The 72,089-nt window shown below is 43.6% G+C and overlaps 1 long non-coding RNA gene across 2 annotated transcripts; it reads right to left on the bottom strand.

Annotated features, from left to right (window-relative positions):
* Positions 1 to 33,737: 33,737 nt before the first annotated feature.
* LOC310848000 lies at positions 33,738 to 57,563 on the bottom strand. Of its 2 annotated transcripts, XR_014566117.1 has the most exons (4): positions 57,408 to 57,563; positions 54,464 to 54,488; positions 34,250 to 35,583; positions 33,738 to 33,796 (listed from the first exon to the last, which is right to left on the bottom strand). It is a non-coding gene; the product is annotated as an uncharacterized lncRNA (long non-coding RNA). The 2 variants fall into 2 exon arrangements; XR_014566118.1 differs by lacking the exon at positions 33,738 to 33,796 and having other exon boundaries at positions 33,939 to 35,583.
* Positions 57,564 to 72,089: the final 14,526 nt, after the last annotated feature.

Here is a 72,089-nt window from a genome sequence, read left to right as displayed (position 1 = left end):
TCAGCTTCTGTCCTCTGGCTTGTTTTTGTTTTCAGCTTTTCTATTGTGGTTTGAAGGAAGGGAGAAAAACTTGTTTAAAATTAGCTCCCCCAATAAATCACACTAACAATGAAGGGAGCGTTTCTGCAGGGTGACAGATTTGTGGCTTTTTATGCTTGTAATGATGATGATCTGCTTTCTTGCTGAAATTTCCTTTTGCTTTTATTCTCCAAAACTCCGAGTGTGGCGGCATTATAGAAAGTTCTACCAGGAAGAGACTTGGGAGGTTGTCCCAAAAACATGAAATTACGCCTTGCCTTAGCCCAGACTGGCAATTCCTGCATTATACTGACAGCAAACTCATTCGCTCAGTGCCAATCCATATAGCACCAAAGGCACTATCCATGCAGGAGATTAGCAGGCTGGGTCTGCAGAAGTATAAAAAGGAACTGCTTCAGGGGAGAAATTAACATGGTTAGCCTGCTGGTAAACTGACCAGGAGCTGTCCACACTACAATAGGGTGATGTTTGTTATTTGGCTGGTGGTTATTTAATCTGCATTTTTATTAGTGATTGTATTATATCTGTTTGAAACTTGCTTTCATGGCAACTTGTTCTGAAATTGCACTTGCAATGAAGAGTGGGTCAGAAATGTTTATTATTATTATTATTATTATTATTATTATTATTATTATTATTATTATTTTATAATTTATACCCCACTCATCCAACTAGATTTCCCCAGCCACTCTGAGTGGCTTACAGCATATCTGAAAACATAATGAAAACACCAAGCATTAAAAACCTCCCAATACAGGGCTGCCTTCAGATGTCTTCTAAAAGTTGTGTAATTCTTTATCTCCTTGACATCTGAATGGAGGGCGTTCAACAGGGAGGGGGCCACTACTGAGAAGGCCCAGTAAATAATGTTGTACACTGATGTTTTCTCAGCAATGCCCTGGCAATCTTGGTGTTGTGTGTGCTGCCATCTTGCAGTGTCCTGGTTTTCCCCAGCCATGGCCATTTAAAAAGTAATCCCCATGCTTGCTTGGTGCATTAGCGATGGACACTAATGTAGCAGATAAATAGCATTTTTCTTCCATCTTTTCCAACTCTCTAATGTTAGCAAAATGTTTCAGTGATTATTTATTTATTTATTGAAAGCCAGCACTTGGTCAATTCAATATTCAGGAGATGCCATTTTCTATGAATACCTGAATATTCTGCAATTGCTTTTATATTTACTTAGATGTGAATAGTTGTCTTCCAAGTTTGGTTGAAGATGAAGATCCTTTAAAGTGGCAGAGGGTATGTTTCAAACTGGAAGGCAGGAATATTTTGAAAGCGAGTAATCCTTTTGAGCAATATAAGCTGCAGTCCTCACCCCAAATACCTGGAACTAAGCTCCATTGAATTCAATAGGACTTAATCCCTATAAGAAGAACCCTGTGAGGTAGGTTAAGCTGAGAGGCAGTGGCAAGCCCAAGGTCACCCAGTGAGCTTCACAGCTGAGCAGGGATTTGAACCCTGGCCTCCCAGGTCCTCCTCTGACACCCTAACCACTGCACTACACTGGCTTTTATAGTAGTTATACCTAAATGTGTATATATGTTAGGTTCCCCACTTCCGTTCTAGAAGCAAAGCAAGTTCTTGCCCACCAGCAGCCATGGGCAGGAGTGCACTCTAGTGATGCTAATTAATGTTTACAGGGTGCTTTAAGAATAATAATAATAATAATAATAATAATAATAATAATAATAATAATAATTTATTTGTACCCCGCCCATTTGGCTGGGTTTTCCCAGCCACTCTGGCTGGCTTCCAACACAGATTAAAAATACATTAAAACATCTGTCCTTTAAAACTTCTCTAAACATGCATTTTTCATCATGGTATAGAATTGGAAGGTTTGGAAGGTTTTAGTGGAAAGAATTACGGGTTCAAATATTGCATTAAACAAATCACAATGCCCCCTGGCTCCCTATGTACTGTTGAACCTACTTTTTAAAACAAATAAACAAACAAGCAAAAATGTCTTAATTAACTTCAAGATTCAATCAACTCCCTGTTTCTACCACCACATAAATGACAGCAGGGTTGTGTCATTTCCCCCCAAAAAACTTGAATGTATTCTGGACCGGCTACCTCCAACATCCTCCCCTTATTCAATCAGCGGCTTCAGGTCCTTCTCTTTTTGGTTCTCGCTTGAAAACCTGGCAGTGTCTGTCAATAAGCCATAAGTGCCAAGCTAAGAAGAACTGCTGTCATCAGACAGAAAGGCCTCTAAGTCCACATCCCTAACAACCCATTTTAATAACAAGAGCAATAACGGGATTTATTATGCATGCGCTCTCCGCAATCATTTCTGAAGAGAAAATTAGTTTGAAGCCTTGGGCGACAGTTGAACTCTCCAAGGCGCTTAAAATAAAATAAGGAATGGGAGGGAAATATATACATAAAAGAGGGGGGCGGGCGGGAATAACAATAACTACCGAGCTAAAGTGCAATGCGAATATTTATTGGGGCAAGCAGGATGGTAAACTTTGTCTGTTACTTGCAATCCTCTCTCTCTCTCTCTCTCTCTCTCTCTCTCTCTCTCTCTCTCTCTCTCCTACCCCAGCGCCCCCCAAACTGGTGAGGGAGAAGGACAGTTTGTCACTCTGAACTCTGGTCAGTTTACTAGTGCTGAGCTGGTGCTTAATGCCCTTTGGCACAGAAGACACCAAGGCGAGGATCATTGCACCGCATAAATTGTGTGGCGGGCAAGACCTGGCGTTCCAGTGTGCTGACGTGCAGATTTACTGCACAGGCCAAACTGCAATAAATTCTAGGTGCCTCTACACCAGAGCGTAAATCTCCGTTGTGTTGATAGGGAGTTAAGAGCGAAGGCAGGTCTCCGTGCTGCAAGCCAGGAGCAATGGATTAACTCTTTGCCAAGGCTGGCCCCCAGTCGGAACCAATATGGGGCTTCGTAAGGCCCTGTCATGCATGACTTAGGGCAAAGAACCAGATGTTCAGAAAATCACTGGCAGTCATAATTTGAGGTGGCTTTTCAAAGAAAGGGGACTTTCTGCAGGTTGTTGAGCTCTACTGAGGCTGACTGTAAGGGATGGGTTTCTATAATGTCACTCTTAATCTGAGGTTTTAAAAATCAACAGAAGTGCTCTAGGCTCTCTTCTTAACATTGTTTGGCCATACGATCTTTCCCCGCCTTCAAGATCATCAAAGGACCAGGGCTTTAAAGACCTGCCTTTAAGATCTGTAAGACTGTCAAGGCCTCTTTGCTGGTGACCCCATAGCTGTGGAATTCCTGCCAAAGAAGCTACATGTGACCTTCTCAGTGCTGGATTTTAAACAGCCCTCAAAAACCTACTTGTTCCATGCTGCTTTGAATTAAGATGTTGAATACCTGCTCTTAAAAAACAGAGACATCACCTTGCCAACAAAGCTCCGTATAGTTAAAGTTATGGTTTTCCCAGTAGTGCTGTATGAAAGTGAGAACTGGACCATAAAGAAGGCTGATCACTACAGAATTGATGCTTTTGAATTATAGTGCTGGAGGAGACTTTTGAGAGTCCCGTGGACTGCAAGAAGATCAAACCTATCGATTCTTAAGGAAATCAGCCCTGAGTGCTCACTGGAAGGACAGATCCTGAAGCTGAAGCTCCAATACTTTGGCCACCTCATGAGAAGAGAAGACTCCCTGGGAAAGATTGAGGGCACAAAGAGAAGGAGACGACAGAGGACGAGATAGTTGGACAGTGTTCTCAAAGCTACAAACATGAGTTTGACAAAACTGCGGGAGGCAGTGGAAGACAGGAGTGCCTGGCGTGCTCTGGTCCATGGGGTCACAAAGAGTTGGACATGACTAAACGACTAAACAACAACAACAATACTGCTTGAGCCCCACATTGGGCATAAGATTCCTGCATTGCAGGGGGTTGGACTAGATGACCCTTGTGGTCCCTTCCAACCCTACAATTCTATGACTTTATGACTCTTGTTAGCTGTTGCTAAGGATGTGGGAGGCAGTGACTTTGATTCTAACTTGCCTTTGTCACAATTAGTGCTGTTTCTGTTTCTATGCAGTCCATTTCCCACCCGATACTACATTGTTCATCTCACTCTTTGCTGTTAACATAATGTACATAATTTTTTATGTAATTAACATAAGTTATGAAATTAAAATAATTAATGATGTAATTATTTCCTTACTATTTCAGGGCAAAGACAATTCATTTCATTGCAAAGCAAACATCTTTTAAATTGTGGAGGGAGGAGAGTAATAAATTACGTATCGTTTGCAGATTGAAAATAGCAACAACCATAAATAATGACTGGTAAAATGGGTTGTTGTTGTTGTTGTTGTTGTTGTTGTTGTTTTTACAATCAAGCAGTGTATAAATTGTATAAGCACAAATATATATAAAATATAATGTTACTTAAACAACAGAGTGTGCTATATATCAGAATATGGAACATGGGCTGAAAGTCCATTTTGACTAATTAGTTTTTCTTTAAATCCCATACATTCAATGTAGCATTCTTGGGAAGAGTGCTAACACCACACACCTGAGGAAATGAATCCAAGTCCTTCATATGTAATACTAGTCTGTTTGTAGATTGTTAGCTGTAAGCTAACAACTAGCTATTGTGTGTCTGTGTGTGTGAATGAGAGAGAGAGAGAGAGAGAGAGAGAGAGAGAGAGAGAGAGAGAGAGAGAAGCATACAAACACCTTATAACAGTATGCAATAAATACAATTGCCCAGGAATAAACACCACTTCCATGAATTGTAATTTATCTATGTTCTCAGGGTTTAATACAAAACCATTTTCACCTTTTGGGTCTTGTTGTTTGTGTGTGAAGACCCCCAAAACCACCCCCAAATGAAGAACACAGTAGGCACAGATTTTAGTTTAAGGTTTTTGGCATTAAATTTTGGGCACAACTTTATTGATTACAGCATGTGTGCCGATGCTTAGGCATTGGTTCCAGACTACCTGAACCTGCATGGTGGCAGGAACAGGACTGACACTGGGCACTACCATATGTCAGTAAGGGAAAGCATCCTGGGGGAGCCAGAACTCCTTGTATCTCACAGCTCACCCCAGATGCTCCCAGTGGCTCTGGCACAAATTTGTGATGATTTGCTACATGGTAGGCAAAAACCAAGTGGTACCAGCCAATCAGCCAAATGGCAAAATTCCTACTGGGCCCCTATACCAAAACAGACGACCCCTAGACTGGCATAGCAAGGCCATAAAAACAACCCTAAATATAGGGTGAGGAGGGCGGGTGATCCGCTGCACATTTGAAGAAAGTGAAACTCTCCAGCGATGTGCAGCAGCTTAAGTAGCCCCTCAGCAGCCAATAGCCAACTGAACTGACCAAATTTCTGCCCCAGCAACAGAGGGGCAACCAATGGGGTGTTGTGGACATCCAAATGGTCCCGCCCCACAGCAGGGAGGTAGTTTCTGGTGATGTCACTGCAACACGTGCCCTCCATGATGGAGGACCCAACTTATGTACTGTTATCTAGGAATCCTCATTGTTATTTATCCTTCATTCTTACTCCATACAAGGCAACTTCCCATGATGAAATTTCGGGAGACCTTCAGCCTGGAGTTAAATGGAGGGAGGGTGAAACAAGGAAAGAGCAACACATTTGTAATAGTTTTTTTCCATTTAATTTCATGTAGACATAGACTTGGATGGTATATTTTTCCAGGCAGCTTGTCCTGAACCACTGAAAACGCAGTAATAGTCCAACAATGAGACCATAAAAGCTGCTCTTGATTTAGTTTTGATGCTCTTTACTTTTCAGAGTATGGTCCGAAGAACTCGTTTGAAAGCTGGGGATCCCTTGTAAAACATGTTCAGAAGCCAAAGAAAACAATGTGTGGCTGTTGTTTAAAAAGGCACTTCAAACTTGAAATGCAGGGCTACATAAAGAGGCCATCGAGAAAGCTGGGTTCGTGCCTAACTTCTCCCAGACTGTTGCCTAACCTGTTAAATCCCATAATAAAAGTCATGACATATAATGAGCTGGAATTTTGTGGCTGTTTGGTGGTGCCCCTATCTTTAATGTCAAACAGCATGTTCTTTCTCAACAGTTAGCTTTAATAAGATGGTTGGTGTATACTATTTAAATACCAATTGATTATTTAAAGCTTTTTTTATTTATAACTGCCCATTATAAAGTCTTCAGACACACACACGCCAATCAGAGCAAGAGGCTGGTGGATGAACATTCCTTCGCAGACCCATCATTTTATATGGAAAAAATGAGGTTCTCTGCTGCCACAGGATCAAGCTAACTTTTTCTATGGGTCATTTCTTCCTTTGATTAGTACTTCTGACTTTCCTTTACATTAATGAGATATATGGATCCTACTGGGCAAAAGAAAAACCACTCGGTCTTGATGGGTTCCGCTGACACTGGAGAACCATGACCTACAAATAGCTTGCTTGGTGTAAACCCCACACACCCCAATTCTAATAAGGCAGAAGGCAACAGTTTCAGACTCACACATTTGATTTGAAATCAGAAATGGCTGAAAGCAATGGGCACAAATGGAATGGGTGGGTGGGAGCATGGTAGAAGGAATAAAAAGCCTTGCCATTGTCTTATATGGTAAGCTATCCCCATTTTCTGGAAGACAAATATCTGGCTACTGTGGGTAATGATAATACTCAAGCCTTTAGTTTAGACTCCTGTGATACACTGTGCATAAAGGTAAAGGTAAAGGGACTTCTGACCATTAGGTCTAGTCGTGACCGACTCTGGGGTTGCGGCACTCATCTCGCTTTATTGGCTGAGGGAGCAGGCGTACTGCTTCCGCCGTTTACCTTCCCGCCGGAGCGGTACCTATTTATCTACTTGCACTTTGACGTGCTTTCAAACTGCTAGGTTGGCAGGAGCAGGGACCGAGCAACGGGAGCTCACCCCATCACAGGGATTCGAACCGCCGACCTTCTGATCTGCAAGCCCTAGGCTCTGTGGTTTAACCCACAGCGCCACCTGTGTCCACATTGTGCATAGAGATGCCTTAAAAAGTGTTTGGAAACTGCAACCAGTGTACAATAAAGTTTTGAGTTATCAGTTGGAGGTTTTTCACAAAGACAACATGCTGGATCAGTGTGAATGAGAATGAGCAACTTTCCCCCAAATCTACAAGCAGTTTCTAGTTTTTCAGATGGGGGAAAAATGTGTTATTTAACTTTTTTAAAAGGGTGTGCAGAGGCAGATTTAGGGGAGTGTGTCCGGTGTGGTTGCACTGGGTGCTGGGTCTCGGGGCTGCCGCAGGGGGTGCCACAACTATGAAGTAGATTGGAAGACGAGGGACTGGGGGGAAGGGATTGTGGAGTCTCACAAGGCGCTGCTGAAATTTAAGACCCTAAGGTCTGCCACAGGGGTCTGTTAAGTATAAATAATGGTGTCAGAGTTGCCTCCAGGTCCCAGCTCCTGGGCGGTGTGTTCGAACCCGGGATCTTCCCCCAACTCGCCCATGACCCCCTCTTCCCCTGTCGCCTGGGGTGATGCTGCGTGCAATGGCCCTCTCGGCAGTTCTCTGCGCCACCCCACCTCAGGTTGATCCTCCCACCAATAGGAGCCCCCTGTGCCAAACCCCGAGAGCGATCCCTCTGGAGAGCTAGTCTCTAGCGTCGTGTCCTCAGCTGAAGAGAACCCCTGAAATGTGCTGGCTGAGAGTGTGGGTGTGAAAAGATATTCGTCGAAATAATCTGCCGGCATGGGCCTGTGTGGGAACAGTGCGTGGAACTCGTCTTTGAGGTAGTGCTCCTCCACGGCATAGTACGGTACCCAGCTGTTGGCGCTGGCCGGGGTACCTTCCCTGGCGAGGAGATATTCAACCCCCTCTTCCCCCCATCTCGAGTCCAAAATCTCCGTGACCTCGTTGAGCGGCTCCGCCCTCGGCGAGCCCCCCTTCGTGGGTGCGTCTCTGAGTGGGCTAGGAGCTGTCCCTGGCGCCTGGAACCTGTGAGGTGCTTTGTAGGGCGTGAGCACCGATCTATGAAAGACCGGGTGCATTCTGGATCCTTCCGGGAGTGTCAACCGGAAGGCCACTGGGTTGATCCGTGCCTCGACTTGGTAAGGGCCTAGCTGCTTGTGCCCGAGCTTCTTCTTAGCTAACGATCTGGCCGGCACTGCCTGGGCTGCTAAACAGACCCAGTCCCCCACCCGGATGTCCTCCCCAACTCTCCTGTGTCTGTCCGCTTGCATTTTGTACGTGTGTTTAGCTAGCTCTAACTGCCTTTGGAGTTGCTCGTGGACCTCCTGTAATTTTGCTGCCAAGGCCTCTGCTCCCTGCGGCTCCCCCTCCCTCACTTTCTCTAAACCCGGGAAGGTTCTGGGATGCCGCCCATTGTTGGCGAAAAACGGTGTCACCCCCGTGGACACGTGTTTCGTGTTGTTGTAGGCAAACTCGGCTAGCGGTAGGTAGTCCACCCAGGTCGAGGGCTGCTGGTTCGCGTAGCATCTCAGGTACTGCTGCATGATGGCGTTGACCCTCTCCGCTTGTCCGTTGGTCTGCGGGTGTCTTGCCGACGCTAGGCTGACCTTGACGTTCAGGATGCCCATCAGCTTCTGCCAGAAGCTGGAGATGAACTGGCGCCCCCGGTCGGACAGGATAGACCGTGGTAGGCCATGCACCTTGAACACGTGGTCTATGAACAGCTTGGCAGTCTGCTCCGCTGTGGCCACCTTCGCGCAAGGAATGAAGTGGGCCATCTTGGTGAACAAGTCCACTACCACGAGTACTGCTGTTTTGCCCCTCGAGCTGGGCAGATCAGTGACAAAGTCCAGGGCCACCCTCTCCCATGGTTCGAGCGGTGTCTGTAGCGGTTCCAACAGTCCCGCCGGCGGCCTGTGTACTGGCTTGGCCCTTTGGCAGGTGTTGCACCTATCGACGTAATCCGCGACTTCTCCCCGCATCTTGGGCCACCAAAAGTCTCTGGCTACTAATTCCACCGTCTTCTCTTTGCCGAAGTGCCCAGCGCTGGGCGCGTCGTGTAACTGTTGCAGTACTCTCGCGCGGAGGTCGTCTCCCGGCACGTAGAGGGCCCCTTTGCGGATGAGCAGTCCGTCGCGTATCTGGAACTCGTCGTCCTTCGCTGTGCCGCTGCGCACCTCCTCCATCTTGGCTCGTGCGAAGCAGTCCGTCTGCAGCGCGCGACGTACTGCGTCCAGGTCCACCGTAGCTGAGGCGCATGCCCACGCTTTCGGTGCGAAAATGTGCTTGGCCGCCGCCGGTGCCTCTTCCTTGAGATACTGCGGCTTCCTGGATAGCGCATCCGCCATGATGTTGTTGTCTCCCGGGATGTATTCTATCCTGAAGTCGAAATCTGCAAAGAACTCCGCCCAGCGGATGTGTCTCTGGTTTAGGAACCTCGCCGTGCGCCAGTACTCCAAGTTCTTATGGTCCGTGCGGACCTGCACTGTGTGTTTGGCTCCAATGAGGAAGTGCCGCCACGCCTTGAATGCTGCATGAATGGCCAGCAACTCTCTGTCCCAGATGGTGTAGTTCTGCTCCGACTTGCTGAGTTTCCTGGAGTAGAAAGCGCACGGCCTCCAGTCCCCTTGGTGGTCTCGCTGCAACAGGACCGCCCCCACGGCTCTGTCTGAGGCGTCCGTCTCAACCCTCATGGGTTTGCTGGGGTTCACATGTAGTAGTTGTTCTTTGGACGCGAAGAGACGCTTGAGCTTCTGAAAGGACTGCTCCGCCTGCTCCGTCCAGTTGGCCTGCTCTTCTTCTTGGAGCTGAGGGTGTCGGTGATGGCCGCCGTCTGCATAGCGAAACCCTTGATAAACTTGCGATAAAAGTTGGCAAAGCCGACAAACTTCTGGACCTCCTTCCGATTGCGCGGGCTTTTCCAGTCCAGCACCGAGCGGACCTTGGCGCTGTCCATGGTGAGTCCCTTGTCGGACAGCTTGTAGCCCAGGAAATCCACCTCCGTCACGTCGAACTGGCACTTCTCCAGCTTGGCATAAAGCCTGTGCTCTCTCAGCCTCTGCAGGACTTCCTTGACATCTCTCTCGTGGGCCTCCTGCGACGCCAAGAAGATCAGGATGTCGTCCAGGAAGCAGACGCACTTCTTGTAGAGGAGACCCGCTAAGACGTGGTGCATGAAGGCTTGAAAACAGTGGGAACCATTTTGTAATCCAAAAGGCATAACTCTATATTCATAGGTGCCTAGCAGCGTAAACATGGCCGTCTTCCACTCGTCGCCCTCCCGCACGCGTATGAGATTGTACGCTCCGCGTAGATCCAACTTGGTAAAGATGCGACCCTTCCTCACCGTCGCCAGCAGGTCATCAATCTTGGGCATGGGGAAGGCTGTGGGCTTGGTTTTCGAATTTAAAATTCTGAAATCAACTACCAGCCTCTTTTGGGGCGTGTCCCGCTTCTTCACAAAAAACACGGGACTGCCCCCCACTGCTTTGGATTCTCGGATGAATCCCCGCTTCAAGTTGTGATCTATGAACTCCCTGAGTTCCTGCATTTCATCCTCAGACATGGAATACAGTTTCCCCGTCGGCAGCGTCGCCCCCGGCAGGAGGTCAATCTTGCAGTCGTATGGCCTGTGGGGAGGCAACTTGTCCGCTTCCTTCTCACAGAAGACCTCCAAAAACTCTTTGTACTCGTTGGGTACCGCTTGTAACATGCCTAAGTGCAGCTGTGGTCCATCCTCGTGCCCCTCATCTTCTTGGTTAGCGAGGATGCAGTGTTCTGCGCAGTAGGAGGAGCCGAAGGTCAGTTGACGCTGGTACCATGCTAATGCCGGGCTGTGCCTGTCCAGCCAACTCATGCCCAACACTATGGGCGTGTCCGACAGGTGGGTGACGTTGAAGCTGATGACTTCGCGGTGATTTCCAATTCGCATCACCATTGGCGGTGTTTGCTGCAGCACTTGTCCTCCCAGTAGCTCTCTGCCGTCTACCGTGACAACGTTCAGGGGCATCATGGCCGGTAGGAGTGCTACGTTATGTTGCTTGAGAAAATCCACTCCTATAAAGTCTGCATTGCTGCCAGAGTCAATGGTAATAGGGACTTCCATGGTGAGTCCAGTGGGCAGCTGAAGCGATGCCGTGAGTTGTACCACTGGTTTGGGTGGGAGGGGGTCTGTGGGCTGTAAGATCCCTGGGGACTGCTTCACTGACTTGTCTGGCTGGGCCCCAGTGGCTCCACTTCCAGCCAGACTTCGTCGTTTCCCTGCTGTGGTGCACTCTGCTGAACTACTTCTGTAACTGTCGCTGAGGCTGCAGTGTGCTTGTGAATCCTCTGGGGACACTCTTTCGCCATGTGCTGAGCACTGTCGCAGATGTAACACTTCCTGTTCCCTCTAGGAGGCTTCAGTTTGACTGCTCCCGGCGTTAGGGCTCTGGCTGCTGACTGAGCCTTGGCACCACCTAACTCCATCGGCTCCTCTCCCCCTCCCAATGGGAGCGTGGATTGAGCGCGCGCTGTCTCCCTGGGAAAGAAAGGAGGTGCTCTTGCTGGCGTGCGTCCCCAACGCCCTTCGTCCTTGCTCCAGGAACATTCCTCCAGCCTCACCCCAATCGTCAGCGCTCTCTGGATCACGTCTTTAGTGGTTTGGGGTCGCTCCCCCCTCGCAATTTCGTCTTTCACAGCCCCGTTCAACCCCTCCCAGAACAGGTCCCTGACAGCAGCTGACTCTTTTTCCCATCCCAGCGTGTTGACCAAAGCAAAAAAGCGGGAGTGATATTGCCTTACAGTGGCTCTGCCTTGCTTCAATCCATGTATCTCTTTCCTGGCGATATCTACATCAATCTCTGATAAAAAGCATGCATCCATCGCCTTAAGGAAGGCTTTCGCATTTTTGAGGGCTGGGTCTTTATCCCGGTACAGATTCCGCAGCCACGCTTTAGCGTCTCCGTGGAGATGCGTTAGTATGAAGCCTACTTTCTCCTGCTCATCTCTAAAGTCCTTCTCCAGCAACTCTAGGGCGAAAACCACGTCTGCTCTGAAGTTAGGATACTGCTGCAGATTCCCATCGAAATAAGACACAAGGCTCCCTCCTCTCTTTCCCAGCCCAATCCCCTCTGGTCTGGGTCCCGGTAGCCCCTGTTTAGTCAACACTTCCAACCTGGTTCGCAGATCCTGGCAGACAGCAGCTGCTTCGTCTTCCCTCTTCCTGGCTGCTAGTATCTCCGCGTTAAGTTGTGTCACTGCGTTTCGCAGGGTTGCTATCTGTTCTTTGGTAGTCATCTTGTCCTGCCTTCATGAGCTCGCGAAGCACCAATCTTCGCCCCTCGCTGCGTCCACTCACGTTGCGAGGTTTTATTTTTTTTGAGAGATGGAGCTTACTGTCAGAGTTGCCTCCAGGTCCCAGCTCACAGAAGACCAACGCTAGTCAGTAATAACGTATAAAAGTCTTTATTGAAGATTAGTTTCCATTTCCAAACCGCAGCGTGCAACTCTACGTCTTAGAGCTTAGATTGGCGCAGCTCCATCTGAGTCTCCGCCTCTTAGACACCAGTTTAAGACTCTAGCCTTACTCCACCTCTTCCGTTGTTCTTTCCTCCTCTGGGTCCTTCTGCCCCCTGGGGTTTCCTCCTTTCTGGACTCTTCTGACGCTGACCCCCCTGAGTCTTGCCCCTCCTTCCGGCGGGCTTTAGGACCTGGCTCCCTATCCGGGCTACCTGCTGTGCCGCTCGCCTGTACATTTGAACTTGGCGCGCGCGCCCAGCCGGTAACTTTCCTCTTGACCGTTTCCCCGCTCTCCGATGGAGGCGTGGCCAATCCTAACTCATCTCCTCTCGCTGGTGGTGAAAACACTGGTCCCGATGCCTGGGACTCCTCCCCCCCACTGCGCTCTGGTGGGGAAGCTGGTCCTGATTTCCAACTGCTGCTCTGGGAGTCCCTGCTGGCCCCTTCCTTCTGAGGTTTCCCCCTTGGCACCCCCCTTGCCCTGGCCATCGGCGCTCCCTTCTGTGAATCTTCCGATTCGCTGGAGAGGCTCATGGAATCCCTCTGATCACTGTCACCGCCTACGCTCCCTTCGGATTCCTCCCCCTCGCTCTCCATTTCCTCCCTCTCCTGTGCCTCTGCTCCTGAGCCCCTGACAAATGGTATCCCTCCCCTGCCCCCCAGGAGTGAACTTGACTTGGCCACAACCCTGCTGCTGCGAACAGACTCTGGCCTGTTCTATAAAGCCCCTCCACAAATTGATCTACTTTATTATATACTGGGGTGGATAGATTTCTGTTTACATTTTCTGTATATTGCTGTTGCGTGTCAGTTTCACATGCATTTAGTCTTAGATCCATTCCACCTGATTTTTTTTTAAAAAAAACAAAAGCAAAAATTACATTTATATTGTTCATGTTTTATGCATTTTCCCCTAAAATATGCATGTTGTACATTTCCTTCCCAAAATATGCATTGTATGCACTTTTAAAAATATTGATTTTGCCCCCAAATATGGATTTATGTAACATTTCCTCCATAAAATACAAGCGAAACTGCATCATAAAATTTGGAGGAGTGTGCAGTTTGATTGTTAGATACATTCCAATCCACATGTAAGTCCTGGAACCATGAATTAGGTCCATTTGCTTTAAAATGCAGACTAAGTGAAATTCTCCTAAATTCCCCTTAAATATACTAGAGGTCTGCTATGCAAACAAGTATTATTCACTCTTATTAATTGAATGGTGAGCAACAACTACTTACCTACAGTACTGCCAGAGGATTATATGAGAAGTGGAAGGTGAAATCACTTCACCAAAAGGCAAACACTGAAGCTTTTCCTTTGTAGCATCGAACATTCCTGTAGGGCTTCATACATGTTCCTTTTCATAGAGCGTTTCCTTAGCTGGGTGGATTATTGTGTATCACCTCTCTAACCTCTGACATTAATTTCCATTGACTGTGGAAATAAATTGTCAAATAAGTGGGGAGAGGGGGGGAATTAAAAAGAAAGAAGAAAGAGGGTGGTGAAACCTTTGTAATCCATAAAAGCACAATTCTTAAAAGCACCTTGTGGTGTAAGTTGTTGTTCACAACACAGAATATGTCAGAAATATAGGGCTGCTGCTAATTGTCACGAGAAATTATAGCCTTTCGAACCTGGGAGCTACAAATCATGTCACTGGAGCACCAAGCTGCTCCTGAATGAAAAGAAGTCTTCCAAGATGTGGAGAAACTTTCAAGAATCTTGTCTCATAGGAAATGTGTGTGTGAGAGAGAGGGAGGGAGGGAGGGAGGGAGGGAGGGAGGGAGGGAGGTGAAGAGATGGCAGGAGAAGGGGGGCAGGGAGGTAGGTGTCAAAACTGTGTCTTGGCTGTACAGCGGTACCTCAAGTTAAGTACTTAATTCATTCTGAAGGTCTGTACTTAACCTGAAACTGTTCTTAACCTGAAGCACCACTTTAGCTAATGGGGCCTCCCGCTGCCGCCGCACCGCCGGAACACGATTTCTGTTGTCAACCTGAAGCAAATTTCTTAACCTGAAGCACTATTTCTGGGTTAACAGAGTCTGTAACCTGAAGCGTGTGTAACCCGAGGTACCACTGTACAAGCGAGAGTGCAGTTGAGGAGCCATATGATTGATTACTCCTCCATTAAAAACAAAAAACCCTGCTCCTAGAAAACTAGCCTGTTAGTGATTACATATCATCCTGTAATCTAATTTTCTATCTTGGGGGATATTTTGTATGGAGGAGAATTCAATTATGGGCTACCACCCACAGAATGAAGTAGCCTTTACATTTCGCTGGACCATCCTGAGCCCAGAAAGCTGGTTTAACTTACACCAGCCTATGCTAAACTGGCCAAAAGTCCACTGGTTGTGAGGCCCATTCAAGAGGCCCTGGGAGTGACAGATGCCAGCTGAGCCAACACAGAGAAACATCTCAGCCAGCATTGCTATGAGTGCAGCACACACCTGTAGATGCTCAGGATAGAAGTCCCAGGCACCCATACCAGGTGTGTGCAAACTGCAAGATCGCACAGAGATAGCTCATGGGAAGCATAACCGAAATGCCAGCGCAGGAATGCAGGCAATCAGGAATGCTGCAGGCACCTCACATGCGGTAGGTGCAGTCACCAAACTCCCTGCCAATTGCACAGCCACACGCACCAACAGCACAATGAAGCACAGCCAAGTAAATGTATGCTGGTGGAGATAATCCACACATACACACACACACCATTCCAGATCGCACAAATATCACGCAGCTCCCAAGCACCCCAGGCAGGCCCACGGGCCCACAAACTGATGCACAAATATGGAAGAATGAACAGGGAAAATGAGAAACTGAGTGTGGATCGCATCAGGTAAGTCCGCTTCAGAATCTGAGTGGGGTAGGAATCCTACATCCCCACTGTTGTTGTTGTTGTTGTTTAGTCGTTTAGTCGTGTCCGACTCTTCGTGACCCCATGGACCAGAGAACGCCAGGCACCTCTGTCCTCCACTGCCTCCCGCAGTTTGGTCAAACTCATGCTGGTAACCTCGAAAACACTATCCAACCATCTTGTCCTCTGTCGCCCCCTTCTCCTTGTGCCCTCCATCTTTCCCAACATCAGGGTCTTCTCCAGGGAGTCTTCTCTTCTCATGAGGTGGCCAAAGTACTGGAGCCTCAGCTTCATCCCCACTACTGCTGTGCAAATCAGTTTGTGCAGTTCCCACCTTTTAGTGTTATCTTATATGTGTGCCTGCTCCTCCACTTTATGAAAAGAGCAAGCATCCTGTTCACGTCCAAGTTAAGCCTTTTGCTGCTTTCGCATTGAATCAGTTCCAGTCCACCTATCATGGGACCAGTCTTGGCCCAGCTTCATGTCATATACATTTACTGTTGTCAACCGCAGAGCAATCGCTTGATAGGGTAGCAATCAGACTGTGGCTAAGATTTCTGCAGAGTGGTTGCCCACACCACTTTGCACGCTGATTGCCATATGTTTGTTGAGTACTCCCTAAATACACATGACATGCAAACTAGCCCCCAAAAGGTCATATGTAAAGCTGCCAGGCAAGTTGTTTTGTCCATATGAAACTGCTATTTTTTAACAGTGGCTCCGAAACAGGCGTATTGGTGATGCTCAGCGAAATATTTCAAGCTTCCTTCCAGGCCTTAGTAATTGCTCACCAGACACTGCAGGACAAGCTGCCTGATAAAATTCAGAGTCTGTAATGAGGCAGACAGGCGTGATAACACAGCAATAAATCACAGCCTTTACAGTATATTCCCTGGACGGATGGCAAAGAGGTTTCAGTCAGAAGTCAAGACCGAACCTGTAAGTAGCATGTTACACTCTCAGCCCCATCTGAACCCCTGTCTTTTCTCCCTCTCCCTCTCCAGTGATGGAATACGTGTCGTATGATACAGCCTCATCATCACAGCTCACTACAATCAAGGTAGATACTGACCAAGGGAACAAGTCCATTTTGAAGTCTCCTATAAAGTTTGCTTAGAAGATCTCTGTATGCGGTGGTTTACAACAACACAAAACTAAGTGGGAATATTAACCAGCAAGAGTGTTTGTGATCATCATTATTATTTATTTATGGATTTTTTAAATAATGGTTTGTTTATTTATAATAAAGCATATATATATATGTATATATGTATATGTATGTATGTATGAAAAAAGAAAGAACTTCACTTTGTAATGCTATTGAGAACAAAAACATAGTTCTACCCACTCCTGCTGACTCTAGGGTTTTACCCAACCCTCAAATGTGTCCTCCCCGCACCCCATATGAATCAAATTGACTCCTGTTACGTGACTGAGGGACTTCACTTGCATAGCCTTCCTTCTGGGTTCAATTTCTTGGTCCTGCTAAGGGATGCCACTAGAGCAGGGGTAGTCAATATGGTACCCTCTAGATGTTACTGGACTACAACTCCAGTCAACTATGACCATTGGCCATGTTGGGTGGGGCTGATGGGATTTGGAGTCCAGTAACTTCTGGGAGGTTCCACATTGGCTACTAGTGATAGAACGAACTGATGGGTACAGCATATATGTACAGTATATTCAAGGTGCAAAATGCTTTAGAATCTCTGTCTTATCTGCCCTCACAATCCTTTGAAGTAGCCTATTGCTATTCCCATTTTACAGTTAGGGACCTAAGTCTGTCACTGCAGAGTGCAATCAGTCTAAAACTGAGTAAGGATATGAACCTATCGTCTATATCCTAAATCATATATACTGCGCCACACTGTCTAGAAGAATGTTCATTTTATCATGGCTTTGACAGTAAAAGCACTTTTAGAATTAATCAGCCAATAGAGATGTTCAAAGTAAATTTTAGTTACTTGTCAGTAGTAGCCAATATCTAATTTTTAACTAGATCCATGCTCTTCTCTCATCACGGTTATTCATATACTGTATGAAGATAAAAGTAAGGGGACCCCTGACCATTAGGTCCAGTTGTGGATGACTCTGGGGTTGCGGCGCTCATCTCGCTTTATTGGCCGAGGGAGCCAGCATACAGCTCCCGGGTCATGTGGCCAGCATGACTAAGCTGCTTCTGGCGAACCAGAGCAGTGCACGGAAATGCCATTTACCTTCCCGCCAGAGCGGTACCTATTTATCTACTTGCACTTTGATGTGCTTTCAAACTGTTGGCAGAAACAGGGAGGAACAATGTGAGCTCACTCCGTTGTGGGGATTCGAACCACTGACCTTCAGGTCAGCAACTCCTAGGCTCTGTGGTTTAACCCACAGTGCCACCCGTGTCCCTATCATACTGTATAATAAACAGCAAATTCAAGTGTGGAGTTCTGACAGCTCATTTGGAGGACCAAGAAACAAGGAAATATCTGTGTGCAAGAAGTTGGTCAATTGCCTACTCTGTGTGGGTTTACACTCCCTCTGAAGCAGCGGGCTCATACTCTGTGGGTGTTTCTGCATCCACTTTTGTCACGGGAGACCCAGATAGCCTCAATGGCTAGAAGAGCCTTTGGTCCAGTGTGACTGGTGCAATAGCTTTCGTCCTTCCTGGACTGGGAGAGCTTGGCCACTGGTTGCTTCAAGATTGGATTACTGCAATGCACGCTATGTGAGCCTTCCCTTGCACTTCATCTAGAAGCTGCAGTTAGCCCAGAAAGCTGTTACACAATTTCTGGCAGGAGTGAGACTCTTACAGGATATATAACACTTCTGCTCAGATAACCAGCCCTGGTTATTACCTGCTTAGCTGACGATATTGCTATTAGTACATCAAGGCCATAATAGCTTGGGATCAATTTACTTGAAACGTCACCTTACTCCATATATCCCCACTCGAGCATTTTGGTTTGCAGAACTGGCACTTTTACAAGTGCCACCATCTCTGGTCTGAGAACACAATAAATTGATTCGTTCATTCAGGTGCCACCAACTACTTGTTCTGCACTTGGAAGAAATCAATCTTTTAATGTGGCAGTATCCACACTTTGGAAGGCCCTGCCTGTTGACATCAGGCGGGCCCCTTTGCTGTACTCTTTTTGGTGCCTGGGGCTGATGGGAGTTGTAGTCCAAAACATCTGGAGGGTGCCAAGTTGAGGATGCCTTGTTTGTAGTATTGATATATTGCTGAGCAGTGAAGGTTGGTCCATTCAGGTAAGTTGGGCACTGCCCTCAAACAACCCCACTACCTGCCTACTTTCCTTCCTTACAACCAGTCCAGGGGACAGCTCTGTTGGCCAGCCTCTTCCTCCTTAGTCTTTCTGTTGTAAGATTCAATATGGAGGGGGTGGAACCTGTTAGTGGCCCTGGTTCTGCCTGCTGTTGGCTCTGCCTCTATCTATGGTTAGTCTCATTGACTTCCACCCTACCAGTCTCAATGGACCTCCACTCTTGTTGAGTCATACCAAAACTGGGAACACTTCCTGAGCCACACAGGAGACTCTTCCAACTATCCAATCCATCCCCAAGTCTAACTTCCAGAGCAGGAAGTGCTTGATATTACTTTTGTCTCCAGCTCTATTTTAAATTCTTCAGGCATTTGTTTTATTGTTCGATGTCCGCTTTGGCCATCACTGCAATATGTATGATTTAGTAGAGTCAGCTCTCTCATCAAGTTAAAATGCATGGAGTGGAATTTCCTTTACAGCAGTATACATAATAAATCACTACTTTATTTCTGCCATTAGACATCATCTTGTTTGTACACACAAAGCCAGAGATATGCTAGAATCTACTACTCCTTATTCAGCTAAAGTTCCTGATTAGTTAAACTTAACTGCAACACCTTCAGTTGATGATTAAGGCTGCAATCCTGACCCCACTCGGCTGGGAAAACCCCCCTAAAATTCAATAGGAGTTACTTCCAAGTAGGCATGGTTGGAATTTTGCTATAAGTCATAAAAATATTGTTGGGAGTTTGCTTTGAGTCACAAAAAATCTACAGTGTTGAAGAAAAGGTTCACGAACAACAGCAATAATCTTCAGGCCGGGGCTTTTTATCAGCCGGAACTCATTGGAACTCAGTTCTGGCACCTCTCAGGTAGGCGCCATTGCCATTTTAAGAGAATGAGGGAGGTGTTCATGGCATAGCTGTCAACTTTCCCCTTTTCTTGCGAGGAATCCTGTTCGGAATAAGGGAATTTCCCTTAAAAAAAAAGAGAAACGTTGACAGCTATGGTTCATGGTAGGTTACGGTACCTCTTTCTCTAGAAAAATAGCACTGCTTCTGGTGTTTGTGTGAATTAATGAGGGTTAAAAGTTAGTGATTCAAGAGTCAGTCTCGGACTTGGGAGACCAGGGATCAGTTAGCCATGAAGCACAATGTGTGACCATAGGTAATCGGAATCCACCCATTGCTTTTCATTATAGAAAAGAATGTGAGTCCTTCTGATAGGTTTTTCCATTAGCAACAGAGAATCCAAGGCTACATTATCAATACCTATCCTCTTGATGGTACATAACTCTAACCCATCCTTGGTGGAATCAGATTCCTGGATGATGGATTCAAACAATTCATCAAGAGAACAAGGCAGCGCAGTGTCCAAAGATAGCACCATCAAGAGACAAGTGGTTCAAAGAGGAAATTCAGTAATATTAATCAAACTAGGAATATTCAGTGCCAGGAGGCTGCTCTGCAGCAGAAGTTTGGCAACCAGCAAAAACATCATTTATCTCCACACTGATGTGACTCTTTGCAGCATCAGGAGTGTTTTAAACATTTCCTTTAAACAGCATAAGGGAAGCTCCCACTTTCTAGCAGACGTGTGGAATGAATTTTAAAAAACCTTCTCTTAAAATAAAATAAAAAATCCAGGGGCACATTTCCTCGTAGATCCCGGTGCCAAGTGCTCCCAGTGCCAAGTGTTCCTTCTGTGACCCCAATCTTTCAACAGAATACGCAATTTGGGAATGACATATTTTACTCTAAAGGGATTTCAAAGTGCAGTATAGAATCAGGTTGCAAGTTTGCAGTTTGCATCGAATCTGCTAACTGATGCTGCAGTTCTATACCTACTTACCTGTGAATAAACCACACAGAAATCAGCTATGCTTACTTATAAATAGACCTGTACTGCATTGCACTGTAACTAGCCAGATCAAATAGCTAAGCATGCATGTAAGTTCAGCTAATATTTCAAGATACTTCTCCAGTTTGTTAGGTCTTTGGTAAATAAGGCCTACATTTCCCCCCTATAGATGTGTAACATCTGCAGAAACATGATCATTTAGTATGGCACCACCTACATTTTGGAACTCCTTGTCTGCACATTGTCTGTTGATATCAAGCAGGCACCTTTGCTGTATGATTCACTGCAAATTTTTGTTTAGACAAGCCTATCCCAAAGCTTAGAAAGTTGATGTAATTTTAATCTGTTTTAGCATCTTAAATTTTGTATGTTTTAAAGTACTGTAATTTTCTTGATTTTCTTGTTTTATCTTTTTGTAAACTGCTTTGAGTACTTTTTTTAAAACAATCAAGCAGTGTATAAATTTTACGAAATAAATAAATAACACCTATCAGTTTATTTATTAAAAATATTAGCCCACCTTCCCACCCAACATGTGGGGCAAAGGTATCTAAGGGTTAATACAAAAACAGAAACATACCATTTATAAACAGTAAAACAACAACCAATAAACTAACTTAGAATGCAGAACAACAAATGAAATAGCTTAACCACTGCAGAGAGAGAGAAAGAGAGAGAGAGAGAGAGAGAGAGAGAGAGAGAGAGAGAGAGAGAGAGATTGTTCCTCTGGATTAGAATGGTTATCACTAGAACAAAAACAGGAACTAAGCTAAATGTAATTTCTGGTGTAGACCTTTCCATACTCCAGGCACCACCACCAAGAAGGCCATATCTTGCAGACAGTGGTGTGGTACAAAGTTCTACTCTACTTTATCTGAAATAAAAAGTGCATCATAAAACTGAGATCTGGAGGTCTTAACCTGCATTGTCATTAGTAAAATAAAATAACAAACACAATGAAAGAATATATGAAATCTCTGAATGCTTGTCTATGCCCTCTGAAATGAGAGAGGGAGAGAGAGAGAACTTTTCCATGTATTATAAAATCATTTCAAGAAAAGCAGGATTGGCTTAAACTCTTAGCATCACTGCTAGGTCTCTTTATTGAGAAAGCCTTTTGCATGATGGAAAACGAAACTGCTATCATTGATTTTCCTCTGTCTAAATGACAATGGTTGCCAATCTTCCTATTACTGTAATTGCTGGCTAAATGAACTATAATTGTATTAAGAGGTAACTCTGAAATATGTATCTGCCCAGTTCAGAAACTAAGACTTTAAGAGAGGGAAACTTGCAGGATGTGGAAGGAATGGCTGTTTTTTGATGTCACAATCAAATCCAGTGGAAGACTTAGGTTATTCTGTCAGTACAGTTATTCTGCCTCTCCAAACTATTATTTCATGCCTCTGAAAAGCAGTATGCAGAAACTGGTATAAAAGCAAGACAATTTTTTTCTTATATTTATATTCTGCTTTTCAGCTAAAATTGGTTGCCAATTTACAACAAATAAAATTCATAAAACAGCTATCTGCCAATATTGGTTCTTTCCATTTCTCTCTGTCTTTTTCATCTTAAATTCAGGTTGCCAAATTTCTGCATTACTTTGATTTCCTAAAAGTCTCCATAAAATCCACAGCATTTTAGTATACATCCCACAAAGTACAGTGGTACCTCTACTTATGGATGTGATCCATTCCGGGGTACCATTCACACCCTGAAAAGTCCGTAAGTAGAGCACTGCTTCTATGCATGCGTGTGACGTGATCTGCGTGCTGCTGCGCATGAGCGAAGCGCACAGATCACTCCTGCGCATGCGCAAAAGCGAACCCAGAAGTAAACACTTCTGGGTTTGCCGCGTTCGTAATATGAAAAAATGCAACGTGAAGCAATCGTAACTCGAGATATGCACAATTTGAATGCAGTTTTGTCAAATGTACGCATTTTTGCAAGCAACTTCCCTGAACGGAATGCATTTTGGGGTGCTTTTTTCACCAACAGATGCATTTGTTGTGCACACTTTCTCCTAAAAATATGGACTGGAGATAAGCCTGAGATCATCTGACCCCAGGGCAATAGAAGCAAAAACTTTGGAATTGAGGCAAAGAACACCTGTTGGAAATCAGGACCTGAGAAAGGGCATGTGACATATTGCAGGATGGGAAAATATCAGGAGGGTTCCCTTTAAAGTCAAATTGTAGTGCTAATAGCAGATGCTATTAGATTAGTAAGAGGGAAGTCCTCTGTTGAACTGGACTTACTAACTCTGTATTTAAAAGCAGGAAGAAGCCAAGCCTTTTTGGGAAGAGGAATTAACCAACAAGGGAGAGCAATAGTGCAATAATGTGAAGGAGCATTGCTATGGTATGTTTTCAACATGTTCAGTGTATGTGATTGAAATCATCTTTATGAAAAACCTTGTAAAATAGACACCATTGTCATCATATGGAAACAGTCACCAAGTCAAAGACAGATAGATCTATTTCTTTATATTATTTCTTTAAAATATTTTACCCTGCTTTTCAGCCAAAAAGGCTCCCAGAGAGGTTTATAAATATCAATAATAAGAGACCCTTAGGCTTACAATGTATTTATGTGTGTATCATCTAAAAAAAACATGACACAAAAGGAAAAGGAGCTGGCAGGAGGAGAAAAACAAACTGACGTTGTTTCATTACAGAGTTCTTAAAATGACCGGCTGCAATGCAAAACAGCTCAAGGAGAAGACTAATCAAATGTTGGCAGCCAAAGTCTCTCTTGGTTGTTCTCTCTTACCTGCGAAATGTATGTTTTGGATGGGAATTACATATCCCTGCAAATGTGGGGGCCTAGTCATTTCTAGCAATGGTTTCTAATTTTGGTAGGTATTCCTGTAATAAAACATTGGATCCTCTCACTATGCACTGTCTGAATGAAATGCAACATTCTCTGCCACCCTTGAGGCATGTTGATCTGCCTGCCTCACTGGCATTGTTTGAAACACTGGCAGAAAACTCAAACAGGAGAAAATGCCTTGCAGAAGCATCTCTCTCCTTTTTTTCCACGTTTAACTGAGTCATCTGTAAGTGTTTTGGTAGGTCAAGAAGGCAATTAAAATGCCTGCCTATCGTTTTAAAAAAATCTTGAGTGGTAATACTTGATAAAGCCATCATTATCTTGGAGTAATTGACCACATCAGATAATTAAGATACCTGAGGCAAAGCTTCGCCCCCTCGAAGGAAGTTCAGCGATATTAGAGCAGAGCCAATTTAGTCAAGGTTGTGTTAATGTTTCCATTACAAGACTTCATTTTGCAAGGGCCTGTAAGCTCTACGTGAAAAGGCAGCTATGGGCAGAAATGCAACACGGGAAGCAGTGGAGGTTTTACATATCACCGCCTTTGATTTCTGACATTGAAAGAAGATCAAGTGTCCTGATTTAGAATCCTGGTTCAAGGATAGATGGGGAACTGTGAAAGATGCACCTGCATGTGGGAGGAATAGAATATGAACATATGGGCTGCTTAATATTGAATTAGTGAGTAGGGGCTGGTGAATCTGATTCAGTTTTCATGTAAAGGCAAATCTACCCAATTCACACTTGCTGAAACAATAAACAAACCAGAAATGCCACCACTATTTTAAAATTCACCCTTCTTTGAATTTTGCACTGCATTTCTCCAATCTAGTCATGCGCACAGAAATGCACAAACCAGGGCAAAGTGTGCATAAAAATGCATATATTAGTAGCAAAGAAATACAAAATGGATTTTATTAGGGAATTTTGCTTTGTAAAAAAAATGTGTATATTGGTAGAATATTCACTTTAACATTATTATTATTTTTTATTAAATTTGTACAGTATACTGCCCTATTCCCATAAGATCTCAGGGTGGTTTACAGCATAAAATTACAATATAAAAAAACTGCTGATGGATGGTGCATGGAAGTGGTTTTCTAAGATATCCCATAGAGAAGTCTTCACTAGTTCTTTTATCCCTGGACTGGAGATATCAGGGATTGATTCCTCTCCATAAACGCCATGCACTTTGCCAGTTGTGCTACAGTAAAACCAACTTATCCCCCTTTGCAGTTCTTGCCTAGGATGGAATACCTAGAGAGTCAAAAGACTTCACCATGGCTATTTCTTACTGCTTGCTTACATCTTATACCTCACTTATGCAGTAATAGCAGCAACATTCATGATTGCCTGGTTTTGTACTATACAAATGTGCCCAGCTATTTTATAGGTTGATGCACAGAATTTCCTTATTTCCTATAAAACTCTCACCGATTGCAGGGAACCACATGACCAGATCACCCAAGCTTTTTGTTTGGTGAATGCCATCTTGAGTCAATCATTTCTTGTAAATAATGTTGTTGCATCCCAATCTATACCTAAAGCTTGAATTCCCGTGCAAATTTCCACCACAGTTGGTGTTGTAATGGTGTAGGCCCACTGAAACCAGCTACAGTCAGGGAAGGGCCATACAATGCATGGTTGTCCATTATTTTCACCAATATGTGCATCTATTATCTCTTTTACCCACTTCCTTTGATTGGAAAAATACATTATAAAGTGTCAAAGAAGTCAAGAATTCTGAAAAAGAGATGTGTTTCTGTTTGCATATTGTTTTGCGAACTGCAAATTTGATAGGTTCTCATTAAAATGCAAGCCACATTAATATATCCCCTACCCCAGTCTCAATGCATCCCCAACAGGCTGTTCAACAGAGCTTGAACATACAGAAAGGAAGAATCTACTACCCATTTAGGTAATCCATTTCATTATTTATGTATCTATATTGACTGCAAATTTGATATTTTTGTGCGGATTGCTTTGCTCTTATGGCCAGTTGCTTTGAGCCTCTTCTCAGAAGGAAAGTTGACTCACATAAAAATATGAGATGAAAAATAAGAAATGATATATAAACTAGTCTTGCTAATGCTGCACATGAAGGAATTTAATTACATTAAGGGGGCAAGCTATCGGGTTCTGTATTCTAGTTCTATTCTATAAAAACAATTTTGCTTTCAAAATTTTCCAGGCACCAATTTAATCAGTGTTTCTCCCAATATCTCTCCTCCACTCACAGCAGACTCAGCTAAGGTTTTGGGTGACCAACTCTTTTATCCAAAGAGGAAGGAAGCACCAATCTCAATTATGCCTTATTTTTCCCTGCTTGTACTTTTCTGGTATCTAGATTTGCTTTCCAAAGGTTACAGCTTCCCTTTTCCCTTTAATTTTTACAATACATTGTTTCTGTAAAACATACAGGGGGAGAAAACGATTTCATGGCTACTGAGAAAAAGATCAGAGGCACCAACCTTGTTTAAAAATTCCATAATCAATATGGGAAAAAAACCTTAAAACCCCAGGAAACCCCTAGCTTCACAAAGAAGTCCTCAGTTCAAAGATAGTTGTTCAGGGATGAATCCCCAGGATCCATCTGTCAATAGGAACCAGGTTTGATTGGGTGAGGAAATAAGATTCTCTCTCCCCCGCCCTCACTGCCATTGAGAAGCAGACAACTTTATAAGTGCAGGACAAGGTGAAACTACAAACAGGTCTGCAGAGGATGGGAAGGGCGAAGAAAGAATGAAGCTGGCAAATGCTATGACTGACTGACCAAAATACCAACATCTACATTCTTAATGATTCAGAAGCAGTTGAGGAAAAGTTTTGTGAGTCACCTTACAGTCAAAGAAAATGGTTGTGGTTTCAGACTAAACACCTCTATTGTTTAGAGCGGTGGTGGCCAAACTCGGCCCTCCAGCTGTTTTGGGACTACATTTCCCATCATCCCTGACCACGGTCCTGTTAGCTAGAGATGATGGGAGTTGTAGTCACAAAACAGCTGGAGGGCCAAGTTTGGCCACCACTGGTTTAGAGCATGGGTAGGCAAACTAAGGCCGGATCCGGCCTAATCACCTTCTCAATCCGGCCCACATAATACAGTACATGTCACGCATTAGTAAGAACTCAGTTTTTTAGTGTGGCAGCACCTACACTTGGGAATTCCCTGCCCTGCAGGGACATTCACTGTATTCTTTTCAGAAACTACTAAAACCACTTTTTAAAAGATTAGAATAATACCCAGATATTTGGAAAGTTGGTGCATGTTTTAATCTTTTTTTTAGTATATTGTTGATTTTATTTTTTTGAATTTTTGAAATTATTGTTGTTCATTCCTTTCTCATTTTACCCCCCCCCCCAAACATTTCTTGGTAGCGGCACTGGCCCTATGGAATGCCCTCCTGTCAGATGTCAAAGAGTTTCTGAAGGCAGCTCTCTATTGGGTTGCTTTTAACACCTGATGTTTTATTGTCTTATTTTATATTGGAAGCTGCCCAGATATAAGTAAATTATTTATTTATTAGCATATTTCTAAACCACCAACACATTTAAAAATATGGTAGCGGGGAATAAAATGGTTAAAACTCAATAAAATCACAAAATAATAAAATTCACAACCAAATAACCAAAAAATGTGCTTTTTAAGCATACACCTAAAATAGTGTACATCGGACATTTGCATGCAAGAAACCTGCAATCATGTAGGTGTTTGCTCCCTAATGAACTGTGATTGGTTAGAGCTTCCCGTTGATTGTTACTCAATAGCCAATCTGGATTGGCTACTGTGTAATGAATGAAATGGTCCGGAGCAAAGAAAAGGGGAAGGGATTAATTGGGAGTGTAGATAGTTCAAACCTCTGAAAATGCTGTTAGAAGTCCTAGGACTAGGGATAACTAGCTGAATGAACAAATGCAAAGAGAGACATGGCTCCATCTTTATGCGAGAGGTCAGCAAGAACAGCTTCTTTCATCCATGCATGCCAAATTGTATGGTGAACTCCAATAAGGCTACAATCTGTGTTACAAAAAGACTCAAGCTCCTTTTACCTTTGACTTGGAGACCATGCAGCCACCCATGTTGTTGGACTCTAATTGGGATGGGAGAGAAGTTGATTCACTTTCCAAAACAGTATGACAACCAAAACACAGCCATCCTTCAAAATTTGCCTGCCTCTGAATTTTGCAATGTAGTTCTCCAGTTCTCCATTTTTGTAATATGCACGAAAATGCACATGCTAAGGCAAAATGTGGATTTAAATGCATACATTAGGCCCTGAAAAACAGCATATAACACCATTTTATAGTTGAGAAAATTGCTTTACAAAAATGTCTATATTAGGAAAAATTCATACCTTGAATTTATATTAGGATAAATTCACACAAAAATTCTGGTGAATTTCAGGAGAACCTTTTTTAAAAAATTGCAAACTGATGTAAAAATGTGAAGAAGTTAACATAAGATTGGGAAAATGAGAATCTGAGAAATCAAAATCAACATACAGTGGTACCTTGGGTTACATACGCTTCAGGTTACATACGCTTCAGGTTACAGACTCTGCTAACCCAGAAATAGTACCTTGGGTTAAGAACTTTGCTTCAGGATGAGAACAGAAATCGTGCTCTGGCAGTGTGGTGGCAGCAGGAGGCCCCATTAGCTAAAGTGGTGCTTCAGGTTAAGAACAGTTTCAGGTTAAGAATGGACCTCCGGAACGAATTAAGTACTTAACCCAAGGTACCACTGTATCCACTTATCCATAGACTCCAGCTCTCATCAGCCCTACAGTTAGGAAGGAGGGAAGTTATCGTCCAACAACATTTGGATAATCCCAGACTCCCTATTCCTGCTCCATTGATCTACACAATCTTGATCACAGTGTGCTACAATCAAAAAGGAAGTGCTCTATAAAAAGAGGCTTTAAATTAAATGTATTGATCCAAGAGTCACTACTTTACAGGACTGGCCAATTTCTCTCACACAGTATTGCAATTCCTCCAACGGTTTGCAAATGAGAGGGGAGAAAAGGATGCTTCCCTAGACTTATAAACTTTTCTGTTTCTCTTCAGCACTAAGGGCCACACTAGATGTTACATGAAATGCATATTTGCATTGAATTTGCAGGTTTTATGCAAATAGAATCAGCTGATTGGCAGGAATTAGGGGGATTTAACTCTTTCCTCCCTTGCTTCAGCTGTGAGAACAACTCCTCTAATAGCCATGCATCAAGCAACCGTTAAATTCATAGGTACTGTTGAAAATCTGGCAACCCTGTTGAACAGAAATCTGTCCTTCATCCATGAGAGTTTCTTCTTTTTTAACCATAAAGCTAGAAACGTTCATCCCCCATTAATTGTCTGCAATGTAGAGTGGACAGAAGGAGAAGTCTCCCACATATTTAGTAGTTGTGGAAAAGAGGGGATTTCAGTAGAACTATTAGAGGTGCAGGAGCATCTCTGACTATGCTATTGTAATGTGGGCATATCACAGCTAACTTTTTATGAATGGGATGTGCCTTCTCTTGATATGTCACCTAATCGATTTTGATGCTTGTATTTGTGGCCCAATATGCACATGAGCAATATTTCGGCCGCTTTTGTGTTTTTGTTTTCTTGCTTTGAGGCAAATTGCGTGTGACATTTATACAAGGAGCAATAAAACTGATGTAGCCAAAGTATATCCCTAAAGCAAGTTCAGCCATGTATTTTTCCAAACTCCGCTTGAGTTATCCAAATAACCGTCTTTCATGCTTGCCGCCAATTATGCCAAATAGTCTTGGAAAATTGCCTACAGAATTGGCTTTCCCTGGGGAAGATTTGCTTTCACAGAAAACAGAGACAATAGGAGTACTTGAGAGACAGGAGTAGGTTGAAATCTCACTGAGCACAGGTGGCCCTCATTTAACTTTCCTCAATGGGACCAGGCTTTCTTAGCCCCTATCTGGTTAACAACAGGTCAGCTTCAAATGCTAACAAGAACAGTTTTGCTCTAATCTAGCTTAGTCTATCAAATTCATTGATGTTGTGCTTATCACCAGCAATGATCAGCAGCAAGAGCCTCTCTTCGGAGCTTTTATCCCCATCTGCAAGAGGCAGTTTTTTTAAGGCTTTACCATAAGGTGCTAATTCATCTGTAGTAATGTCATCCTGATAAGGGTGCATGATTTTCAGCCTGTTGAGTGTGCTCCAGTTGATAAAATGTGTGCACGGACTTTGCCACAAGATGCTAAGCAATCAGAACAAGCAACTGACCTGAGCAGAGACAGATGGCTAGGCCTTCCATTAGTTCCACCTTTTTCCAGTCTGCAGACTACATTGCAAAGGTTACACGAGTTAATAGCCTACTGACAGGAGGTGCAGATATCAGCATAGTCATGTTCTTTTCTTGCTGTGAATTGCAGAACTGGGCTCTTAGCATTGATTAACAGGCTGATGTTTCCCAGTACCTACATGACATAGCTAGCAGCTATAACATTCTCCTGGACATACTATGGACCTCTGCCAGCCTAGAGTCTATTAAGTTTTAAATAAAAAGGAAGGGCTTTTTCTCTCTCTCTCTCTCCCTCCTTCACACACAAACATTCTTGTGCTTGTAGACTCAGGCTTTTCATGGTGCATGATGTTTTAGAAGATATAAGCAAACATTTTCTTGACTGGTGGAGTTCGCCAAAACTGAGATTAGAAATGGCCTTCCAGATAATTACCAGACTCTTGAGTTCTCTTAGTCCCAGCTAAGGATGCTGTAGAAATCTTTAGAAAATATCAGGATGATTTCCTTCATCTGCCCATTTGGCTCACATCTTGGCACAGACTCTTGTTGAAGATGGTTTTTCTCTTAGTTCTCTACCACAAAGGTGTTTTTTAATTATTTAATGTGTGGATTATACATAATAGCTGTATTTACATATTCAGCTGACACAAGCAGTTCATTGATGTATGCATTGTTCATTGATGATTTTTTATCATGGAAAGTGGTCATTTTTGTTACCTGTGGACTTCATCTGTACTCCCCAGTTAATGTCCAAGCCTCTTTGTCAAAGTGGGAGAACCACCTGGACAAAACTCTCTCTTTGTTTTTACCATCTAGCCATCCTCCAAATGTTTGTTTTAAAATTATTGTTGGCAGCCAGTGCAATTATTCAAAACAGCAGCATCATTGCAGTGGAATGGAAAATATCAGTTTAAACTGCAAATGATTGTTGGAACAAATTGAGGCACTTTCATACATCCCCAGCTGCAGCAAGTGCTCAGGAATGAAGGGACTCGGAGAACCCAAGGTTCCCTGCCCCTGATTTAAATTGTAGAGAGGAGATAACAAATGAAAGGGAAGGCAATGGATGCAGAGATAAACAGGAGAGGAAATGTGCACTTATTTCAGTGCTAAGACTAGGCTCACTCAACAGGAAGAAAGACACACACACTCTTGGCTCGGGTACAATAGTTGCATTTATTAAGGGGAGTGTTGAGAGTTTCCAGTTTACTGGTTATCTCATTCTGCAGCCTATTCCCTACAAGTCCTTGCTACTCAGAGCTCTGAATGCCAACATCCCTGTAGTCCTTGCACAACCATGCCCCAGATTTCCTCCACTCCCAGGTCATACTTTGCCTTAGCATGCTCCTGCTTGGGCTGCAGCTTGCAGCACTCCTCTTTCAATTCACAGTGGCTTTGGGCATTAGCTCAATTGGCAGCAGCCTCTTCCCTTCTCCTCCAGGAGTCTCACTCCTTGGCCCAAGGGCCTCCTCTTTAACCCATGCAGGGACACTATCAGTTTTCATTGAATGTGGTGAGAGAGTTGAGATTGCTACCAGAAGTTTTTGCAACGTGCTAGGTTCTGAACATCCTAAAGAACTCTTGCATGGAACATGAATCACTTGAGAAATTACTTGCTGCTGTTCAGACCATGGACACTTGTTCATTATATCCCAGTATTTTATTTATTATTGCATTTCTAGCCCACCTTTTTCTCTAGGGAACTCAAGGTGGCAGGGGTGCCGACTTGCTCCCCACATTGAGGGGCTCGGTCACATGATGTTTCACATGACACCACCTGGCATGCACAGGGCAGGACATGCGGAGGGCAATCTCTGGGGGATATAAGTGGGAGCAAGTCGGCATCCCTGCCACCTTGCATTCCTTAGAGAAAAAGGTGGGATAGAAATGCAATAATAAATAAAATACTGGGATATAATGAACAAGTGACCGTGGTTTGGTAGTCCTCCTGGTGTCTTAACTATTCAGTTGACTCTCATAGGATGCAAGCTCAACTTCTTCAAGATTTACTTGAAGAATGCTTTAACCTTTCAAGCCTCCATATCAATTCATACTGCCGCAAGTAATTCTACAGCTTCACAGAGGAAACCAGAACTACTTTTATTTTTAGTTGAGCAAACCTTTAACATTTAACAGTCAGGTGTTTATTTCACTCCCTGAGCTGTCTTCCAGTTCAAGTAACACTTAAAAATGATCCTCATCTCAGGAGGAGAGAGGGGAGAAACCACGGTGTTAACTTCCAGGCTCTCGGAATGGAGTACCCCAAGGAACACACACAAACTTGCATCCCGTGCCGCAGCCTCCTCCACCCCTTCTCATTAGGAAGCCATCAGGAAATAGCTTAGAAGCAGGGAATTTTCAGAGAAAATATTATTTCTTCATCTGCCCATTTCTCCTCCCTCGCAGGTCGTATGGCTAAATGGCACACAGGAATTTGCATCCTCCAAAGGCACTCAGCTGAATGTCTTTTCTCATGTTGCTTTCACATTTGAAGCGTGGCAGGGCCCCAGATCTCTTGCCTCTCAAACGTTCCAGGAGATATTTGACCTTTTACTGAAACAATGTCTTCTGCAATTCAGAGCCATTTCAACTCGAAATAGTGGCTACTGGAACTGCAGCAAGCCGGTCCTTTTCAGTAGTCTCCGTTCGAGTCTTCCTTGGAAATTCAAATAGGGTGCAGTCTGCAAAGTGCTCAAGGGCATCCAATTTGCAAAAGTGAAGAAGGGGTGGAGGAAGAAAAGGGGAAAAGGGAAGTGCCCAAAGCCAGCTGCTATTGCATAAAGTCTCGCTATTCAAACCAGATGCTTGCATGCCTTCCTGCCCACACTGCCTTAGCCCATGCTTACCCATTAACATCCTAACAGGATGTTTCAGTTTTATTGCCATGAACCATTTTAAACAAAGGACAATGAGCGCTGAGTGCTAGCTACAATCACCACCAGACAGCACCTGTAGCTTGTTCCAACTTCTACTCACTCCTCTGCTTGTTATCCTTTTAGAGAGGATGGAACAGGGGTCAGCAACCTTTTTCAGCAGGGGCTGGTCCACCATCCCTCAGACCATGTGGTGGGCTGGACTTTTTTTTGGGGGGGGGGAATGAACAAATTCCTATGCCCCACGAATAACCCAGAGATGCATTTTAAATAAAAACACACATTTTACTCATGTTAAAACACCAGGCAGGCCACACAAATAACCCAGAAATGCATTTTAAATAAAAGGACACATTCTACTCATTTAAAAACACGCTGATTCTCGGACCGTCCATGGGCCGGATTGAGAAGGCGATTGGGCCACATCCTGCCCCCAAGCCTTAGGTTGCATACCCCTGGGATGGAAGGAATTACTCCAGGATGCCATGCTTCTGAGGCTGGATCTAGACACACCAAAGAAGCATTTCAGTTAAATGCATTGTAAATTTAAATAGGGAAAACAGGTAGAGAAAAACGGGACTCCACAGCGCTGTCTGCTGGCACAATGTTATATTGCACATACAAAGCATATAATTCACATTTTCTTTATCAGTCTAGCTGAGTCCTAAATCATCATCATTGGATGGCCACAGCTGGTGACTGCAACTGTTGTGACTTTATGGGTTTATGTTCCTAACAGTTGTACAAAACCAATTAACAAATGCAACTGCACCTCTTTCTTTAAAGAGAAATTCCAGGGACACATGTTAACAAAAGCATTATGGGTTTGTTTCCAACTATGAAATATAATTATATGTTGACAGAGTTTGACGCCCCATGGATTTGTATAAGCTTTGCAGAGATAAGTGCTTTCTTAAAAGGTATGGAGAAAGTGCCCTTGAGACACATCGTAGGCTTGCGTTGCCAGATGTGTGATCAGCAGTGCTGAAATAGTCGTGCAAACATTTCAGTATGATTTTCACGAGGATCTTCCCTGTAATAGCCACTCTGAGTAATGCACCTTCCCTCTCTCTGGTGCTGTGCAATTTTTGGGTGGTTGGGGGTTAAGAGTGGTAGACTCGTAATCTGGTGAACTGGGTTCATGTCCCCGCTCTTCCACATGCAGCTGCTGGGTGACCTTGGGCTAGTCACACTTCTCTGAAGTCTCTCAGCCTCACTCACCTCACATAGTGTTTGTTGTAGGGGAGGAAGGGAAAGGAGATGGTTAGCCGCTTTGAGACTGCTTCGGGTAGTGATAAAGCGGGATATCAAATCCAAACTCCTTCTTCTTCTTCTACATGAAATGAAGAACACATCCACATACAGTAGAGATTCCTGCAGTCCTAAACACACACACACACACACACACACACACACACACAGAGAGAGAGAGAGAGAGAGAGAGAGAGAGAGAGAGAGAGAGAGAGAGTTTTCTTTAGGAGTGACATTAACTAGTATAGATCTAGTCAACTAGTATAGGGCTAGTCAATTTTATTACTCTCATTGCTTGTATGGAACTTTTATAGGATAGCTGGCTATAAGTTAGAAGTAGGAGAGCAGGAAAAAAACAAGTGCCACCCCATGTGCCAGTATTGCTCTCTTCTTCCATTACTTCTGCATAGTTATCAGACTTCTCATGCTGAATTTGGCCTCATAGCACTATAGGGCTAACAGCAAAGCTTTTAACATTACAGGCTAAATCTGTGCACAACCACAGAGAAGAGAAGAAACCTTTGGTTTATCGCAATGGTAGCACCTGAAATGTGATCCCAGCATCCTCCCTTTCACACACATACCTTTGCTGAAGCTCTACAGCTGTTCACACTGTATACCGGCTGCCAGAGTTGACTAACTCATTAATCTCCCTGTAGAGAGTTAGCCAATAAATTGAAAATAATTAGTTGGATAGGCTACACAGCAAGGAATCAGACAGTGAAAGCATGAAGTGAGCATGCTGAAACAAGATGTATTAAGACATGCAACAAAAGGAAGGCAGGGAGGGAATAAGGGTGGAGTGAGAAAGTACATTGTCTGGAATATTGATTGTGTGTGCTTGAATATTAGATGCATACATATGTAAATTGGTTGACAGGGTTTGTTTGAAGAGACACTCCTGACTGACAGTAACAGAAAACCCAATGGAACCCTCAGTCAGTTATGGATCTTTGTATAGCGTCTGACTCCAAATGAAGCTGAAAGAATCTATAAAGATGTGAGCCAGATATGCACAAAAAAAATGATGCTATGGAGGACTTAAGTTACAGGAGGGTAGATTTGGGTTGAACATTAGGAGGATTTAATTTTAACAAGCATAAATGCATACTGTCTGATTAGTGGTGCACCTGGTTTTCCTATTGTATTGCATTTATTTGCTGGGTTATTGCATTTATTGATTGTACATTTGTGTTTGCATTTGCTGTATTTTTATTGTATTTGGATTATGATGATATATTTATAAAAGTGAAAGCAAAGTATGGCTGGAAGCACATAGAAATGGACTTGGATGAGGACTTAAGTCCTTTAATGGCTTTTGGATTAATCTGTTGGCCTCGGTATGAACAGCAGGTGTAATACTGATATTTAAGAAGGGCAGGGCATATTTGAAATGACCTGGAGGCTTATGACAACCATCGCTTTGCAAAGGTTCCAGAAGGCAGTACCAGATATTCACGGAGGAAAATGATTGTCTGAGCACAGACCAATCTCGCCTTCAAATGCTGATGTTGCACCACCTGTTAGGTCCAAAACTGTAGGAAAGCAATAAGAAAATAACAGAGGACAAAATCTACTTTCATCTGTTCCAAGGACTCTCATAAAACTGATAATCTTCAGACATCAGGTCTGTGAATCGGCATCTTCTCACTATTGTTTCCTTATGCTCTCCCCAAATATGTTTGCTTATCATCTACAATGATCAAAATACCTTGAGGGCAAGGCATGGTGCTTTCTCATGATGCTGTACAGTGTACATTACAGACTCATAGATTCTGTTCTAATAAACCAATCAGTTATCAGGAGGTGTTTGATTCATGTTGCTAGCAGCTTGATCCAAAGATGACCTGCAGAAAGGCTAGGAAAGGCTGTGCTTTAACCAGGAGGTTCCATCCCAAATAACGTTTGCTCAACAAGTCTGCCAACAGAACAAAAGCAGTGTTTAATTTAGTTTATTTGATTTTATCATTAAATTCTCTCTTTTGCCACTAAGACATACAATAAAAATGAAATGAAATATAAAAGCAACAAAAATAGGGCAATAGAACAGGAAAGAGTTGGAAGGCACCATGAGGGTCATCTAGTCCAACCCCCTGCAGTGTAGGAACTTTTTGCCCAACGGGGGACTCAAACCCGCAACCCTGAGATTAAGAGTGTCATGCTCTACCAGCTGAGCTATCAATAACTCAAAAGGTTGCATTATTAACAAAGACTTCAACAACACAATAAAGCAATTTTTTTACTGACTGAAAGCTAGTCCATTCTTTAAGTGCTTTTAAAAGTAATGGGTAAATGAACCCCTGACCATTAGGTCCAGTCACTTACAACTCTGGGGTTGCAGCGCTCATCTGGCTTTACTGACCAAGGGAGCCGGCGTACAGCTACCAGGTCATTTGGCCAGCATGACTAAGCCGCTTCTGGTGAACCAGAGCAGTGCATTGAAGCGCCGTTTACCTTCCCGCTGGAGCGGTACCTATTTATCTACTTGCACTTTGTGCTTTCAAAGTGCTAGTCCTTTCTGTAGTCCTGATAATCAGTAGCACTTTTATCTTGCAACTAGGAAGTCTGCTAGGTTGGCAGGAGCAGGGACTGAGCAACGGGAGCTCACCCCATCGCAGGGATTCGAACCGCCAACCTTCTGATTGGCAAGCCCTAGGCTCTGTGGTTTAACCCACAGCACCACCCACTTTTACCATCCATCAAAAAATGGGAAGAGAGGGAGCCTGGGGTACCTGGGCTGTGAGTGAGCTGAGGCATGGTGCCACTGTTCAAAGGGCCCTCTCTTGTCCCTGAACACCTGATCTGATGCATGGATGTATGGAGGCAGGACCTCTGAAGCCAATCAGATGCATTTCTGTTACCAAGTACTTTAGTTCCCTCCTCTGCTTGCTGCTACCTACATAGCTTCCACACGCTACGGGTACTTACGTTTTATAAAAAGACAGCATGATTACTAATCACATAATTAATGTCACATATAGCTAGGTCCTTGGTATGTAGGATCAGTGAGTGTAGAATGTAAGTATTTATGATCACATATGCCTTGAAGCAGGCATAGGCAAACTTGGCCCTCCAGATATTTTGGGACTATACTTCCCATCATCCCTGACCACTGGTCCTGTGAGCTAGGGATGGTGGGAGTTGTAGTCCCAAAACATCTGGAGGTAGTCCCAAAACATCTGCCTTGAAACATAGGACAACAACTGCCCCTCCGCCTTCCTTAAATTGCAGTCTCCTTAAAGGATATATAACAAGGACGGGAATTAATATAAATCAACTGTCTCAGCAACCTTGACAGGGGAGTCCTGTCTGGGTGACAAAGCAAAGAATGACTCCGACACCCTCCTTGGATTCCCTACAAGTCTAAACAGCTCCAGCAACTTCGGCTCCCTTTTTCTCAAGTGAGCCACTGCACTGTTCTTTAGCTGAAGAACCTACCCTCTGGGGCCGTCTAAGTTCTGCATGTAGAGTCTTGAGAAAAAAGAGACAACAAGACTCCCAGACTGGCGGGCAAGGTTCTCTCTGACTTTGCTTCAGATGCTGAATCAGAGTTTCACCTGGAGGGAGGTTAAAGTGGGGTGGTAGGGGGAGGACATAATCATGCTTGTCAGGTGTCTGCAGAAAGACACAACTTCTGTGCTTTCGTGCATCTGGAAGGCAACTCTCTTAGCTGCAGTTCATGTCTCCCCAGCTGTGGTTAACGTCACTGTCAGGCCAGGCTTGCTGGTTCTTGTTGCCCGCTTATACCCATAGGAAGAGGAGACTCTTTTGAACAAAACCTGAAAGCATAATGAAGGTCTTCATCCACAAAGGCTGTTAAAAGGGAATAAATTATCCCTCTCTGAAGTCTATTTAATGCCCTGTCAAAATATTTTTGTTGCTACTAAAATGGCTACTTAACCCTCAGCTATCTCAATCTTCGTATTTGCAGCAAAAGTGGGTGAGTGGGGGTGAATTCATCAGCACATGAAAATGAGTCATGGAAACATAGGAACCTGCCTTGCGCTGAGTCAGTTTGTTGGTCCATCTAGCTCACTATTGCTTCTCTCCCACTGAACTATGGTCATTTGTGTAAGCCAAATTCATTCAGTAGGAGAAAGCCTAGTCATCTTTCTGTAGTCCTGATAATCAGTAGCTCTTTTATCTTGCAACTAGGAAGTCTGCACAGGAAAGGCAACATCGAGAGATAACAGAGTTTGGATGAGGTACATCATTAACATGTTCTAAGTGAGGATGGTAATGTGGTGTAATAAATACTATTTAGTCCAATAGGAAGCCAGGAAACATCTCCCTCAGCATAGCCCAGGAAGGGGTTGGGGATAAGGAAACTATACCACATCAAAGCATGCTCTGTGCGTACACTACATAGTGTGGCAAAAGGCCACAACTAATTAATTCAGTCCCATAAAGTAGAACACAATCCAATAATGAACTCCAAGGGACTGCAAACAATTGCATTTTGCATTATAAATCAAAAGGGAAATTTGGTGTGCACAGTTCAGAGCATTGATATCTGGCCTATATTCTTATTGCAAGCTGGATATTACAGCACCAATCCCATCTTTAACTCCAGAAGAGGATTGGTGAGTCCCTTGTTTGCATAGGAGGAACGTTGGGAGCTCAGCACACAATTTGCATCTTTAGTATGAATCACCATGCACACCCTCCTCCACTCTGAAGTCCCTTTATATGATCACCACTACTTTGTTTCTGTTGCCTCCTACTCCTGAACTACCATAGGTTAAAATGACCCAGGCATTTCTTCCTCCTTGTCTCCTTTAGTGTTTGAGATCTTCCCTTGAAGGCTATACTTGGAAACAGGAGTCGAATCCACACCCTAAACCCCAGATTAGGACTTCTTTATTCACTGGCAAGGAAGGCATCCCAAGTCCTCTGCCCTCACCAAACAAAGTCACTTCCAGTTTGCCCAGTTTGCTCCTGGTTAGGCCAGGCCTGCTGGCATTGCGAAGGCCAACACCAGGTGCTACCAGTCTCTCACACTCAGCATGATAATGCACTACATAGATTTCCTATTTGTATGTGTTAAAATGCTCTAAGCTCAAATCTCACTCTCATACTAATAAATGAATATCCAAGGCTAGCAAGCTGGTTGTATAATAAAGCAAACATTACCAGTAAATATGAGTAGTCATATAAGCCGAATAGCTACTAGAGGTCATGATCTAAGGGATACATAGGAGCTGCAGATGAGAGCTGAGTGAAGGGTAGGGACCAAAGTTGGGTGGCACTGTGGGTTAAACCACTGTGCTGCTTGGGCTTGCCGATCAGGAGGTCAGCGGTTCAAATCCTCGTGACGGGGTGAACTCCTGTTGCTTGGTCCCAGCTCCTGCCAACCTAGCAGTTCAAAAGGACAGTGCATGTAGATAAATAGGAACTGCTCCAGCGGGAAGGTAAACTGCATTTCCGTGCACCGCCATGGTTTTGCCAGATGCGGCTTAGTCATGCTGGCAACATGACCCGGAAAAACTGTCTGCAGAAGCGGACAAACGCTGGCTCCCTCAGCCTTTAAAACGACATATGTGCCACAGCCCCAGAGTCATTCGCAACTGAACTTAATTGTCAGGGGTCCCTTTAGCTTTACCTTTTACACCAGAGGTACTTCCCTTCCCCTAACACCCAATACATTCCTCCTCTCACATATACCCATAGGAAACAGCTAAATCCTAAGTATTTTTATTTTAAAGAACTAGAACATCTGCATGATAGCAATTTGAGTTAATGTGGCCTAATGATGTGGGGTCAAGGTGCCTGCAATGATGTGACAAACCACATGTACTTGCATATCCAGCTGCATTATTAGAGGCCAGGTGACCTCAGTAGCTAGGAGTAACTTTTATGACCTTCAGTCAGTAAGTCAGCTACAGCTATTTTTAGACTATCATAGCCTGATGTCATGGACTGGCTGGGTGCAGAGGGGTGGGAGTGGGGACACCAGTTGGTGAAATTTGTTTAATATATTCTTTATTATACTATAAAACATTCCAAGACACCTTTTACAAAACTATTCATAAATGAATTAATTAAACCATAACAATGATGGTACCATTAAAACTGGAAAAATAATAGACCACTTTCTTTCCCAAATCGCAAACAAATCACATACACAAAGAGGAGCATGATAAGAGTACAAAAGGAAACCACTATGTTTGAATGACCTGAAAATTATTTGCTTTATATTGTCATTTGTTCTCCCCACACACTCCATTTTCTCCTGTGCACCAAGGGGAGTTACAAATGTTTAAAGAATATCACACATTTTAAGAGATGTAAAGAATAGATAAATAAGCTTCTCCTGTCTGTAACTCAATTCCCCTTGGCAACATTTACAGGAAAAGCCTGAGTAAATAAGATAGATGGCCACAATGCTTTGAAGATCAGCTAACCAACATTGGCTTTTTCAGATGGCCTAACATGACTAGCAGAGGAAGGCAAGTTCATTTGTTATTCATTCCTTGCTTTTAAATATTTATATCCCATGTTTCTGTCCATCAAGTATCCCCAAATTGACTAATAACAATAGAAACAAAATTATAACAAAAAGACTGTTGCAAGTTATGAACAATAAGGCAATAAAAGGAGTACATGAGAGCAATACCTTTAGCCGATAAATTCAATGGTCTCCTCAGTTAGTACTAAAGCCACATTCCTGATTGAGCCTTGTTTCCCTAAAGCTGCAACCCCAATCTCATTTACCTCAGAGCAAGCCACATTGAATTCAATGTGGCCTACTTCTTTCTGAGTAGGCCAAATCACGACTGCCTTAAGTGAGCACTGTTTAAGAGTAGATATGAGCTGAAAATTCTCAGAAGACATTTTTCTCAGAAAATTTCTGAGATTACTCCTGCCTTTCTCTCACCTAGTCTGTCTTATATTTTAACACTTGTTGGATCCATCTGAGGTGATCGCCTGGGTGATGGGCCATGAAAAGAACAAAGGGAGGGGTCTCTGTTCGAGATGACAAATGGGTGGGGCTCATCCTTCAAGATAGAGATAGTTTGGAAGACAAAGCCAGAGTATAGAATTGAAAATGGCGGTGATGTGACCTAGAAGGAAAGCAGCAAGCAGAGAGAGCCATGCTGCTTGAATCCAAGAATGTGGTTATGGCAGAAGCAAGACTCCCATATGCTGTGAACTCCCCCATTGTAGGCTCAGGTATATGTGTGTGTGTGTGTGTGTGTGTGTGTGTGTGTGTGTAAATAAACCATATATCATAAAGACACTACAGTCTCTACTGTTCCTCACAAGCCCTGGGTAAGCAGCTGGAATCTCTGAAATCTTACGAGTCTTGTAGAGTGGGATGCTATGGGTCTATACATATACATACACCCTGTATTTGGAATACTTTCAGAATATGTGCTAAGAATATAGTTTTAGGGAACAATCCTATACTGCTCCATGGGTCATAGGAAGGGTGTTCTAGATGGCAGAAGATAGCAAAGTTTCTTGTTCTCCCAACATAACTCCCAGTATAGGGGCGAGTGGGGGCAGAGAATGACTGCACTGTAGCTGGTGAACTTACTTTCTCTCTAGCTGTCTACTCTCTCCCCACCCACAACTGGCCAGCATGAGATCAGCAGGGCCTGGGATTGGGTAGTTATCCCATCTTGTATTCTCCCACTTTCATTACCTTTCAATTGCTCTGCACATTTTTAATACATATTAAAAAATACTTAGATATTGCAGGTTTTTTTAATTAAAAAACCCAAAGTGGTTTACAACATGCACGCAAAATTAAAGCACACACAAACAAATTAAAATCACAAACCAGCAGCTAACTGGTTACAGAAATTCTTATTCTTAATTGTCTGCATAAGCCTCGAAGCATAAAAAAATGTTCAGCAAACATTTAACAATTACAGCAGAAGATGTCTGCTGAACCTCCATTGGGAGAGCACCCCAGAGGTCAAGGCTGATGACACTGAAGGCTTGGTTTCATGCCAATGTCAGAGGAGCCTCACCAAACTGGGGGAGCACCAGCACTGCTCCTGCAGATGATTTCAGTCAGTGATCAAGCTGGGATATAAGGGTTCAAGTGGTCCTGAAGGATTCAGGTAGTCCCCCTGTCCTATGTTGTTCTGGGCCTTGCAAATTAATAAAAGCATCTTCAACCTGGCTTTTATCTTAAATGACAATATTAATCTCCGCCCCACACCCCCGCTTCTTGGCAGCAGCATTTAGAATGGGTGTATGTATGATCGCCGAAGAATTTATGTTTTTGAATTATGGTGCTGGAGGAGACTCTTGAGAGTCCCATGGACTGCAAGAAGATCAAATGTATCCATTCTGAAGGAAATCAGCCCTGAATGCTCACTGGAAGGACAGATTGTGAAGCTGAGGCTCCAATACTTTGGCCACCTCATGAGAAGAGAAGACTGCCTGGAAAAGACCCTGATGTTGGGAAAGATGGAGGGCACAAGGAGAAGGGGATGACAGAGAACGAGATGGCTGGACAGTGTTCTCGAAGCTACCACCATGAGTTTGACCAAACTGCGGGAGGCAGTGCAAGACAGGAGTGCCTGGCGTGCTCTGGTCCATGGGGTCACAAAGAGTCGGACATGACTAAAAGACTAAACAACAACATATCTATTGTTAATTGTGTTTTAATTTTTCACTTACATTTTTGAATTATATTACAGTGGTGCCTCGCAAGACGAAATTAATTCGTTCCACAAGTTTTTTCTTCTTGCGAGTTTTTCATCTTGCAAAGCACGGTTTCCCACAGGAATGCATTGAAAATCAATTAATGCGTTCCTATGGAGACCGCCTTCAGACCAGGTCCCGGGACAGACTGGGGAAAAGCCCTTCTCCCGCCGCCAGCCTTCAGAAGAGTTCCCGCAGGGCTGCCTAGGCTGCGGATAGCAGCCTGCTGCTCGGCGCGAGGGGTGCTCTGAAGCTGCGCGCCTTCTCCTCTGTTCCCGGACCTCCCACCGCAAGCCTTCAGGACAGGTCCGGGAACAGAGGAGAAGGCGTGCTGTGCTTCCCCGCTGTCCCCGGAGATTTCCCTATGGGCTTTTGTCTTGCGAAGCAAGCCCCTAGGGAAATTCGTCTTGCGAAGCCGCTAAAAATAGGAAATCCCTTTCGTCTTGCGGGTTTTTTGTTTAGCGAGGCATTCGTCTTGCGGGGCACCACTGTACTTCTTGATGTAAGTTGCCTTCTTGACATAAGAGTTCTTTTGGTATAAGGCAATGAAAACATAAATACGTTAATAGTGGTGATAATAATGCACCATTCAACGATGAATTGAAATTTCACCATCAATAAGCAATTTATTACCTTAAATAAATTCCCACCACTTTTAACAGTTTTACAAGTATGATACAATATGGTTTTATATGAGCTGCTGCATTGTTAGAGAAGGGGAGCTTTATGACTGATCGGGAAACCTCAGTGCTCCTTTAATTAAAAACAAAACTGAACAGAGAAGTCTTGTACCAACATGTTGCTGTCAGCACCCTGCTAACTATCCGAAGTGAACTGTGCATATCCCTCCCTCAGCTGCAGAGATCCTGGTGCCAAAAAGCGCTGCTTACGTTCCTTTTAAAGGAACAAGCAGATTATTTCTAATTTGTATCTCAAATTAGTAGTACCCAGTAGTAATAACATCCACTGTCAAAACTGGAGATTAATGAACAGTGAAACTCTACAAGGAGAAAAGTTTTCATCTGGGGTAGAAAAGTTTTGCACAATGGATAAACAAATTAACATTTCTAAGGTAAAATCAATATAAATATAATTTATGCCAATTGATTATTTCAGCAGCAAAGGGGTGTCAAATAATTCCAAATACAGTGGTACCTCGGGTTACAAACGCTTCGGGTTACAAACGTTTCAGGTTACAGACTCTGCTAACCAGGAAGTAGTACCTCGGGTTAAGAACTTTGCTTCAGGATGAGAACAGAAATCGCGTGGCGGTGGCATGGCAGCAGCGGGAGGCCCCATTAACTAAAGTGGTACCTCAGGTTAAGAACAGTTTCAGGTTAAGAACGGACCTGAATTAAATTCTTAACCTGAGGTACCACTGTGAAACTTTTGCTTAATATAACTGAGAAATGGAGGAAGTGTGCATTTTCAAATTGAATTATTTCTGTTTTCCCTTTCTTAATGCCATTAACTCTTTACACTTTCTAATTTACCGTATTTTTTGCTCTGTAAGACTCACTTTTTCCCTCCTAAAAAGTAAGGGGAAATGTGTGTGTGTGTTATGGAGCGAATGCAGGCTGCGCAGCTATCTCCGAAGCCAGAACAGCAAGAGGGATTGCTGCTTTCACTGCACAGTGATCTCTCTTGCTGTTCTGGCTTCTGAGATTCAGAATATTTTTTCTCTTCTTTTCCTCCTCCAAAAACTAGGTGCGTCTTGTGCTCTGGTGTTACTTCCCCATTCTTCTTTTATTGCAAAGTCCATTTGGGGGGAGAGACAGGGGTTCATTGCAATTCATAGCTTTAATTTGCTAAAATGCAATTGAATCTCACCTCAGGAAAGGGACAATGTGGAAGTGCCCTAGGATTGTATGTAAACCACATATAGGAACTGTAGTTTGTTAAAAGTGCTAGGAATTATAGTACAGTGAGGGGTGAAAACTGCTATTCAATGTGTTTCCCCTCAAACTAGCACACACAGAGACAGATTGACACACAGAGAGAGATTGACACACAAACACACAGACAGAGTATCCTAAAACAATCCTAAAACTACTTTTATATAATCTCCCTGGCCCTATAGGGAAGATATAACAAATGTGTTATTCAGCTTGTTCATGTGGGATGGCTTCCCAATCTCTTACTTTAGTCACACAAAAGGCCAGATTCTCTTTTTCTGCATAGGAATTCTAACAGTACGCACATCAAATCTGACACTGGAATGTGCCTGGAGTTCCTCTATGCCATTAGTTTATTAAAGCATTTTTAAAAATTAAAAGGGGGGAAAGTCTCCTCTTTCTTTCTCTGCTCACAAAACCTTCATTGTTCAGCTCTTGGTGTTTTTCTGGAAGACGTAACAAGCAACCAAACCACAGTAAGTTAACCTAAAGATGCACTGGGTTGCATAATAAACCTTTTTATCCATGTATTATCATCTGGGTGGAGTTCCTCAGTGCTGCTGGAGAAACACAAAAAGACAAATTTAACCCAAGTGAGTCTATAGCCTGCTTGAATTGAAAACACCATGGTTCCAATTTGAAAACACTGCAGAGTAAAGGCAGTTTCTCTGTGTGTTCCATAATATATGGATGCATGAAAAGAGTGTGTATGTGTGGAAACTCTATGGGAAACTGGAGGACTCTAAGAGCCACCCATTCATGCAATGTTTGAAACCGTGATCAACTCCCGCCCAGAAACCAATGTCCCCGCTGTGGAAGGACGTGTGGATCCAGAATTGGCCTCCACAGTCACTTACAGACTCACTGTTAAAACCGTGTTCATGGAAGACAATCTTACTCGGCTATGAGTGATCGCCAAAGAAGACATGTATAAGCAAAGTGCTCTATCCATGTGGGAAAACAAGGTTCCTGAGTGCATGTGGAGAGCCCTCTGTGCATATAGTCACATACTCTAACTGGCATCAGGCATGTGCATGTGTGTGTTTAATATATATTGAAGCATTGGTTTCAGTGGGTTTTGAGCAGTCACCACACATAGTAGCAGCAACGTATTGGAAGAAAGAGTCACATATGCCACACAGCTTGCCTTGTGTTCCCTGAATTAGCCTGCTGCCCTCAGGTTTGGTGGAGGATGCTGTCCCATGATCAGTGTTGAAACCAGAGTCATCTGTAGCATAAGGAGGCACCAGCTTGCCTTTTATTTATTTTACTATTTATTTAGGTATTGAAATGTTGGTATGCCACCTATCACACAAGACTCTCCAGGTGGCATACAATAGCAATAGACAGTATTACAGCAGAATTGCAGTATACAATATATATTAAAATTCAAGTATGATCAGTGGTCCAAATCAATTAAAACTTGCAGTGGCAAGCAATCAGCAGTGGCCAAAATAGCTATTTACCCAGCTCTGGGGTGGGCAGTAGTTGCAGCCTGTCATGGGCCTCCCCTATTCCTCAAGCAGATGTGATCCCAGGGTATCCCGTTAGAGAGGTCTAAGTGGAAGTCTCTGTCCAGAAACCAAGCAGGAGCAGACAAGCCATAGAGCTTCCAACAGTGGCCAAGAATGGACCACCTCAGTTGACCTGTGTCTTGAAGTGGTCCATATTCCAGACATGACCCTGTTCAAGTTTCAGCTTTCCCTTGGAGGACTGCACTGGCGGAGGAAGGGTTGTGTGGTGGGTGCGGTCCGCCCCTGGTGTCATCCCTGGGGGGGTGATATCACTGCACCCCCTGGGACGCTCGCCGCTGGCGGTGCCCCCCTGGGATGCTCGCCCCGCCCCCCTGATGCACACCATGTAGTTGTAGTAGTAAACCTTTTATTGTGGGGCTGATAATGGATATACACCCAGTGCCAGTGTCAAATCCAACCTACATATGTAATCAATGAAGTTATGGCCAATTTTCAACCCCAGAAGGTTGTCTTGTCAAGTTTGTTCCACCCACCACTGTTATTGTCTGGGAAGGGGGATGCTGACAGGGGGTCTGTAATGAAGTAAAAGCATACAGCAGAAGTGTAGCAGTGGTAATAAATACTTTACTTCTGGGGCAGGAGGGGGGCATCCAGGGTATAGAGAAGGCACTCTTCCTGATTGTGATTTGCTTCATACAGCAAAATGTATTTGATCATATGTAAAATTAGCTGGTTGGAAATTGAACATTATTGTGCCAATCTACAAAAAAGGAGATAAAACCTCCCCCCCAAAAAAACTACCACCCCATTAGCCTGCTGGATATCCTCTCCAAACTCTATGCTTGCCATCTGCTCACCAAATTAACAGTCTGGCTAAGTGAAAATAACATCTTATATGATGGTAGTAGTAGTAGTAGTAATAGTAACAACAACAACAACAACAATTTATTATTTATACCCCACCTATCTGGCTGAGTTTCTCTAGCCACCCTGGGTGGCTCCCAATCGAGTGTTAAAAACAATACAGCATTAGATATTAAAAACTTCCCTAAACAGGGCTGCCTTCAAATGTCATTTAAAAATAAGATAGCTGCTTATTTCCTTGACATTTGATGGGAGGGCGTTCCACGGGGGGGGCGCCGAGAAGGCCCTCTGTCTGGTTCCCTGTAACCTCACTTCTCACAATGAGGGAACCACCAGAAGGCCCTCGGCACTTGATCTCAGTGTCCAGGCTCGACAATACAAATGTACTCTGTATGCTGCCTTCATTATCTGCTGCATATGTAAAATTTATTTGTCTCAGTGTTGCTGTTTTTCAAGGAATGCAATAGGATTCAGAACAGCATCTAGTATAAAGTGCTAGATGCATCACTCTCCATCAGCTATGAATTTCTTGGCACAAGGCAAAGGATTGCCACCTTCTGACTTAAAGAAAGATCTTGCTTGTTGGTGAATGACTCCAGGGCAGGCAGATGTTCTCCAGGTAAGATTATACCAACTCACTTCAGCCACCTACTTACATGCACATGCATGCATGCAATGTACACATGCCACTGAGCTGAGCAGTTCTGGGGCTCTCATGAATAGCAAAATGATACAGCTGAGCCACCAAAGTGGGAGATGCCATACCTGTGGAGCATCTCCCCGCCCCGGAGCCATTAAGAAAAACAGGAGCCTCTCTGCTTTGGGTGGAAATGACTCTCATACTAAATCCAATGAAAACATGTATCTGACAAACAGCTAATGGTTTTTCTTTTCTTTTGAGCTACAGCCAAAATGAGGTTGGAAATTAACTCCCCCCGCTAAACACACCCACCCACACCCTTCCTTGAATTTTCAAGCAAAAGTGTGTGTGTGTGTGTGTGTGTGTGTGTTTCCCTCATTCAAACCTCCCCTCCCACTATCCCAGGTTGTGGCTGTGTTGCTTGATTTAGTGATTTTGGAAAGCAGCTGGCAAAATATTTAATTCAGTTCCTTAACACTTAATTTGCCAAATCCTTTTGGCTAGGAAGATGGCTAATAGCACATTTTGAATAAATAAAAATAACTAGCATTGACTGTCTCCACTTTTTAAAGAAAAAGAATGAAAGTTTTGACATTTAATACCTTAAAAGTGAGAGTTGTCTATCCTTTTCCTCTAGTGACCACAACATCATCTGATCTTGACTGCCCTCTACCCATCCACAGGCTGGGTTAACAGTTAGAAGTGTTATGAGGCATACCCCCCCCCATTTCTTTCCTTTTTTTGAGAAATTACCTAATTTGCAATTCTTGAACCAAAATGTGAACCAAAACATATGTATCCTCTGCACCTTTCTGAATTTTGCAATGCAGTTCTCTGGCCAACTAATGTGTACAAAAGTGTATATATCTGGGGAAAGTCTATGTGGAAATGTATACAATGATGAAAACCATACAAAGCTGAATGCCAAAGTGTGACTATTAGGGGTAATTCCCCAAAATTGCTGATGAATTCTCATGAGGATTTTTTTTTTCCAATTTCAAAAATTCACAGGTTGTTGTGGAATTGTGAAAAGAACTGAATTTCAGATTGGAAAAACGAGAAATGGAATGAAACAAAAAATGGCATAGAACATTTTGAGAGAGGTATCCAGAGTGACAACATGAGCATGGGTCTTCTCACTAGTGGCTCCCCAACTGTGGAATGGTCTCCCCTGAGAGATTCCCCCGGTGTCACCATTACCAACTTTTAGGTGTCAAATGAAGATGTTCCTGTTCACCCATGTATTTAGGTCTTAACAGGAGTCACAGGGCCCAATTATAACCCTGCCTTTATCTTTGGTAGGGCAGGAAAGCATTTCTCCTTTTTATGTTATTGCAAAATGAGCACTTTTAGTCAGTGGGTGTTCTTTTTAAATGCATTTTTGTGTTATGTATGCTTTTATCATGGTAAGTTGCTTTTGAGACATTTTAGTAGGAAACAACAAATAATCATAATACATCATTGTCTCACCATAGTGGGAAAGGCTGTGGCAAAGTGACCTGTGTGCCTGTTCAGTCTGCTTTCCAAGTGCAAATTGTTGATGGGCAACTTCAAGGCCTCTGCCCTCCCTTCTTAAGAACTGGGAAGCGCTTCAAATCCTCATCTAACAGAATAGGCTAATGTGTATATACCATGATTCTGTACAACAGGGGTTGTCAGTGTGGCACCGAGGCTACCCCTATGCTTACAGAAGCTTTCCCTGGCTGCCACTGCAAAACTGGCTATGGATGCTTTGGATGTAGGACACAGGTTGCAACTGGGCAAGGTCTACCTTTAATAACTGGGTAAGAGAGAAAAAGTCAACAGGCTGTGTCTGAAGAAGTAGCACCTGCTGATGTTAACAGATCAGGAAGGACTCTATTTGTACTGAATCTGGCAATACAATGCAAGCAGCTCCTTAAGTCAAGCTTGGAGAAATTGCAAGTTGATTGGTCCATTCTTACCTCTGGGGCTTGTAACTTTGAGCCTCTGCTGAAGCTCTAAAATCTGTAACCATGCAATTAAGTGAGATTATCCCATTTTTTCCCTATTTATTTATTGAAAGAAAGCAATTTTCTAAATCCCCACGGGGCCCAGCAAAACTCGAAAATGTGAACCCTTCAGGCTCAGAAAAAAAGCAAACATGTGAACACACACACTGGTGTATGATATTAAGACTCAGTCAAAACTTTCTTTATTTTTCAAACCATGTGTTCTGATCTTTGTTTGGCTGACAAAATTTAACATTCTTCTTTATGTACATAACGAAAGGGGGGATCTGCATTGGTATGGCATGTATGGATATGGTTATGGTTATCATTTAATTGCCAGTAATAAGCTTATGCCTCTAACATTGCTGCCTATCACTCCCCTCTCTAAAAGCAAAATTGATTTTGTGGCCTGGTCCTTGGAAACGCTGAAATCTTAAGCTGCAAACTTCTAGGTTTGTCCGGATAAGAAAATCCCATTCCCAGTGACCAGCCTAGGAGAGAAACCTCCCCAAGACAAAGTTCTTATACTCTGGCGCCTTTTACTCACAGTCTATTAAATTAAAGACTTTATGTGCTCTTTCACATCCTCGAGGGGCTTTGCGCTTCAGCAAAGGGCTGTTTTGCAGCCAGGAGCAACTAGTCACAATTTTTTATTAACACTGAAGCTCCTCGCTGCTTGCTGCAGATTAACACCAAGACTGGAATCCCTTCAAGAATTGCCAAGAAAGCAGAATCTTATAATGCTACCAAAACCACCTTAAAAAGAAAAAAAAAAGAGCAGAGGGCACTCAGGAGGATATTATTGTTAGTTAGTAATTGACTCAAGCACACCTATTTTATAGAGTGGCTGTTTGGAAGAGTTTGAACTGCCTTCTTCCAAGTCTTCATTCTTGGCTGCTGAAATATGTTGCACCAATCAAACAAAAGCTGTCATCTTCTGAAGGCTGTTATGCCCCGGAGTACCTTAGGAAACTTGAGAATAAGAAACATTGGGACTGGGTAATTAAAAAGCAAGATTCCTATGATAAGCAGTCTTGCAATGCCATTTATACCTCTGCTTTCACCCTAGTTGCACTGGTCCAAGATAAAACAAAATATTCATAGGCAGCACCACTGAACGAATGCTACAATGGATGGAAGGAATATTCGCTCAGAATTCTAGAAACGAGTCATCCAATGTAGCTGCAAATTGAAAGATTCAGTATTTCTTCACACGGTGCACAGTTAAACTACGGATTTTGCTCCCATAAATTGTAGTGATGGCCAACAACTTGGATGGTATTAAAAGAGGATGAGACAAATTAATGGGTGACTAGACTATCAATGGCTATTAGGCTGCATCCACACCACAGTTTGTTCCATTTTCCTGATGTTTTGACATTATATTTGAGCTTTCACATGACATAAAAGCCACTTCTGGAAATATTGCCAAATGTAGCTCAAGTTTAGTGCTCATTTATGTGTTATTTGCTTCCAGAAGAAAAAAGAGCACAGCAGAGATCTATTGATGGAAAGAGCAGTATGACAAAGGGAATTTACATATATATATGGGGATCATAGCTGTCAACTTTTCCCTTTTCTTGTGAGGAATCCTATTCGGGATAAGGGAGTTTCCCTTTAAAAAAGGGAAACGGTGACAGCTATGATGGGGATCTGTTGGGAATGCTCTACCTCTGGCTTTCCTGCATTCAGATGGTGGTTGGATTAGATGGTCACCAAATTTTCCTCTAAGTCTGTGGTTTATTTCTGTATGCCTTTCAATTTCTTAGCTGCCCTTCATCAGCTAGGATCCCAGGTTGGCATACAACAGCTAAAGCAATGAATACAGTAAAGTCACAGAAGGTTATAGTCAAATAAGTTTTACACAGAATAGACCCTCTGAAATTAATGGACTCAGTTAGTCATGCCCATTAATTTCAGTTGGTCTATTCTGAGTAGGACTAGCATTGGATACAGCCTATATATATGCATGAAAACAATAAAAGCCTAATGTTGCAACAGCTTAATTGCAACCTTAAACCATATAAAGTGCATCTAGTGGCTTGAAGGGAGGACATTCCATGAGTGGGGTGCCACAACCAAGAAGGCTGTGCACCGTGTGACCTGACAATGGGCTTTGCTTCTATGACAACACTTCTATGACATCTGACAATGGGCTTCCGCCAGCCTAGCTCTGCCTCCCTCACTCTCCAGAACACTCTCTCTCTTCTCTTTATCTACCTTCCCAGTGGTGAAAGAAGTAAAAGCAAAACACGGCATATGGGAAGAGGAGAGGAGAAGAGGGAGGGAGGGCTTTCCTTCTTTCTATGTCTGTCATTTGTGCTGGCACAGTGATTGGCAGCTGCTGTGTCTCAAAAGACTAGGGACCATGTTTGTCTCCTGAAGGATGCTGCATCTGAAATGGTCTTTGTGCTTTGTGATTGCTTGTTAAGATATTCAAGCACGCCAACACAAACACCAAGCCCTCTGCTTCTTGCCCCAGTCCTGCCCCAGTCCTGCCAATAGCCCAATATACACACCATCACACCAGTGTCTTGCAAACTGACAGCAGCATTCAAACTGAGCTGCTTCAGCTCTTGTCCATCTCCACATTCACAGCCATTTTCATTGTCTCTGTATATGAATCACAGCTCATTCACTCCTCTTAGCCAAATGATGCTCTGGATGGGATGTCTTAGCTCACAGCATATGGCCTGAGAAAAGAATGTTCTCCTAGGAGTACTAGATACTTCAATAAAAATCCTCAAGAAGTCATTTATCGGAAGACTCTGGAGCCCTTTCAGGCTTTGCAGTCAGCAATAGATTCCCCCTTCATTCCCTGCACAACTTTGCCAACCTAACTGCCGTCTCCAGCTGAACTGAACATCTGCTAACAAAATGGCAAATTACTAATGACGTGCCATTGATCATTGCTATTGCAAGCTAAGGGGAGTCAATTCAGATAACGTAGCACAAGAAATAACCAATTCCCACCTTCCAGAATTCTGAAACCCAAGCTATCTGAAGGCGTAAAATCTTCTCTAATGATGATTTGTCCACATTTATTTATAGACTGACTTGTTCTAAGACTAGAGAGAGATCGTGGTTGTTATAGCAATGATTCATAAATAAAAATGGATTTCTGTTCCCGAAGAGCTCAAAGATTAAATTATATGTGAGAGAACAAGGGCCATGAAAAGAATAAAAGGGTAAGGAGCACTGCTAAGATTCTTATTGTTTCTGATCCCCTATCCCACCCTACTTTGAACACTGGCAATGGAGGCTGCACATCTGACTACAACAGAACTGTGTAATATGCATGTGATAGAGCCCCTTGCATGATTACAACACAGGTCTAATAGAATACATTTTAACTTTATGAAAAGCACTTTTGACACTTAATTAATCTTCATCATGAATGCCAAGGAGTCATCTATTTCTCTATTTCTCAACTTCAGAGACAGTACTTAGCAACGCATACGGTGTTGAATATCAAGTAACAATTGTTGCATCAAAAGTTGTAATCATATTCAAGGGGTTGGACCTAATGCCTGTCCTTTTGTTTGGCCTCTGGGCTTGTCTACATGGGAAAAATCTGATCTACTTAATCCATATGCACCAGGGATATCAAAGTAGCTATTATTATCTGGCATAAGGTAGCACAACTTTTTCCCATATCAGGATTTGCCTGTCCATATCAGGAAACACTCGTGATTTATTTTTTATATACCCTCCAAGACTTTGCTTCCTTTCCAACAAGCAATCCCCTGACACCTACCCATGGCCACTCTGGATACAGCTAACATGCTAAGATGTCCTATATTTTAGCAGAGAGAGAGAGAAATCCAGCTTGCTTGTCCATAAGATCAAAGTCCACACAGAAACCTGGCTGAGATGAAAAGAACAGTTTATATCTCTACTGCTGATTGCAGTCAGCTGCTTACCTGTTGATTTCAGTAGGCATCCAGGTTTGGACTACAATATTGAGATTCTTTTGACAGCCATATATGCAGGGCTTTGTTCCAGCCGGAACTCACTGGAACTCAATCCTGGCACCTCTAAGGTAGGCGCCGTTGCCATTATAAGAGAACAAAGGAGGTGTTCATGATGAGTTCCAGCAGCTCTTTTTCTAGAAAAATAGCACTGCATGTGTGTGATATAATAAATGAATAAACTAATTTGCTTTTCAATGGATCAACCATGATGGGATAGGATTGGATGCATTCTGGACAAGAAACCAAAATACTGCATGAAAGAGAAACTCGCCAAGGAAATATATTCTCCATTCGTGACATCAATGTCCACAAACCGTATTTGCAAAATTCATTCAGATAACACTTGGGTTCAAATTGACAGCATGTCATCACATTGATTATGGCCAGAGAGAGCAAGGAAGTGAGGAGGTGTGAGATAAGAATGTTGTACAGCTGAGAAAGAAGTCTAAGTCACAGAAAGAAGAAAGAACATGTGCAGGACAATTCAGAAGCTCAAATCATATGTCTCTGTGATTCATACTTTAGGTCACATTTTGCTATACCTGAATTCACCTGCATTATGATGTTCGTCCACATCAACATATTCAGTGAACCAGCCATGTAGTGGTGTGCCACCATATAGAGGGATGAATTAAGGCCACCCCCCACCCCCCAAAAAAATAATAATTCAGGGATTTTACTTCATCCTTGGATGAATTCTTTGATTGCATCACCAAATTAGTGACTGGAGAGAGGCTGGAGAATCATTGTTACCTTGTGAGATTGCCCTCAGTATTATTTAGGGATAACAAATGCAAACAAATGAAAGAGTTAATCTAATCCAAATGTATTCCTTCAACATTTGCACTGTGCAATCAGCAGACACTTTGCCTGCCTTGTTGATTGACATATATGAGAAACTATGCCACACAGTGAATTTTACTGCTCCCACTCTGTAAGGTCATACCACAGTGTTTTTAGAGAAGCATGACACTCTACCTTTGGGGCAATGAGTTAAATAAGACACATTTTTTGCCTCTCCCAGCCCTCTCTGCTCTCATGACTCTGAATTTGCTTATAGGATGGTTGCCTAGCCTGTGTGACATGTCCCTTTGCAGGCGCAGCATCAATAAGACTTGTTTGTGACAGTTCTGCTCAGCAGCATTTGGGGAGCAAGTGGCATGCAGAAGTGCAGCCACTAAACTAGCAGAATTTCACCATCGATCTGGTGAAGCACTTGAGAGAATGGGAGTAACAGGGCAATAAAGCTTGCAATATATCTTCAAGCTTGGCTTTTGGCCTGTATAGATCAGAGCTGCATTAAGAACATTACAGCCTACCTGAATCTGATGTGAACAGACTTGGCTGGAAGAAAGAGAGGACCTGTTAATAATGAAAGAAATGTACACACACACACACACACACACACACACACACACACTGCATACAACAAAATAAAAAAAAATCCTACAATAAAAAGCCACCAATACAATACAATGCATCTCAGATTCTAGCCTGATCTGAACTATTTTCTTTAAATTTTCTGTAAAGGCTCCCCCAGATTACCTTTTTATTGAGCTTTCATCCAGCTTTCATTGCACAATGCTTTTGCAGAGGTTAGATTATTTCTGGTCTTTATTGAACATCCATTCTGATTGGCTTGCAGGGAAGTTATACAACAATGGGCATTCATTCTCCATCTATCTTCATTTAATCACGACGTATCTTCCCATTAAGTCTGCTCACCTTTTCGGGTGGGTGGTGTTGCAGCCAGGCATTGGGGCCCCTGCAGTGATCCAGCAGGGGGCGGAGATTAACACTCCCCTCATCACTGTCCGGGCCACGATGCTGGTGTAGGTTGCCCTGCTGTCCAATCAGCGGCGGCAGGAGGCCACAAGAAAATAAACTGGGGTGTGGCCAGGAGACCTCTTCTTGTGCCCTTACACTAGATCTCACTACCCACCCATCCTCTTTTTATGTTTTTCTATGGCATGACCTTGCTATGGACAAATGTCAGCCACCATATTGTTGGGGCCAGGTAGGATTTTTTTCCACTGGGCAAATTGGCACCAGCCATTTGGTTTCTGCCTGCCTTGTAGCAATTGTCGCAACTTTGTGAGGCTAGGCATTGGGTAAGCTTTTGTTTGGATGGAGGGGAGGTCGTAGCCCCTCCTCATTAAGAGTATCCTGTTAAAGGGATCTGGGATGTGGATTCTACCTGATGCCCAGACGTGGGCTAGGGCCATGCCATGATCCCAACAGGGATCCCTTGGAGCATGCCTATTTGATGTAAGTCATAGGGTCCCCCCTCTTGGTGGTTTACCCTTAGATGGACTCACTGCAGATGGGCAGGAGTTGACATATAGCCTGGCTTCACCCAATGCCTAAGCAAAACCGCTCATATCTGTAACCAATGAGGTTGTGGCCTATTTGAACCTATAAACCTAAATACTTGTGTCCATGTTTTTATTATCCACTAGGGAACTGCAGGTCATGGGGCCTTGGCACGCAATCACTCATTCATCCTACACTTTCCCTCACCACTTTCCTAATAGTAAAAAGCTTGTGTGCGTGTGTGTGTGTGTATTTGTTGGACCAAGGCAGCAGTGCTTTAATCCACTTTAATTGTGGAAACAAATTTCTGCAATGCAATTGAATCTATCCTAAATGCTGACAGTCTGGAGGCAACCTAAAGGATTAGCGATGGAAATATATATTCAGACAGTCAAACGGCACCTTTAGAGCTGGTGTTCAGTATTTTTGCATCCTTTGGAGGCCACTTTAAAATGAATCTACATAGAATAATGTGCAACAGCGACTGTGTGGTGGCCATTATGTGTGCACAGAACAGCAGAAGCACAGAAAGAGGACATGTCTAGTCAGGCTAACCTCATAAAATGGTGGCATGTTTACAGCCAGTCAATCAGTATTCAGGTGGGGTGTACAGAGATACTGTGGGAAAGCCTTTGGAAATCCCAAAAAGTGACAACAATATAAGATACATAGCAATATGTAAGACTTCTATGAGAGCTGGAGATGGAAGTAAGAAACACGTGGCAAGGAAATTTGATGTTGAATATGATCACAGGATTGATTCAGTGCATTTCTGTTGAAAATGCACATTTGTAACACATTTTGAATCGTTTTTAAAGAAGAAGCTGTATCACAAAATTGGGGTGTGTGCGAAATCCACAGAATAATAATGTTCTGATCTGCACATTAGTCAAAGAGGAACAGTGCAGGCCAGCTTACCCTAGAATTCATAGAAATCAACTTCAAAGTAGCACCTCTACTTGGGGAGTGGGGGCAAGAGAGTCATCTTGGGTGTGTTACTGTGGAAAATAGAGTGCTGGGCTACATGGACTGCTCCAGTGTGGTTCTTTACCCTGGTTTTGACAATTATGGCATTCTGTTGTGTGGAACCCACTTCTTATGACAAATTCATATTGAAGTGGACGCAATGCTATTTATTCTTGCCAGGGGTCAACCCACTGAAATTAATAAACACAACTATGGGCTCATCCAGTCTTGCTCTTGCCCCAACACTTTCCCCCAGGGAAACCTGATCTTTACCACTGAATGGGAGCAAATGTCAGTTGGGGTTTCTCTGGATTGACATTTACTCTGATTTATTGCTAAAGAGTGGGTTTTCCAAGGGAAAGCTGTGGAACTGCTTGGACCCTTACCTAGAAAGTGTGGGAGAAGCAGGAAACCACTCAGACCCATGCTTTTGAGGCACAGGGCAAGTACATGTGTGGACTAGTTGTACTTTAGGTTCATTAATAGCCATGGGTCTACTCTGGGTAAAACCCCATCGGAGACAACCCAGTCTTCTGTTCCATTTGTGTTTCACAAGAGAAATGATTTTATTTGTTGTTAAAATTACAAGTTCTGTTGTAACCCACCTTGGGACCTTATGGCGATGGGCAAGTAAGAAATCAATCTATCAATAAATTCAGATGTGAATCTCATGGCTGCAATCTAGCAAACCTTGTAAAAAAATAATGACACCCCTCAGTCTTAAAACTGGAACAGATAAAGTTTGCCACCTGAGTTTACAGACCACTGATGAGCCTTTTGAGGGGTACAAGCTGCCTTTATCTGAATAGTCTTAAAACGACACTACCATTTCCAAAGGTGGTAATAATGTAAAACAATATTTTACATTATTACCACCTTTGGAAAAAGTGGAACTGTTTCCCTGTGCTATTCTTCTAGAAAAAGAGGTGCTGGAACTCGCCATGAACACCTCCCCAATTCTCTTAGAATGGCAACGGTACCCACCTGAGAGTTGCTGGAACTGTGTTCCTGTGAGTTCCCCCTGGAAAAAAGCCCTGTAGCAGTTCCCAACACTCCATGGACTGTGTGCATAGAGCTCTGAGTGAAACCTGAAACATGTGTGAAGATTTGCAGCTGAGCCTCCCTGCTCCCAAGTGCTCAAAGCCTTCCACACCCAGCCACTGCAGACCTGTTGCCAACATTCCTGCCCCTGCCTTTTTGAACATAGGGCAGGTGTGCTTGAGGAGACAGGTATGCCAACCTGGTCATGGCATGGACCAATTACAAACTGGCCTGCTTTCCTGGTGGGCTTGTTCCGCCGGTTGTTATGTTTCTTGTGTGCAGCCAGCCCTGTGATGCCAATGGTAAATAAGGAAACAGACTGTCGAGAAATTATACTGAGCTTGGCAAAGTTTGTCTGGCATTTATTAGGAACGAAAGCCTGCTGGCACCTAATGAAAGAGAGAGGCTGATTCCACTTGCCATTCAGGTTCCCTTTGACACACTGTTCAGTTTAAGGAGCCTGTTAGCGTGCATTCAGCTAGGGGGGCTGAGCTCCTGAAGTGTTTTATTATTATTATTTTTAAATTGCAGGCAAAGGCTTCAAGTCAGACCTGAGAAGCCTTAATCCTCCTAAATGGAGTGAAACCTCCCCTGCAGATAAAAAGACGCGGTCGGGGCTCATGGCGAGGGAGAGCGGGTGACATGCCTCCTCCCTCGTCTCTTCCCCCCTTAGGGAAATGTGGCCCTGCAGGAGGAGGGAAGGGAACAGGGGAAGATCAAAGGGAATGGCTGAATTGCTGCCTCTTTCCAAACCCGAGAAAAGCTAAACCCATCATTACTGAAGAGAGGCACTGCTAGAGATGAAGTGTGTGAGTGGGAAGCAGCAGGACGGCTCAAACTTTGGGGTTTTCCTGCAGACGGCAGAGGTGGAGCTGTGGCGCTTTGCAGGAGAGACGAGTTGGGAGGCACCGCTGGCTCTTCCTCCTCCTGGGGCAAGCTCGACGCCAGGTGGATCCCTGAGACCCTCTCAGTTTCACAATAAACTTGGAAACGTGTGAGAAGCACACAGCCAGTTTCATCATAGGATGGGAAATGTATCTGCTGCTGCTAACTCACAGAGTGGATTTCTTGCTAAACTGGCCCTGCCCTGGTTTATCCTTGGTGGGCCCTACTCTCTCTTTGTGGACTGGGGCTGGCCTTGCAGTGGAATGAGAGGGATACAGTGCACCTCAAGCTCCAGCTGAGGGGAGGCTGGGAATCAGCAAAGAAGTTTCCTGGATGTAGTAATCTAGTATGGCAGGGAGAGAAGTGCTGTGCTAACTTCTAAGTGACAGGGAGATGTTCTGTTTTGTTCTTTTGCATAGGGATCCATTCAAGGTACCTTTTTTCTGCTCTGTATGTGTAGACCGACAAAGGTCCGTATAGTTAAAGCTATGGTTTTCCCAGTAGTGATGTATGGAAGTGAGAGCTGGACCATAAAGAAGGCTGGTCACCGAAGAATTGATGATTTTGAATTATGGTGCTGGAGGAGACTCTTGGGAGTCCCATGGACTGCAAGAAGATCAAACCTATCCATTCTGAAGGAAATCAGCCCTGAGTGCTCACGGGAAGGACAGATCCTGAAGCTGAGGCTCCAATACTTTGGCCACCTCATGAGAAGAGAAGACTCCCTGGAAAAGACCCTGATGTTGTTAAAGATTGAGGACACAAGGAGAAGGGGACGACAGAGGACGAGATGGTTGGACAGTGGTCTCGAAGCTACAAACATGAGTTTGACCAAACTGCGGGAGGCAGTGGAAGAACAGGAGTGCCTGGCGTGCTCTGGTCCATGGAGTCACGAAGAGTCAGACACGACTAAATGACTAAACAACAACAGCATGTGTAGACCAGCCTTAGGACTCATTCATGTACATCAGGAATGGGGAACATGAGTGGTCCCTTCAGACAGAGGTGCCAACTTCCTAGGGAGATGTGGGGGTGCTGATGTCACATGTATGATAGCAGGAGGAGCCGGGGGTGGAGCCGTATGTGGCGGCCACACAGCTTCAATGACTGGTGGCTCTTTCTCTTCCTCCTACCACTGCCATTGGCTGGGGGCTGCTTTCTTGCTTCTTCCCCTCCACGACAGCAGCAGGAGAAGGACCTGCAACCTTGGCATTGTCAGCACTATGCTCTAACCAACTGAGCTATCCAGTGCTATCCAGCAATATATTGAGGACCACAGGTTTCCCATCCCTGATGCATATAATGTAGGGGTAATGTGATAGAGAAGCTCTGGGACTGGGGGGGGATGGGGGAGGCAACATGCACAAACCCCACCCCAATGTCCCCATCAACTGTAGCCTCAGAATGATATGAGAGCAATTTGTACTACACAGCTTCAAGCTGTTTAGTGTGGGGCCAGGTTTTAAGTGGTAAGCTAACTATAACACCAGAAACCATCAAAGACTGTTCCAAGAAAGACAGCAACAAAGTGTTAGTATAGAGATACAGCAAATGTACAAATTGGGGGGGGGGTCATCTCTTTGAAGGGATGGGTTAAATAATGTTCATATATCCCAGCACATTTAGGAACTCATGCTCTCCCCTGAAATGTATCCCTCCACAGCACCCTACCCCAAAGCCACCTTTGATAGCCTATCCCCAGTCCCATTTGGATAGCAGCACTGCAGCAATCCTCTCAGGTGGCAGAGCTTCTAGTTTCTGCAGAAAATGCCTCTTTAGAGCTCTGATCAAGTATTGGCACCATTCCAGCTCTCTCACACACATACAGCACATGCAAATCAATATTCTCTTCCTGGAAATATTGAAATTATTACATTGCCCATGGTATTTGACTATGTTATGATGTCACTAAGGGCAAAAGAAATGCCGATTCAGAGTGAGAACAGGTAAGCATTGGGGGAGGTTTGGGGAGCCTTCTCCCTCACCAGAGCCCCTCTTCACACCACAAATGTTCAGACATTGGAATCAGCCTCATGCCATTCACATTCTGACCTTCTGTGGCACATAACTACAGTGGTGATATAGGAGTATTGCCATAAAATGTACGCTTTAAAAGTTTCCAGAAAATGCAACGTATTCTCAGAATGCTGTCAAGGGAGTCCTTATTTTCTAGGAAGAGAGAAATGCTCCAGCTCAAGGCTTCTTCACACAACCCATCGTTACTGTAATGTTAAGTATATGGGGCTGCCCTTGGAGACAACTCAAAAGCTTCAGCTGGTGCAGAATGTGGCTGCCAGAATATTAACAAGGACATCAAAAGTATAGCACCACTTCTGAAAACGCTAAAAAGCATTTGCTTCCCAGTCACTACAAGGTGCTATTTCATACCTCTCTAAAGTCCCAAATAATTTGAAAACCAAATGCCCAAATGCAATCTTTATTAAATTTATTAAATTTCTATACCACCTCTCCTCTAAGATTCACAGGGCGGTTTACAATATAATTATGTCTCTTAATAAAGCCGCTATTTCAGGAATGCTACATTTAGTTAGGAGAAGTTGCTAAGTGGGTACAGATAAAAGAGGAAGGATCAATAGTACCTGCAAGAGTTTATTTTGCAGCACCAATTGTCAGAGGAAACCCTGCCTTTAGGTGGCAAAGGCTTCATAGCTTGCTCGCCACTGCTTTGAAGACTGTAGGGAACTAGCTGAGCTGCTTCCATCTAGCTAAGTGCTGCTTTCTCTGATCAATTTCACCAGGTTTGCCTAATGGTAAGTCCCAAGCACCGAACGTTGAGCGGGCAGACAACTCCTTATTAATAATGGATTGTAATAATCATTCTTTCCATTCACAAAGAATGTTTCATTGAGAGGAAATGTACCCCGAGGTGATTTACAAAGAGTGATCCGAATGCTGCAGCCTGAAAGTTTACACAATGGAATTTGGCCCAGCAGGATCACTTAATGCAGTCACCTCTCAGGGTTGAGCGAGAGCTGATGGTGAATATCACTTCTTGAAACAGAATTCTATCAGTGCTTGTTTAGTCCCTTCACAGCTCGAGATGTCAGCATGCAGCTTGAGGAAAGGACAAAGGGCTAAGGACGAAGGGAACTAAATTTTGAGTCCCCCTCAGCCATCCATCCTTAAACCTTTACTGGGATCTGCTTGAATTAAGCATTTATCATCAACTCTTGAACATAAATGGTTTGCATTGACTCCATTTATTTATAGCATATGACTTTAGAAGACACCTGACATTTAGAAGACATCTGAAGGCAGCCCTGTTTAGGGAGGTTTTTAATGTCTGACATTTTAATGTATTTTTAATCTTTGTTGGAAGCCACCCAGAGTGGCTGGGGAAACCCTGCCAGGTGGGCAGGGTACAAATTATTATTATTATTATTATTATTATTATTATTTCCCAAAGAGAATCCTGGGAACTGTAGTTTATCACTCACAGAACTACAGTTCCCAGAACTCACAGAACTACAGTTCCCAGAACTCTTAACAAACTTGAGTGCCTAGGATACAGTGGGGAAAACTGTAGTTTAAATGTTCTTTAAATGTATGGTGGGTGGGTGACCCTAAGGGGAGAAGAAATCAACTGGAATCTTTATAACCCTTGCAACCTGTGATGCTATGATGCCAAAGGTCTGATCAGTGTTCCCTCAAAAGTAACACAAGGCCAAAAATCCACACACAACAACACATTTTTGCAGGCTCGTTTGTTGCAGGGTCAGAAGCTTGACTACATCAGTAGATGAATCTCACTTCAGTGCTGGTGATAGAACAACATCCATCCCGCTACCCACCCTAAGGGTAGCAGGTTCATTTTGAGGATGCAGAGCAGATTTTATAGTACACACAGCTCTCCTTCAGAGGCATGGCTGTTGCTGCCATATGCCTCCCCAGCATCTGCTGCCTGAGACAGCTGCTTCACTCTGCCAGATGATAGGGCTGGGTCTGATTTGGACCCAGGGTCACCTGAAGTGCAGCTGTAAATGAGAACTAAAATATTCTTATGGACTGCATGTTCTCCAGAGCATCTTTTCCAAGGGTCTCAAGTGGCAGTTGGTGCCACTGTTGGAGAGAAGGAACAGAACTTATGGTGTATCAATAATCCAATTGGCTTGGCATTTTGTGACACTGAAGCAGGTTAAACCCCCATAATTGGAGGGGGGTAGGGTCTTATTCAACCTGGCAGCCTCATCACTTGGGGCCATCTCCCACATGCAGTTACCCGAGAGGACATGATTTGTTCCTTCTGACTTTTAGAACACACAGATCACATTTCTTTTCCTTTTCTTTTCTCTCCTCACCCCATCACATATTGAGACAGTCTTGTATATGGACAACCTTTCAGCTCTCCCCCACTACAGATAATGTTTGTTTTCCAATTGGCTGGATTTGCCTCATGTTTTCAGAGCCTGTGTGTTTACAGTGAGGAGTTCTAAAACAAACTGACTCATCCTCAGCTGCTAAGTTCTGACATGCACTCTAGATAAGTAAACCGAAGGAAAGGACGGAGGGGAGGAGAAGCAACCTTGCCTCTAAAGAGTTCCACCAATCAGAGGCATGATCATGTTCCATCAAGCAGTTTACCATTAAACCCAGCTGGTGCCAATCTGGCCAGTCCATTTCTCCCAGCAAAGCTAACAAAGCACTTATTTGTTATCCAGGGAACTACCTCTAATAGACTTCCAGTGAAATAATATTTGCTTTCCAACCCCACTTTGAATCCCACTCATTTTTTAAAAAGATTGCCTCCGGCTGTCTCTGCTGGTCTAATCTAATAGTTTCTAGTTTGTACAAGCAATGCGCTTTCAGCCAACTATATAAATAACTTAAAGAGAAGAAGACACTTTTACAGAGCACAGTGCCGGGTGCTACAGAACATGACAGATTAGCAAATGACGCCTCAGCGCAGCTCATCTGGGAAGCTCTGTCAGTTGAATATGAGCAATTACAATATTGTATTTGGGCTGAAAGGGCTGTCTGTCTTCGTACAAAAAGACTAACAAGAAAAATAATTCCTGTCTGCTTTGTCCTGCGCATGAAACTGATCTAACAGCCTCTTGTGTTGAATCTCGCTCGTTTGCTCCCGCCATCATTTCCATCTCAGAAGCAGGAATGCAAAAAAAGAAAAAATGGAGAATGAAGGATACCCAAAGTTTCCACTTCAGACTTGTTTAAACTTAAGCAAAGAAAGAATAATATTGGGAAAGGGGCTCCCTGATGTTAGCGAGAGAGAACATTATATCATTATATCATCATATCAAAGGACATTTTAATGCCACCTCCCCAGTAGGTCCAGTAGTGATTTTATTTATCTTAAAGCAATGTTGCCTCTCCTCACTAGAACATCCTGACTTATCCTAGCTCACCTGCTAAGGTCACCCCATGCCTGACATGTTCAAAGCGGTGCACAGGACACACCTTACATTGTTCAGAAGAGTTTGAACCCAGCATTGATGAGAATTCAGGTGCCCAAACACCACAGAATGTACAAAACTTGTCAGCACTTTAGTGTAAATTTCTTCTAATAAACACATTTTTATGTGCACCTTTGATTAATAGAAACATTTCTGCAATCAATTGCCTGTAATATAATATATGTGTTCTAATGCACATTTCCCCCTACTATATGTATATTTGTACATATATTTGTATAACAGTATCACAAAATTTGGAGAAGTGTGAATTTTGAAGAATAGCAGTGTTTCAATTCATGTCTTGGTTCAAGAAGTGCAAATTGTTATTATTTGAGTTTATTTGTTATCCACCCTTCACTCTAAGGTCTCAGGGCAGGTTACAACAATTTGAAATACTGTTTAAAAGAGTTGAAAAACTTGTAATTAAAAAAAACGATAAAGTGGGACTTGAAATTATGCAGCTCAGGTATCAAATGCTGGAATAAAGAAGTGTGCCTTCAGCATTTGCCAAAAATTGCATAATCTATATGACATGATCAAATTTGTCTATTTGTGGTTTGATTAAAAAAAAAACCACAAACATGTCATTATTTTTAAATATCAAATTAAAAACAGATGCAATAAACTTAAAAGTGCTGGGATGCAGGAGATCCCACCTCAAATAATTACTGCTTCCCAGAATTAAAAAGTGATTGTGGGGAATTACTGTTACAGCCATTCTAAAAGCCAGCAGAGTTGTATTCCTACTGAGATTACTATATATTTCTCTTCATCACCTGGGCCATGGCTGAGAAGATGCTGTTCCACACATCCAGCTGCAAAATCTTAAAATGAGGGCACCTTGAGCAGGACTTCCCAAGCAGCTCTCACAGGACAATGGAGGACATCATTTAAAGGACTGGAATTGGCATGCACAGGAAGAAGGTATTGAGATGGTCCCTTGGATGTCTTCAATGCTGCAAACAAAGAAGGAACAAGGAGGCAACTCCATGTCATAATGCAGGGCTGTTAGATGTGGAAAGGTGCCTCCTACCACGGAAGTGCCCCCTACTAACCCTTGTCCTCCATCAATGGGCATTGGAAGTTGACCCAGTAGCAGTACCAGCAGCAGCGGTGGTCTGAATTGCCATGTCTAGCTGCCATTTTCGTTTCCCACAATGTCATTGAGCAGGGGAGGGAGACCTTTCAGCCCGAGGACCACATTCGTTAATGAGCAACCTTTTGGGGACCACATGTTGATGGTGGGTAGACACAGAGGCAAAACTGGGTGGGCCCATTGCTGAGACTCTCATCTTTGTGGACTACGTTCTAGCTACATGAAAGTTAGATATGGACACACAAACAAACAAACATGCCCTCTCCCCATCCAGACAAGCAGGAGGCATTATTACAGGGCAAAGACATACTCATAGCAGCCAAAGTGACTCAATGATGGTGCATAGCAGGGCCATTGAGGGGTATGACCTGGGGAGGGGAGGCATGGCTAGCAAGGGCCAAAAATAGATGCTTGGAAAGCAGCACTTGTGCCTGAGGCTCCTCATCCCTGTCCTATGTCAGGAGCATTATGAAAAATTGAAAATGATAGCTAAATATAGCCACCCGGAGCTGTTCAGAGTATGGGCTGGGAGAAAGGGGGCTCAGAGTAGTAATCAGTTATCTTATCTTTTCCAGGATCCTAGAATGACAACCATGGCAACATGTGTTTTTTATGTGGGATAAGATGAACTGGGGGGTTAATGAGTGCATACTGTGAAGGTATAGCAATAGGAATTCTGCACAGATGGGCCAATTCCTAGTGAATTTTGTCCATGCATTTATATCCCAACTTTTTATCCAAGGAGTTCTCCCACACCTGATTTAATCCCCACAGCAAATCTGTGAGGTAGGTTAGGCTGTGATGCAGTGACTGGCCCAGGGACATTCAGTGAACTTCAAGGCTGAGTGGGTATTAGAACGCTGGTCTCCCAGGTCCTAGTCCAAGATTCTAACCACTACACCACACTGGCGGTCAGTTGGCCACAGGGTAAATGTGCTTTTTGGAAGCATCCATCTCTCATTCTGAAACCCATGAAGCCCATTGCTGGTCTTTCCTTCAGTTATTGCATAAAACGTACTGTTCTTCTTGTGAATCCAGGACAACTTGAATGGGAACTTGCAACAAATTTATGTTGCATTAAAAGAAAAAAAATGAGATGTTTCTTTCAGGGCTTATGGGAACCCAGAGTTGCCTGTGTGTGTGTCTTGCTTTCCATACTGAAGCACAGGTTAAGAGCTCAGAGGCCCCCTGTTGCTTGAGGATCAGATCTGCTCTGTTGGAGCTTTGTATAAACTGAAGGCTTTGTTCTCAAATCTTCCTGAATGAAACCAGTCTACTCCCTCCAAACCAAGGCCTGCGGGCAAAAAGACCAGACATTAACCTTTTCTGTGCTGTACCTTTTACATATTCTGATAACCTTCATGCTTCACCTCAGCAGCAGCAGCATGCTTCACTGGGAGCTGTTACTCATGATTGTTTCAAGGCTGCAATTGGGGGGGAAAGTTTAGTTGCCCATCACCAAGTACACTGCAAGAGTATTTCACTGGTTTCTTGCAGTCATGAAGGCAAAAATCATGATACTCCTTCACCTGCAAGAGGTTATGAAACTGCTGTTTGGTTTCACATTTAATCTCTTCAAAAGGAGAAAGATTCTAAGTCCCTTCTGTAAGGGAACTCAGAGGGCGGCAATATAGGTTTCATTAACAAATGAAAGATCCATCCAGTTGCCGCAGGAGCAAGTATTTTTTACCCCTGCAAAACTGCTGCCCTTGTCAGCAATCAGGCTCACTGACCTTACTCCTGTATAGTAAAGTTGCAAGCAATACAATAATGCTCACATTGAAAATAATTATACATTCTGCTGTTATTAATAAGAATATATATATGCAGCTTTTCTTTGACTTTCGTGGGAGTCTGCAGAGGGATAATTCAGCAAAGAATTTGCCCTACAGACCATTTCATATGGAAGATAGCTCTATTTCACAAGCCATGAATCCATTACACAGTCTATTTATAAACATGAAATTGAGATCAATGTAACCAGATTAGTTACATTTCGTGTTCAAACATAGATGATGCCGTGGGGTTTGTATGCTGCTGAAATTAATGTGTGCAACCCCTCTCCTAATGTTGTTCTCTCTGCTTATATCAGCAATGAATCCAGCCCACTATATTTTGGAAAATGTTTATTAAATAACGCTGGCCTTGCTACTGATAGCAAAATAGCTGAAACTCAGCGTCCCTCTTGAGATCTTTTTCACTGGCATATATACGGAGAGAAGGGATGATTACATATATGAATTCAGAGAGAGAAAGAGAGGGAATGAGAATGCTTCCAAACCTTTTAAGTTTAGAGATGTTTGTTTGCTTGTCAGTTGTAAAAATGTGCTAGATAAATGGAAACTCTAGCAGTTGGTCAAGTCTCCCCATCTCCTTCCCACTTCATCGCAGATTGGCTCAAGGATGGGAAACTTTTTTTGCCAGAAGATGCTGAAAGAGTGTTGCCTTCAAATAAATCCAGGACAGGCAGCCTGTGGCTCTCCAGATAGAGATGGGTAAAAATCCCTCTTATCCCTGACTGGCTGGGTTTTATGAGAGTCGGGTTGCAAGAACATCTAGAGAGTCAAACATTCCCTATCTCTGGTTTAGATTGTGAACCTATGGGGAGGAAATGTCTTGTTTCACTCAAATACATTAGAACCTGTCTTTTTTCACTTGCGCACATACAACCAGAACCGCAACACAATGCTACAGTGTGAAGCACTTGTACTCATTGACCCTCCATTCCATTTCCCTTCCTTGGTTTTCCATCTCCACCTCACCCTCTATTATTATTATTATTATTATTATTATTATTATTATTATTATTACTATTATTATTATTTCTTATTTATACCCCGCCCAACTGGCTGGGTTTCCCCAGCCACTCTGGGTGGCTTTCAACAAGATATTAAAATACAATAGACCATCAAACATTGAAAGCTTCCCTAAACAGGGCTGCCTTCAGATGTCTTCTAAAAGTCTGGTAGTTGTTTTTTCTCTTTGACATCTGGAAATAACTGTATGCCCGGATTCTGCCCCAAATTTCATCCCATGATTATCTGGGTCAGTGGGGTTGCAAATGACCCCCCCCCCCCGGAAGTGATTAACACAGAAACAAGTGCTGAATTTTCATTAGATTCTGCTAGATTTCTAGAAGTGGCTTTTGTGTCAAGTGAAAGCTCACACAAAATAGAAAAATTACCAGGTAAGAAAAAGTTGGGTTAAGGGAATAAAGTGCTGTCTGAATGCAGCCAGACCAGTATTCAGATGATATGATGGATGAACTACCTATACCCTAAACCATAGCATGCAAGTGAGGTCTTCATGCTACAGAAACAACACACTAGGGCAGATTTTTCAACCTACCTGCATACTAATTGTGCCAGGACTGAAGCTGCCACAGGAGGCTTTGCATTGCTTTTATCTGAAAGCCTGTAAAACAGGTTTTGGGGTTTTCATCAGGCAGATGAGAGAGTCCAAACAGCTGTTTCCTGGGCAAAGAAAAGCACTGAACTAGATCACATTCAAGAATGTGCCAGGAAAGTGTAACTTTTTTGAATTAACATGGCAATGGCAGAACCTGATGCTTACGAGCACCATGGCTGTCACAATTTCATTATAACCGAACAATTTTGCTGTCTGAAATGTATTTCCCAAACAAACTTGATATGCGGGGGGGGGGGGATGCACTGAGAATGAAGTTTCTAATTGCAAAAGTGGGCAACATAGTACTTGTCTGACTAGCCCATATCTAGTATCTGGGGGTGCAATCCTAACTCACCATCAGCTGGGGAGGTTTTTGGAGTCGCAGGATCACCACTGCATTTGCAGCCCTGCTGTTCATGGCAACAGTAACAGAAAGTGTGGGAGGCATGATCAATTGAATCTGATGCTCTTGTATGATAGTAGTGAGAATAACTCAAGATCCAGCAGATACCAGAGCAGCTCAACCCTACCCCCCCGCCACGCTGAGTACACCCCATTTTGGAATTTTCCGCTGGCTTTCACTGTTGGGTATCCCATAAGCAGACCTTCTACCTGTCTGTACATACAGTATAGTGACCAGTGGAAAGTCTGCTTAGCTGGGAAATCTGGATGGAAGGACACCTTTGTCTAATCTGCACACACATCTAGTGTCATGTTGGGTGTGTGTGCGTGTGTGTTGACTGCTCTGTGAGTATCCTTAAGGGACTAAGAAGTTCCCTTCAGACATTAGAAGAATACCTGGGTGTGTTGCAGGGCTGTATGAGCTGCCTGCACCTTATTCCCCCTGTGGATGTTCATTTAACATGCAATCGAGGGAACCAAAAACATACACCCAATCCAGGCAAGAGTCTGACTCACCTTTAGGTGGTGGAACTCTGTGTTTGCACACATTACTGCACCCTTTCTCATGTTTGACAAACATGCAGCTTTCAGGGGTCATCCTGCGTTGCTGAACAGATGTAACAGCAGGTGGGTATAGGTGTCTCTTTTAAGATCTTATACACTTCCCCACTTGTTGCAGATTGTTGCTGTGGATGCCATTGGAAACATGGATGTGTAGAGGGAAGGAGGCATGTTGCTAAAGAGCTGGAACATGACCAGTTAAAGCACTGGGACTTTTGCCAGTGACTTCAGTGGGAACAGGACTGGGAAGAGCTATCATTGGGAACTTTCACTATTATTGAGCAAGATGGGTCAAGTTATCCTGTGCAGCAACATGATACCAAATCTTTTGAGAAACTGTTCACATCGGAATTCCCCTCAGCACATTATGCCATTACACCCAGTGGGTGCTCCTGTGGAAATGCATTGTTATATGGAGTGTGTTGCACTTCCAGGGCTGGCCCAAGGCATTTTGGCAACTGAGGAGTAGCACAAAATGGCACCCCTCCACCTGCCAGGGAAGAATGGGTGAATGAACGCCTACATCAAGGCGTGAGTGAAGATCTACACTGGGAACAAGGGGGAGTGCAGCAGCAGGCAATGAATTCCTTGGAGGCCAGATCTGCTGTCACAGTAGAGCCTGCTGTCTGAGGCGGTCATCCCACCTTGCCTCATGGGTGGGCCAGCCCTGTGCACTTTCTTCTGACTTGATTGAATAACTATTCAGTGAATAGATGTGGTAAATCACTCAGAGCAACTGTATGAGAGGAACTTGCCCAGTATTTCTAGATGCTATCTTCTCAGGTAAAAGCCAGACTACATGTTATACTTATTGTGCAGGAAGCAGATCTTGTTTTTGTTTAATTGAGGGGAGCGACAGTTGTCATGGACATCACAGTGCTCCATGAGAGTGGGGGTAGCCTTTCCCCCCTCAGCTACAACTCCTCCCAAATATCCCCTATGAAAAACAAGGCTACAAGGTTTGGAGTTAGAAATGTTCCCACTGACTTCAGTGAGACTTTCTCACTCCCCAAGCTTCATCTCGGCATGGGAGGATGTTTTCAGGGATGGGGTCATGGTTGAGGAGAGAAAAGATAAACTTCTCTGAGCACCGTGATCCCATTAACAAATCTCCTGCACCTGTAACTAATGAAAGAAAAACAAGAGAATTGGATGCATGCTACATATTAAGCACAGTTTGCAGTTTGGCTCTAAGGTGGGCAGGGTGCCGCTTTGTGGGAAGAAGACAAACTCCCAATATAGATGAGTTCCTCAGTGAAAGTGAAGCTTTGTTTTACACAGACATGAAAGCTGAATTACAGATTGAAGCAGACAGAGCACAAAACGACGCTGAAATAATCAGTTTTTTAAAAATCTTGGAGCCAGGGCCATATACACTCCAAATACTAAGTTATTGTTTAATCCAAAGATTATGAGCAAAGGAGAGCATGGCAAAGAACACAAATGTTATTTTGGATGCATGATATAGGGCAGGTATTGTCAACCTTTTAAGACCCAGGACCCACATTTAACCCAAGCATGCATTTGTTTGGGGACCCACTTCTTAATCTTTGATCATATATTTGCATGGCGGTAGTGCTCCTGTTGCAACCCACCGTGGAAGTGGCCCTGGGCACAGTGTCATTTCTAGGCACTTTGGGAAATCCAAATGGCATGTGGCTTCCAGGCCTAGGTGGCAAAGAAACTGGCACCTGCTGAGGACTGTCTCAATGTTGTAGCCAGCAGAAGGAACGAGCACCAGTTCTGTCCACTTGGTGCACTCTGGAGGACAAGTACTCAGGACAAATGTCTCATCCATTCAACGTGTGAATCTGGTGTGTGACATTCTGCTTTGGGTATGTTCTTCCAACTTCAGCTGTAGCTGCTTGGCTGCTTCAGCCTAATGACCTTGCACAACTTCCCAGAACATGCTATTTGTCAAGAAAGAATGAGAGAGAGAGAGAGAGAGAGAGAGAGAGAGAGAGAGAGAGAGAGAGAGAATGAATATCAGGGTACTTCTGATGTGCTAGCTGAATAGACCATAAGGGTATCTTTAGCACCCACAGTGTCTAATAAGAAAGATGCCTCATCAGTGTAGGCCTTTAAACTCTTATGTGCCTAAATACCTGATGAGCGGCAGGTTATGTTTTCTCTTTTTTTTTGTTTACATGAAAACCTACCCAGCTCTAGTCAAAGTGGAACACCTGTGGGAGACTCATTAATCGTGAATGAAAGCCAAATTTCAGGGGAGGAGGGAGTGAAGGCAGGGAAAGAGGGGTTGATAATTTTGGCTGTGCTTTTATTTATTCACTCTTGGACCAGCCATTTTTTTCACAGGCTACACATGGCCTCATTCATGGGGCTCCTCTTCCCCGCCTCCCATTCTCACCTTAATCCAGTGGTTGAACAGTTTCATCCTCCAAAAAGTGACTTGGGGGTATATTAACATTCCTCCCATACACCCAAGGCTGGCACAGTTGTGAATGCTGGCATTTGTACAACAGAAACCTAACCTTGGCCTACAGGAGTGCAACACCCAGATAGGCATGCCTGCCAGTCAGAGGTGCTCTGCTTACAGTGCTCACAGCTGGCTGATATAACTGCTCATGAGAAGCAGGTAGCTTGAAGATAAGGGAGTATCCTGTCCAGGAAATCCATATTAGTGGTGACTGGGAGTGGCCGCCGAGACCATATAACACTGGTCCTGCAGGTAGGACTGGGAGAGACTCCTGCCACTGCCAGGAAGTGCAGAATTCTAAGCTAGATGGACCAATAGTCTAACTCAGTATATGACAGCTTCCTGTGTTCTTAAAGCATTATGTCTAGCATGTTAAGAAGAAAAACTTTGATCCTGAAAGACCT

Source organism: Podarcis gaigeae (assembly GCF_964106915.1).
Source record: "Podarcis gaigeae genome assembly, chromosome: 6".
Taxonomy (NCBI): Eukaryota; Metazoa; Chordata; class Lepidosauria; order Squamata; family Lacertidae; genus Podarcis; species Podarcis gaigeae.
This window is presented reverse-complemented; position numbering and strand designations above follow the sequence as displayed.